Source organism: Narcine bancroftii, chromosome 13, assembly GCF_036971445.1.
Source record: "Narcine bancroftii isolate sNarBan1 chromosome 13, sNarBan1.hap1, whole genome shotgun sequence".
Lineage (NCBI taxonomy): Eukaryota > Metazoa > Chordata > Chondrichthyes > Torpediniformes > Narcinidae > Narcine > Narcine bancroftii.
In genome coordinates, this window is record NC_091481.1 from 49,522,865 (window position 1) to 49,594,953 (window position 72,089).

General features: G+C 45.1%; 1 protein-coding gene across 1 annotated transcript; it reads left to right on the top strand.

Annotated features, from left to right (window-relative positions):
* The first annotated feature begins 24,134 nt into the window (after positions 1 to 24,134).
* LOC138748026 (microtubule-actin cross-linking factor 1-like) lies at positions 24,135 to 31,080 on the top strand. Its single transcript, XM_069907727.1, has 7 exons — positions 24,135 to 24,272; positions 25,002 to 25,184; positions 25,573 to 25,782; positions 29,074 to 29,302; positions 29,535 to 29,851; positions 30,706 to 30,873; positions 31,030 to 31,080. Exons 1-7 carry the CDS (start codon positions 24,135 to 24,137, stop codon positions 31,078 to 31,080), a joined length of 1,296 nt encoding a protein of 431 aa, XP_069763828.1.
* Positions 31,081 to 72,089: the final 41,009 nt, after the last annotated feature.

Genomic DNA, 72,089 nt, shown 5'->3' on the forward strand with positions numbered 1-72,089 from the left:
GGTCCATGCTTTGTTACTGGATAATTTTGGACACAGTTTGAGATCACCTAGAAGGACGAGATTCGAATGTTTAATTATTGAAGGAGGGAAAAAGGGATTGATTACAGAAATGTATGCTTTATTACAAAATAAGATGTCTAAGTCGGATATTTATAAAGCGAGAAGTAAGAGGAAGGAGGATTTGTCGGTTTCAATTTCTCAGGATGATTGGATGACATTATGTGAGGACAGTGTGACTAAGTCAGTAAACGTAAAATATAGATTCGTTCATTATAATTTTATTCATCAACTTTACTTAACTCCTGAGAAGTTGAAGAGGTATGTATTTATCTCTTTGGATATGTGTTTTCAATGTGGGGAAGAGATAGGGTCTTTTTGCATTCAGTATGGTTATGTGATAAGGTGAAACCCTTTCGGAATGGAATTATGGAACTTTTGCAGGGGTTGTTTAAATTTAAGCTTTCATTAGAGCCGTTAGTATTTTTATTGGGACATATTAAGTAAAATGGAGTTTGGAAATGAAATTGGATAAATTTCAAATTGCATTTATTCGGTTGGCATTGGCAGTAGCGAGAAAATGTAAAGCTATAACCTGGAAAGATGAAATTGAATTAAGTATTCAGAGATGGCACATGAAATTGCAATTATGTACTCAATTGGAAAAGATAACTTACAATTTTCACCATCAGTCTACCTTTTTTGTTAATGTGCGGGGACCCTCTGTGAAAAGTATGGGTCTAAATATGTCATGGTTGGTTGGTGACATCAAACCCGACTATGATGGTTTGTTTTTTTAGTTTGAAGTTGTAGGGGATGGGAGGGAGCTAAGAGGGGGGGTGGGAGGGGGGTATATATGGGGAAATTTTTTCTTTCTTTCTTTTTCAATCTTTTTATTATTATTATAATTTATAAACACATACAGTTCAAAGAGATATAAAAAATACATAGTAAGTAATGAATTAATACAGAGATATTAAACAATAATATTACAGAATAAAAATATATCATAAAAAAAATTTTGATCAGTTTAGGGTGTGAACTATCTCTAAAAAAAAGATATAATTAATAACAATATATGAAAAAAGAGAGAAAAAAAAACCCCAAAAAAGAAGAAAAAACAAATCTGAATTAAAAAAAACTTTAAAAAAAAGTCTACAGATATAGCTAAACCACGCCGATCACTCCGATCTCATCTTACAGCCCAATTATCATACATAAACATAGAAAGAAAACAGAGCCAGATCAACTCACCACAAATGAAAATATTGAATAAATGGTCGCCAGGTTAACTCAAACTTAGAATGGGATTCATAGACAGAGTTTCTAATTTTCTCTAAATTTAAACATAGTATAGTTTGGGTAAACCATTGGAAAACAGTGGGAGGATTTACCTCTTTCCAATTTAATAGTATAGATCTTCTAGCCATTAGTGTAAGAAAAGCAATCATACGATCCGCAGGAAGAGATAAATAAGTCAAATCTATCACAGGTAATCCAAAAATTGCAGTAATGGGATGTGGTTGTAAATCAATATTCAAAACAGTAGATATAATGGAAAAAATTTCCTTCCAATAATTCTGTAAAGAGGGACAGGACCAAAACATATGTGTAAGGGAAGCTATTTCCAATTGACATTTATCACATATAGGATCGATATGAGAATAAAAGCGATGGAGTTTATCTTTAGACATATGAGCTCTATGAACAACTTTAAACTGTATTAGTGAATGTTTTGCACATAGAGAAGAAGAGTTTACCAGTCGCAGAATTTTATTCCAATTTTCATTAGAAATATGAAGGTTGAGTTCTCTTTCCCAATCATTTTTAAACTTTTCAAAAGTCCCAGAATTTATTTTTGTAATTATATTATATAATTTAGATATCACACCTTTTGGAGGGAATTTTGAATATAGTATATCCTCTAAAACAGTCGTAGTCTCCCGATTGGGAAAAGAGGGTAAAGTCGAAACTAAGAAACTCCTAATCTGCAAATGAGATGAGATCGAGGTAAATCATATTTCATGGATAATTGTTCAAATGACATGAAAGAGTTATCCAAGAATAAATCCGAAAAGCATGTTATACCTTTAACTTTCCAGAGTAAATAAGCTTGATCAATTAGAGAGGGATGAAAAAGGAAATTTAGTACAATAGGAGTTTCCAAGATAAAATGACTTAGGCTAAAAAATCTCCAGAATTGAAACCATATACGTAGTGTATGTTTAGCCATTGGATTATCAATTTGTTTATATAATTTAGTAAGAGTAAAAGACAGAGCAGCTCCCAAAATAGAGCTAATTGAAAAATTTTGTATCGGTTTAATTTCTAAATTTACCCAATGGGGATTTAGAGATAATTCTGAATAATTCAACCAATACCTTAAGTAATTAATATTAATTGCCCAGTAATAAATTCTAAAGTTGTGGGAAATTTTTGTATGTTAATATAATGTATTTTATTGTGGATTTTGAATTTGATTTTAAATAAAGTATACAAAAAGAAGGTTACTTTGTAGACCACATGCTAATAGTTCCTTTTATTGTTGTTCAATAATAACTGATCCTTTCCTGCTTTGAAACCGTAGTTCTGTGAAATCTCCACAGCGGCTTCTCTGTGTATTTGTTCACAACCTGATCCCATGCACTAATTCATAAGGTGGTGTCTGCAACATATCTTAAGGAAGGCTGAGACGACCACAGATTACTTGTGATTGTTGTTTACTTTCAAGCAGAATTCCTAAAGTTGGCTCGGCGAAGTGTTCTTCTCACTTCTCTGAATGTGCAGTGTGACGAGAGTTTTAGAGGTGGCTTGGAATGAATTACTAGAGCACCTTGCCCACACACATTTGAAAACCCAGAATTTTAGCGGACTTTTCCATCCTGCTTTTTGCAGAGGATCAAAAAAGTATCCACATACAGCTCGCCTAGGAGAGCATGTGACTTTAGTAGGCAGAGTCTGAACACCTTTGCTCTCAGAGAGGGAGGGAGTGAGAGAGAAGGAGTCACAGAAATCAGTTCCAGAGGGACAAACTTTGAAAGGCTGCCTGGTCAAAGGAGAAGACTGATGGTCTGAAAGATGACCTGAAAGAAAAAGGATCATCCAGAGAATCCTGAAGGGGGCAAGTTTTGTCAGAAAGACTGATTGAGAAGGAATCAGTTGCTTATGCTCTGGAAATGGAATCTCTCTCTCTGAAAACCAGCAAGAACCCTCCTGAGTGGTAACCATTTGTCTGTTAAACTCTAAAGCCTGGTGAACTTTGCTAATGTTAATTTATGTGCACAGTGCAAGAATTGCCTGCAACCAGTGAGATTGGACTGTGATCCAAAGAACTTTTCTAATCTTCAATATACATTACACCCACCTGCGCTTAGTATTTGAGGGTGGATTAAGTGGGTTAGGTAGGATAAGTTCAATTCTGTTTTCTTGTTCAAATATAATTCTGAACTACTTTTGTTTAAATAACCCAGTGTTGTCGTGCATATCTATTGCTGCTGGGTTTTGGGGTCGTCTGGACTCTGTAACCTTTTATGGGGGCTCATCCTTTAGGATTTGGACATTGCAGTTTTATGATTTATTAGTTGATTGGGTTGTTTTTGCAGGCTATTTTTGCAAGCTAACTTAAAGCTTTTGTCTGGAAAAACTGCAGCAATGGATGTTGATACATTTTTGTTACATCCATCACCTGCATAACTGCAGAAGGTGAGAAAATAGCAACTAATGGCTATTTCTGAGGCATTGAAAATTGTTGAAGTTAAACATTGGATGAGAAAAGTACAAACGCAGAGGATTGTAATAGTGAAATATTATATGTGAAGGAAAATTTGTTGAGGAAGACTTCGAAAATTTTCCAGAGAATAGATCTTTTGAATTGCAATTGGGATTGGAGAAATCAAGGGTGCAAGATGACCTGGAGAAACCTAATTTTGAGTTGCAGAGACAACAATATGAAGCAGTCCAAGCAGGAAAGCAAAGAGAAGAGGCTTAAAAGCAAAGAGAAGAGGCTGAAAAACAGAGGAAATATGAGTGAGAGGAAATTGAAAAGGACAGTTTCAATTAGAGAAGTTCAAAATGGAGATGGAGCGAAGTAAGAGGATTGAGGCTGTAACTCCTGGGGAGAGGTATTTGGCGAATGAATAGGTAAATCTAGGGTCTCCTTTTGATGAGGGAGATAGAGATACATATTTTCAGCTTTTTGAAAAGGTTGGTGAGAGCTCAAGAGGCTGAAAGAAAAGTGGCCTCTCATGCTTCAAGGTGTATTGAAGGGATAAGCACAAATTGCATCTTGTAGCTTGACTGCAGAGCAAGTGGCAGATTGTACAGAGATACCTTCCCCCTAACATTCTTCTGCCTCCTGGATTGGTTTAGCATTAGGTAATTCTGCCCACCTGGATTCTAACTTCTTATCAGTTTATGTGCCTTCCTGCAAACTTGTTAGCCAGGAAATATCATGTCTTTGTTCTTTACTCATTAATCAATCCCCAAGACTTGCTAAAGCTATCTACTTGCTATCCTGTTTTGAAGATCCTTATTTTATTATACTTTTATAACCCTTCCTCCCATTCCAGCATCCCTTCACCCTGATTTAACCCATAATACTTCATTTCTAATGAGCACTTGCTTGACTCCTCACATTCCAGTATCCCTTCACCTTAAGTTAACCCATAATACTTCATTTTTAATTAGCACTTGCTTGACTCCTCACATTCCAGTATCCCTTTTTCTTTAGCTAGGCTTAGTAAATCCCCATTCGGTAGTGTTCTGTTAAGCTTGGTCCCTTTCCCAGCGAGTGAGTAAACGAACTGCGGCCTCAGCGTCATCAGACGGAGTTTGGGAAGCATACATCATTTGGGTTGTAGTGACCTGCCGAAGGGCCCGTTGAATTAAACATTGCACACAAGTCTTTAGGAAGGGAAGCACTATAATGGTCAGAATAGCGAGTCCAGCTGCTATAAGGGCTGTGGGTATCAGACTCCAGTTACCAATAAAAGTCTAGTTCATCCCACACCGGACCAAGGTTGCCCCGTCTGAACCTGGGGATGGGAAGATTTTCAAACTCCTGAAGAAGTGTCTTTAACCGCCCGACCGTTGTGAGCATTGTCCTTAACCAGTCTTTCACAAACGCTGCCTTCAGCAGCCAACGAGTAATGAAGAGCCAGGCGGTTTTGTTGAACTGTGGCTCATATCTGTCGTTTTTCTTCAGCCCCTAAATTCAGGCCATTGCTATCTGTTCGGTAATGATCTCCAAGGCTGCCTGGAGTCTGATTAAATGATTTAAATGCCAAGCAGCCTTAGTATTCTGGAGCAGCTAACTTCATTTACAGCTGGAACTCCCCTTACAGTGGTGGGTTTTTTTTTGACATTCCGAATGTCTGTGTGACCCAAAGGATGCTTTACAGGAGACCAAGTTGGGGAGGGGTGTTTCTTGTCACTTAACCTGTGAATTGCAGCTTGTCTGCGAACATTAGCATAAGTATCACTGAGCCTGTGAGTTGCAGCCTGTCTGTGAACATTAGCATATGTATTAACTCTATCTCTGCCACATGTACAATCCTGACTACCATTCTGTCTGTCTTTGTGCTATCCCTTTAAAACTCCTCTCTTTAATACCTGCAGAGGCCAAAATACAAATCAAATCTACTCCGCTAGAGCCGTTCTCTTCCCCTGGTCCATGTTGGGATTCTATATTAACCCATACTATGACTATACTTTATATCTATGCCCTGTCTACATTCTAAAGGTAAATAATTGTCACCTCTGCTGCCCCTATTCCAGGAGGACTTAATATATCGTGAGTAATTTAGGGATGTTCCAAAAATGGGGAACCAACAAGTAAACAATACAGTAAATGGTAAAAACAACATTACAGCACTTTTACCTGGCGTAGTGTAACTTTCAGATCAGAAGGATGAAGGACAGCACGCCCGGTGGAGGGTAGATTATCAATGTCTTTAGTCCGTGGATCAGCAGCTTGTTTAATTAGTTGTATTTGAGTTCACCCCTTTTCTTTCATTCGCACTGCAGTGTCTGTAATCAAAAGTACACAATAGGGGCTATCCCAGACAGGTTTTAGTTGGTGATCTTGCCATGCTTTTACATATACCCAATCACCAGGTTTAATAGAATGAATAGGATACTCCAGGGGTGGGCAGTAACAGCTGCATGTCTATTTTCTCCGTGAGCGCAGCCTGTTTGGAAGCTGCATCTGCCTGACTGTCACCACTTTGATGGCTCCGTACATGAACTACAGCTATTTCCTCAGGTAATGTAAGAGCATCTAGAGATTGGACAATTACGTTTTCATGGATCAACTTTTGTCCTTTTCCAGTTATCATTCCCTGCTCTTTCCAGATCTCCCCAAAGGTGTGCACTACACTAAAAGCATACTCTGAGTCTGTGTAGATCGTGCCCACCTTGTTCTCTAGACCCTGGAGAGCTCTAACGAGGGCATACAGTTCACAAGATTGTGCTGACCAATGACCGGGAAGGTGATTGGCTTCAATCACCACTCCTTCTTTCCCATCAACTACACCACACATGTCAAATATAATTATATTTGGCCCGCAAGATCATATCAAAAAATGTATTAGAGGTGGCCCGCTGGCCGCCGCGCCAGTATAGTGCATGCACAGAAACCGCTGTGTCCCAGGGTGAGAGAGAGAGAGAAAAATCCTGGTCCTTGGAAAAGTAGTGGTGGGTGGTTTTATAAACACACTGTCATGTCCCCCCGCCCACCCCCCCCCCACCGCAGCGCGGCCTGGCCGGTGTCAGGGGAAGCTAAGGCCACTTCCCAGCGCCCGGAACCCCAGTGGCACAGCATTTCTTGGAGCTGCAGATGGAGTCGGGACGCCGGAGGGAAGATTGGGGCTCCCAGCCGGGCGATGGGGGCGCCGGCCGCCCTGCGCCTTCCCACCGGACCAGCGGCGGGTGCCCGGAGTACACATGGAGAGCAAGGCTGGTCGGGCAGGTAGGGTGGAACCCCCCGCCAATCTCAGGAGTGGCGTGGGCTGGATCAGGATTAACCACGCTCACCTGCTCCTCCACTGCTGACCGGGATCCCAGCGTGGTCCTGAGCGCAGAGACTGCCCTGGAAATGTCCTGGGTCACCGGCACGGAAAGAAAAGGGGGTCCGGGAGAAACTCAGCAGGTCAAGGGAGGTCCGGGTGAAACTCAGCAGGTCAAGGGGGGTCCGGGAGAAACTCAGCAGTCAAAGGGGGATCCGGGAGAAACTCAGCAGGTCAAAGGGGGATCCAGGAGAAACTCAGCAAGTCAAGGGGGAGGGGTCCGGGAGAAACTCAGAAGGTCAAGGGGAGGGGGTCCGGGAAAAACTCAGCAGGTCAAGGGGGGTCTGGGAGAAATTCAGCAGGTCAAAGGGGGTCCGGGAGAAACTCAGCAGGTTAAAGGGGGATCCTGGAGAAACTCAGCAGGTCAAGGGAGGTCCGGGAGAAACTCAGAAGGTTAAGGGGGGTCCGGCAGAAACTCAGGGGGGGCCTGACCTCGCCAGGACTGTTGCCCACTCCCATTCCCTGCCGCAGGCCGACCCGCGACTCACAGTGACGGGGACACTGATCCGCCGAGATGCCGCCCTGCAACGAGAGCCGATTCCCCCGCACTGTCGTTGTCCAACCCGATCGCCCGCAAACCCCGCCCTCCCACACACAGGCCTGAGTAAGTATTATGAACTTTAATCTCAGGATAAAACGAACTTCCAATAGTTTCATGTCACAGTGATAAATATATTCCTGGTTAAAAATGGTCCTGCACCTGGATACAAGCTCATTAGGCATAAAACTTGAAAAGTGTGTAAATCAAAGGATATCTGTACCAATGGAAAAAATAACCCTGCTAGAGTTCATGCCCACAATCAGTCACCAATTTGATTGTTTCAGGAATCATGTTATTCTCCCACATTCTCAATAGCCCTCAGATTTTACTATTCAACAGCACACTAGCAACATTTGACAAATCCTCTATAGAGAAATATTATTCATTGAATATTTTATTTCTCATTTGTAAATGCTTCTGGAAAGAGTTTATCCAAAACTATTATTAAACATTTATTTTAATAAGAAAAAGTTTAACATTACATATGTTGAAAGAAAAGAAAACATGCAGATGTTGTTGAAAATTTTCAATAAATATTTAGTTCGACTTAGTCCAAGTTTTAAATTTCCTCAGGTAATGTAAGAGCATCTAGAGATTGGACAATTACGTTTTCATGGATCAACTTTTGTCCTTTTCCAGTTATCATTCCCCGCTCTTTCCAGATCTCCCCAAAGGTGTGCACTACACTAAAAGCATACTCTGAGTCTGTGTAGATCGTGCCCACCTTGTTCTCTAGACCCTGGAGAGCTCTAACGAGGGCATACAGTTCACAAGATTGTGCTGACCAATGACCGGGAAGGTGATTGGCTTCAATTTTAAATTTTGGCCCTCCGTGAATTTGAGTTTGACACCCCTGCACTACACTATACCTGCTATAGCGAGTGCCATCAATGCAACGAGAAGATCCATCAATAAACCACCTTTCACCCTCCTGTAAAGGCTCATCACTTAAATCCTCTCTAATTTTGGTCTGTAAATCTATTACCTCTAAACATACATGCTCTAACTCATTAATGGTATTGTCAGAATTTGGAGAAACCAAGAAAGCTGCTGGATTGTGTTCTTTATTCATAATCAGGGTCAAATCATCCCTATCCATTAGGATCGCTTCATATTTTAAAATTCTAGAGTCTGTGAGTCACCTTCCAGCACGTTGTAACAGAATATTGCGGACTGTGTGAGGTGTGTGAACTCTAAAATAGCAGTGGCTGCGATGGCTTGCACACACTCTGGCCAACCACGACAAACAGGGTCTAAAACTTTTGACAGAAAATCAACTGGCTGTCTACAGCCTGCCCTCTCTTGTGTTAGTACTCCGGTGGCTACACCTCCTTTCCCATTGGTATATAGGTCAAATGGCTTATTTAGGTTGGGTAAAGCCAACACTGGGGCACTAATAAGGCACTGTTTCACCAAGTTAAAATCTTTAATCTCTTCCTCTGTCCAGACAACAGCTTCGCCCCCTAGAATTGTGAGTTTATAATAGAGAAATCTGACCAGGCTAGAATAATTTTCAATCCAGATTCTACAGTATCTCACTAAACCAAGGAATTTCCTAAGTTCTTGGGCATTCTTGGGAGGGGGGATCTGTAGAATACCACGTATCCTCTCTGGACTTATTTTCCTAGTTCCCTGCCTTACCAGATGACCTAAGTATTTAACTTCTGATTGAACAAATTGTAATTTGGATTCGCCCACCCTGAGACCCTTATTCTCCAGAAAATTCAAAAGTTCAACAGTATACTGTTTAGCTAATTCATACATTTTTCCTGCAATTAACAAATCATCAACATATTGTATCAACTGACAATTCTTTCTCCGAGGAGCCTCATCTAATATTTGTTCTAAGACCTGACCGAATAAATTTGGTGATTCTGTAAAGCCCTGTTGAAGGACTGTCCACCGATTTTGATTCTTGCGTCCAGTAAAAGGATTTTCCCATTCAAAGGCAAACATGTCTCTGCTCTCTGTTGCTAATGGACAGGTCCAGAAAGCATCTTTGAGGTCAATCACAGTAAACCATTTACTATGTGGATCGATTTTACCCATTATTGTATAGGGATTAGGTACAACCGGGTGACGGGTGAGAATAATTTTGTTCAGCTCCCTCAAGTCCTGCACTAATCGATAGGTACCGTCTGGTTTTTGGACAGGTAAAATTGGGGTATTAAAAGGTGACATACAAGGTTCGAGTATACCATCAATTACTGGCTGCAGCCCCTTTCGGCCAGCCATAGGAATTGGATACTGTTTTCGTCTAATTACTTGTTCAGAATCATTTAAAGTAACTTGCAGGGGAGGAATATCTAACACTTCTCTATTGCCTCTTTCTGCACATACTCCAGAATTTATTAGTTCTCAACCTTCCTCGCTTAATACATACAATTGAAGCCTGATACTTGATTCCTGTGGGCTGGTGCCGATAGCCAATTGGTCCTGTAAATCTCGTCCTACCAAACTCCAGCTTGGGGAATTAATAAAATATCCTCTGTTATTATCTTTTCTTCCATTTGTATTCTTTCATCTCTTAATACAGGGACTGTAAAGTCTCTTCCTCCTACTCCTGAAATCATCACTGTCCCCTCTATCTTAACACCCTCGAGTGGTTGTAAAATACTAGAGCGGGCTGCCCCAGAATCTACTAAAAAAGGTCACCTTGTCACTGTGGGGTCCTATGCTTAAATTTACCAATGGTTCTCCGTGCAGCCCCACGGTGTGTATTGACTGAGAACTGTGACCCCCCTATTCATAATCTGCTTCCATCTGTCTGACTCTGGCTTTACCCTACCCTTAATTTAGTCTATGTGTCATCTGAGTCCAACGTGTTCGTTTAATGAAGTGATAGGAGAATCAGTTTATTACACAGCATAAGAATAAAGCTTAACAGAGCTCTGGTTCAGTCATTAGTTCATAGGTCACCTGCACTGTGAGCTATTCCCCGAGACTGACCTCTACTGTACAGTCTCTACAGTTTATATAGCTCAACCTTATCATACAGAACAAAAGTTGACTTCCTTTGCTAGATTTCTTGTATAAGATTTATTACAAGTAATTTCCTGCTCTGCAGTTATCTGGGGTGAAGAACTCCCATCTTTTTTAATCCTGAAATTCAGAATATCCTGTTGTTTTGATCAGAAATCAATTCATACCCCAGATATTTCTAATTATTTCTTTGTTCTCATCTGGCCATATTCTTCTGTTCTACTCAACACCTCCTTCTGTCTTAGCTTCTTACTGATTCCATTCTCTTTGTTTCTGACAGTCTCTGTCAGATTCTATTTGTTTGTGCTAATCAACACCTCCTTTTGCCTTAACATTCCTACTAAATTGTTTCATACATATCCTCTCTTTTGTATTTTGGGAACAGACATTCTAAACCTACTGTAATCAGCCAACTTTGCTACATACTGTGGCTGCCCCTTACTTACATTACTCTTTCCCTTCACCATGAGGTAAACATTAAACTGCCACATAGTACTGGATCCCTGCACACAAACTGAACAGTACATAAGCACACACTCCACACACTCCCCACGATTAATTAACCCCTATATTCTAGCACATCAGTGCGTAAGATCGCGTCTCCCTGGCTTGCATTGGGCATTTTCTCTTAAAATGTCCCTCCTTTTTACAATGGTAGCAAACTAATGCTCCTGTTTCCCAATTCCTACCGGGATTACCACGAGGTCCCGGGAATGGTCATCATCCCCGGAATTCCCCTCGACCCTTGCCCCTGCTCTGGTCTCTACTGTCCCACTCCTGGAGCTCCTCCCAATGTCCAGGAGCTGGCACACAACTCCTACCCTTTCCTTGCTATCCCTCAACGACTTCCTTGACTGCCTGCTTCAAAATCTTAGCCTTTCCTTTCTGTTTATTGGGCATTCTCTCTTAAAATTACGCACCTCCGTACTAGTCAGGGGCACATTTACGAAACTGAGACCCCCTCCCATGGGAACTTCCCGTAAAGGTCTCATCCAGTTAATTTCTGGCTTATCCTCTCCTTTATAATGTCTAGATTCCTGCTCTCTGGGAAATGAATCAAAGGGTTCTGCCCTTTCTTCCCAGAGGGTCTCACACTGCTCTGAATTAAAGTCGTCTCTCTCTCTTGTCAATAGAGGTGGTAATCGAGTACTTTGTGAAGGGTCATCATACGACCCTACTTTCTTCTTCTTTCTTTAGTTGTGGGGGAGGAGGGGAAGGTGCAGAAGGGTAGAGCATAGGAGGAGCATAAGGTGGAGGAAGGGAATGTAACACATCCCATCCTTGTGTTTCAGGGACAAAAGTTTCCTCATCCTCCTTGTCCTTACATTTCTTTTCATTCAAAACCAGTTGATCAACTGATCCACTGAGCCAGCAGGTTGTATATTCTCTGCTCTCAATATTATCTCTTTGATTTTGATAGAGCCAGATGTTCAATGCCTGACACATCCAGTGATCATCAGATCTGAACTTTGGCCAATATACCGAATTCCTTTTTGTCGGGTTTTTTAACCCATTCCAGACAGCAATACCTGACCATGGTCTGTTTGTCTTTCCCACGGGTTTTCTCTGCACCCCAATCAGATAGCATTAATCCTAACGGACTTTGCTTAGTTATCTGATTGTCCCGTCCTTCCTTAGGACTATTTCCCTTGCTACTCACACCTCCCATACTAACAGGTAAGTAAAATTCCTCTTACCGGGATCAAGTAGCTATTCCTAGCGTGCTTCCTTAACATTCTCCCGTCGTTTGTTCTCAATGCTTCTTCTCGGATATCACTCGCTTCGTCCCCTGACAAGTTATCCGCCGTCCGTGAGTCCAGCTGAATCAGCCGGGGTGCACCTACCCTCGTCATCGGGCACTCTGTCAGTGGAGGGAGTGGGATCCCGGACGAATCCCCATTTGTGAGAAACAGAAGTACCTTCACAGAATTTGCTTGAGACAAAAATTGAGAACAAAGAACTTTTATTTTACTATTACAACAATGCAAAGTTGGGTGCTTCCCCTTACCTTGGGAATACACACACATACTGGGGCTCACCCAACTTTTATACAGTTCATTTCAGTGTCGAGATACCATCCCCCCCTAACATTCTTCTGCCTCCTGGATTGGTTTGACATTTGGTAATTCTGTCTGCCTAAAAACCTGCAGTTTCTTGTAAACTTGAAAGACCATGGGGTATCCTGTCTGGGTTCCATCATGTCATTGTCCTTATTCATGAATCTGCCTTTGTCCTTATTCACACATCTCAACCCCCAGGACTTACTAATTCTATATGCAGAACTTGTTAATTCTTTCTAGCCTAGACCCTTATTCTATTATACTTGTGTAACCCTTCCTCACACTCTTATCAGAATTCATCCCTACTCAGCACTTACTTAACTTCCTCTAGTCTAGTCTAGTATTCCTTATTTCATTCATACTAACTTTACTTCCTATATTCTATTATCTCTCACAATACTGTTAATCAAGCAGTAGTGAAAGCTTGTTGGTTCCAGAAGCTCACAGACAAAAATTTAGGAGTTGGGTGAAAACATGGAATCAATTTTCTGTGGTCTTTGCTCTGAAAACAATCTGTGTGTTTGGACCGTTGGTGCACATCAAAAGGAATAAACAATGATTTTGTCAGATTGAGAGAATTAATATTAATAGAGGAAATTACAAGGTGTATCCCAGAGGTGATTAAATTACGCCTGGGTGGCTAGAGTAGCCAAAAATACATTCCAGAATAATAGACATTTTTAGAGAGCTAATGTGGACCAGATTAATAAACCTGTTCGTAAGGTTAGGGTGGAGCAGGATAGCAGGCCTGAAATAAAGTCTGGAGAATATGTTCTGAAAAAAGATGAAGGAAAGGTAGGAAAGGACAGAACTTCTGCATTTATATGCCATTTGTGTAAGAAAGCTGGTCATGTGACTGCAAATTGTCTAGAAAAAGAAAAGAGAAAAACAGGTTTAACCAGAAGCATGTATATACAAACAGTGGAATTTAAGGAGAGCAGAGCTGCATAATCTGGTAAGGAGGTCATGGATGTTTTCAAACCTTTTGTCTCAATAAAGGAGGGAGAACCACAGGTTCCAGTTAACATTTTTAGAGGCGACTCCAATCCCGGCACCACGGCGGGACCGCTACAGTCCTTAACTTATCCCTTCCTTTTATTCTCTCCCTCATTTTTTTTGTTTTTTTTTTCCAGGGCAGTTCTCCAAGAAGGGGTGAATGTGATAGTACAGATCTATCACCAATGTATATAGTGTATATAGTTACAGTATCTAGACTGTGCTTACAGCAATTGACTGAGAGCTAAGCCACGCCTACTGTCTGGGCCTTAAAGGGTTGTGTCCCTAGCCAGGTCGGAGGCTGCTCAGTCATTGTTGTTAGAAACCGTTTTAACTGTGGATCAAAGGACAGACACAGTAGAGACAACTTTGATTAAAGGTGTTAGAGATGAGGTAGGGTCAATATTGCTTCACAAGGTTGTGCTAAATTCAGAATTAGTCAAAGGACCTGTTGTAGTAGGACTTACCCATGCAAGGTGTCTCAATTTTGTTGGGGAATGATTTGGCAGAGAATAAAGTTGGGTCAGTTTTAAGATTGACAAATTGGCCTAGTAAGGATGTGGTTAGAGAGGATGGTGAGATATATCCTGCATGTGCGGTAACTAGGTCTGTGACTAAGAAAATGATGACAGCTGAAGATGATCCAGTTACTAGAGATTTGCCCAGTACTTCTGAAGTATTTTTGAAAGAGCAGGGTCATTGTGAGAGTAAGGATTTTTCTTTTTCAAGGAAAGAGTTAATTCTGCAACTGAAAATAGATGCAGATCTTGTTAGCTTAAGGGAGAAAGCAGTAACTGAACAGGAGATTAAAGAAATGGCTTGTGGATATTACTTAAATGGTGAAGTGTTGATGAGAAAATGAAGACCTCTTGATATTCCTGCTAATGAGGAGTGGGGAGTGATCTAGCCCACAGTACACCTTTGGGTGGTCATCTTGGTGTAAAAATAAACATGAATAACATTTTGGAACAATTTTTCTGGCCTGGTTTGAGGAAGGATGTTGTAAAATGTCATGTTTGTCAGGTAGTGGGGAAACCTAACCAGGGTCCTGCAGTGGCTCCATTACAATCTATTCCTGTTGTTGGGGGACCTTTCACTAGGGTTATTGTAGATTGTGTAGGTCCCCTGCCAAAAATGAAGTCTGATAATCAGTACATTAACAATTATATGTGTAGCGTCAAGATTTCCACAACTTAGGTTTGTCACATAAATATGTTGAAACCTTATTACGAGAATAAGGGTAGTGGAGAGCAATCTGTCTCAGCGGTCTTGGCTGTTTACAGAGTGGAGGAAGTGGAAGATCATAAGATTATGGAAACAGAATCTTGTGAGGGTTACCTTAAAGAAACCATGGTTCCTGTGCACCTGTCAAACTCAGCAATTTTGGAAAATTTGGAAGAAAAGTTAGACCATCTTAAGTTACAAGAGCAGATACAGTTGAAAGAGTTACTTTTAAATTACACAAATTTGTTCTCTGATATTCCAAAAAAGACATCAGTGATTTAACATGATGTAGATGTAGGAGAAGCAAATCCCATAAAACAGCCACCATATAGAATAAACATTCAGAAGAGTAAAATCATGGATCAGGAGGTGGAATATAGGATGATGAATGACATTATTAGACCTTCGAACTCAGATTGGAGTTGTCCTTGTATTCTGGTACGAAATCCAGATGGAACTGTTAGGTTCTGTTCAGATTGTAGGAAGGTCAATTCAGTAACTAAAACAGATACTAATCCTATTCCGAGAATAAATGACTGTATTGATAAAATTGGCAAAGCTAAATTTCTTACTAAGTTGTATTCGTTGAAGGGTTACTGGTGTGTGTCTTTAACTGAGAGAGGAAAGAATATTTCAGCTTTTGTAACTCCAACGATTTATACGAGTATAATGTGTTACGATTTGGCGTGAAAAAGGTCCCCTGCCACATTCCAGAGGATGATTAATTCTGTAATCCAAGGGTTAACTCACACAGATGCTTATATTGATGACTTGGTCACAAAAAGTGACACATGGAAAGATCATCTAAGAGAATTGGACAAATTGTTTGCAAGATTATCTAAAGCAAACTTAACTGTTAATTTAGCAAAGAGTCTATTTGCAAATGCAACGGTAACATATTTGGTTTATATAGTTGGTCGTGGCAAAGTTGCACCTATTCAAGCTAAAGTGAATGCAATTTCTGAGTTTCCTACTCCCAATGGCAAAAAAGCATTGAGAAGGATTTGAGTAATGGCAGAATGTTACTGGAAATTTGGCTCAGGTTGCTCTTTCTTTAACCAATCTTTTGAAGAAAGGGGATAAATTGGTGTGGACTAAAGATTGTCAGACTGCTTTAGAAAATTCAAAGGAGATGCTATGCTATTGCCCTGTGTTAAAATCTCCTGATTTTCACAGACCATTTTCTGTAGCAGTGGTTGCCAGTGAGGGAGCAGCAGGAGCAGTTTTATTGCAAAAACAGAATGAAAGATGACCTGAAAGAAAGAGGATCATCTGAAGAACCCTGAAAGGGGAAAGTTTCATCAGCAAGACTGATTGAGAAGGAATCAGTTGCGGATGTCCCTGAAAAGGAATCTCTCTCTGAAAACCAGCAAGAACCCTCTTGAGTGGTAACCATTTGTCTGTTCCGCAACAAAGACTTGTGAACTTTGTTAATGCTAACTTCTGGGCACAGTCCAATAATTGCCTGAAACATGAGAGATTGGATTTTGATCCAAATAATTTTTCTAATCTTAAATACACGTTACACACACCTGCACTTTGTATTAGAGGGGGGATTAAGTGGGTTACGTAGGTTAAGTAAGTAGATTAACTAATAAGTTAAAGTTTAATTCTGTTTTCTTGTTCAAATATAATTAAAAACTACTTTTGTTTAAATAACCCTGTCCAGAACAGCAGTGAAAGCTTTTTTTCTCTACAAGTCACATTTTGTGGATTTCTAATTGGCAGCAGGATGCATCAATTTTCTTTCCATCTAGCATGAATTAGGAAGTTGGTTGGGGATATGAGGGAGGCCTATGCTAAATATAAGAAACAAAAGGTTGATGAAATGCATGATCCTTACTTAGATTGAAGAAAGAACCTTAAGAGGGAAATTAGAAAGGGAAAAAGAAGGTATGAGGTGTCCATGGCTAATAAGGTGAAAGTGAATGGTGAGGGTTTTTAAAGGTACGTGAGTAGTAAAAGGAGGGTTAAGGATAGAGTAGGTCCACTGAAAAATGGGAACAGTGGACTATGTGAGGAACTGTATGAGATGGGGGAGATATTGAATGATTTTTTTTTTCCCAGTCTGTATTCAGGAGGGAAAGGGACATTGGACTATGTGAAATAAGTGAGGCAAATGGCTTTGTGAGAGATGGGAAAATTGACCTAAAATTATGAACATGGAAGAAACTAAAGTTCATCAGTAAAATGGCTGAAACCAGTTCAAACAGGATAAGTTTGGGGCTTAGGATGCAGGAAAGCAGAGTCAGCACGATTAACATAAGAATCTTCTATCCTTTGTGACAAGACCATAGGACTAAGATAAGGAATGGTAAGGTACAATAGAATGTAGGAAGTTGAGGTAGTCTGGATCAGATAAGGGTCTCCTAGCCCTGGACAGAAGTACCAAGTCATACATTTCTAATTAGCTAACCATACACAGATTTATACATATGAAATTAGCCAACCCTAGATAGAATGAGTCAACTCTGCATATTAAGAGACTGTAGCCCAGAGAATCAGGAAGGTGTGAATAAGGACAATGACATGATGGGGCACCCACAGGATACCCCCTGGTCCTCCAAGTGTACTGAAACTGCACGTAGGCAGGAAGAATTACCTATGCCAAACCCATCCAGGGGGCAGAAGAATGTAAGGGGGAGGGCATTCTGATACTGAAATTGACTGTATAAAAGTTGGGTGAGCCCCAGTATGTGTGTGTATTCCCAGGGTAAGGGGAAGCACCCAACTTTGCATTGTTGTAGTAATAAATGTTCTTTGTTCTCAATTTTTGTCTCGAGCAATTTCTTTAAAGGCACTTTAATTCCTAACAAATGGGGGCTCGTCCGGGATCACACTCCCTCCACTGACAGAGTACCCCGACGACGAGAGTAGGTGCACCCCGGCTGATTCAGCTGGACTCACGGGCGACGGGTGGCTGGTCAGTGGAAGAAGCGAGTGATATCCGAGAAGAGGCATTGAGAACAAACGGCGGAAGGACGCGCGCTAGAGCAGTACTGCCAGAACTCGGTAAGAGTATTTTACTTGTTCCTAAGTATGGGAATAGCGGGCAGTAGAGATGAGAGTCCTGACACAGGACGTGACCACCAGATAGCTACGTACAGCCCGCTTGGGATGATGTTATCTGAGTGGGGCACAGGAAAGACCCGCGGTAAAGACAAACTGACGACGGTCAGGTATTGTTGTAATGAATGGGTGGGATACCCGGTTAAAGGGAGCTCCGTGTACTGGCCAAAATTCGGATCCGAGGATGAATGGATGTGTGAAGCTTTGAACTTATGGCTCTATCAAAACCAGCCAGACAATGTTGAGAGCAGGGAATATGCAGCCTGCTGGCTCAAGGGATCCATTGAACAGCTGGTTTTGAATGAGAAAGAATCCAGGGATAAGAGAGAGGAGGAACCTCTTGTCCCTGAATCACAGGGTTGGGATGTGTTACATTCCCTCCCTCCACCCTATGTTCCTCCTATGCCGGCTCCTATCTTTCCTTCCCCTCCTATGACCTACCCTTCTGCACCTTCCCCACCTCCCCCACCACTAGAGAAGAGAGAAGAGAGCAGGAGTGGTATGATAACTTGCTCACAAAGCACTCGATTACCACCTCTGTTGGCAGGAGAGAGAGGTAACTTTAATTCAGAACAGCATGAGACTCTTCAGGAAGAAAGGGCAGAACCCTTTGATTCATTTCCCAGGGAGCAGGAACCCAGACCTAATAAGCCAGAAACCAATTGGATGAGACCACTGCGGGAATTTCCCATGGGAGAGGGTCTCGGTTTCGTAAATGTGCCCCTGACCAGTACTGAAGTGTGTAACTTTAAGAAAGAACTGACCTCCCTGATAGAAGATCCCCAGGGATGTGCTGAACAGTTAGACCAATTTTTGGGACCATATATATATACAATATGGGGGTCTCGACATAGAATCCCCAGCAGGGGAACAATTGGTACTAACAGGTTTTGTTACCAACTCAGCCCCAGACATTAAGAGAAAATTACAAAAGACAGAAAATTGGCATGAGCAGGGAATAACCCAGCTTCTACAGATCACACAAAAAGCATTTGTCCAGACATCTGAGGATAAGCAGAAAGCAAAGGCTAACATTTTGATGCAAGCAGTTAAAGGAATAGTAGATGAGTAACATGAAAAAAAAAAGGCAGGGACTGTGTGCCAGTTCCTGAATGTTGGGAGAAGTGCAGGGAGTGGGAGAGTAGAGACCAGAGATAATTTCATAAATCACGACTTCCCACTTCAGTCACTGACCAATATTGATTAAAATTCATGCTAAAAATTAAATGTCATAAATGATCGTTTTTCAATACTGTAGAATTAGCGAATTTAACTACCAGTTAATTCCAATTTATGAAATAAATTGTATTTAAATGTGATTTTGCACAGGGAGTACCTGAGAGTTGAGTGATGTTATAACATTTGCAGGGAGAAATGTTTGCGCAAATAGGGTGAGTTCTATACATCTTAACTTTAAGTGTATGTGAGATAAAGAAAGGATCTGATGTGTAAAGTGGCTGGATCAGCCAGTTGAAGGGGGAGTGTGCATGTCCCTTTAAGTGCACTGTGGCACTTGAAATTGAGGCTTCAGGCTCTTGTCTTGCAGTTAGAGGTATGGAGCCCTATCAACACATTTAATACATTTCTTCTACACATTCAGCAGTCAAGGTCCGTGAGTTTAAAGATCACCCACCTCTGGAGAATAAAGATACCTCTGGGGATTCCTATGGGGATTCCTATAAGTTTAATCATTCATTTCTCTGGTGCATTTTCCTCTGGAGTGAAATTAATGCCTCAGCACAATTTCTCTGTATTGCCGCTGTTATTTAATTCATGATAACTTTCCCCATTCATCAGGTTTATATTTAAATCCGGTAGTGCAGAAGTTACATTGTAAATAATCACGGAGGTAAACCCTGCGCGACTGGATTCAGCTTAATGGAGAAATAAACCTGCGAACTGGTCTATGGTGCTGTGTGAGTATTGCAATAGGTGGAATATGATTTAAATTGGTGGCATAGTTCAGAACAATTGGGTGCATAAGAATAATAATATCATTAAGAACTCACAGATCTTGTACCAGATGCTATTCAGTACATCTTGACTTAAGGACTGGAGAAATTGGCATGTTAGAATGAGATTGGCATGGTACCAATATTTCTTGATTCAATAATGACTCCACAAGCTCCAGGATTCATGCAGCAGAACTTTTAAGTGGAATATAATAGAAACTAGCCTGTACTTAAATTATTGTGTGTGCAATCTTCATAAGAACATCTTTTAACTTTTTTTTGGTGCCTGTTTTACAGACTGTTTTAAATAAGGCCAGCTCCTGTGAGCTGTGGCACAAGGCATTTTACTTAAGGCAGAACTAAAGGTTGAATATGTTTCAAGTTCTCTTGCAGGGGCTCTTGTGCTGCAATGTCTGTTATGTACTCACTCTAACAAATTGGAGGGTTGTGCCCCATACAGACAAGCAGCTCCAACTGCATTTTAATAAGGTCTAACATATTCAAAACCCATGCAAATATGGTTTGTGTTTCATTTTACAATTTTTACACTAACACAAAGGAAAGTCAGATTGTTACAAAGTGCCGTAATTTAACATTTTTTTTTCGTTTCTTTAATGGTTTATTCAGTTATTGTTGTATTTTACTTGTCTTTTGATTATTCAGTTATTGTTGTATTTTATTGCAGTTTTCAATGAGCTTTACATTTATTGTGTTTTATTCAGTTCTTATTGTATTTTATTGCAGTTTTCAATGAGCTTTACATTTATTGTGTTTTATTCAGTTCTTATTGTATTTTATTGCAGTTTTCAATGAGCTTTACATTTATTGTGCTTTATTCAGTTCTTATTGTATTTTAATGCTGTTTTTAATGAGCTTTACATGTATTGTTCATTGTTGTTTACTAATTTCTTTGGAATATTGTTCGTTAATGTTTTAAGCCCCCCTGGAATAGGGGCAGCAGAGGTTACAATTCAGCTCCTTTAGAATGTAGACAGGGCATAGATTTAATGTATAATCATAATGGGATATAAGGGATCCCAATACGGACCAGGGGAATTAAACAGCTTTAGTGGAGTACATCTAATTTGTATCATAGCCTACACAGGTATTAAAGACAGGAGTTTTGAAGCGATAGCACAAAGGACATGGTGGGACAAAGACAGACAGAATGGTAGTCAGCATTGTACATGTAACAGAGAGAGAGAGAGTTAATACATATGCTAATGTACACAGACAGGCTGCAACTCACAAGTTCAATGATATATATGCTAATGTTAGCAGACAAGCTGCAACACACAGTTAAATCACAAGAAACAATCCCCCCCCTGCTTGGTCACTTTTCATCACCCCATGAAAGGGAGCACCAGTTTCCAACAACGTGAGCTGCTTGACACTTTAATATCAGGCTCCAAACAGCCTTCGGAGATCGGTGGCCCTAGGGTTCGGGGCTGAAGAGGACATCAGATACGAGCCACAATCAAACGGAACCGCCTGACTACTGCTACTTGTTCGCTGCTGAAGGCAGCGCTTCTCATAGACTGCTACTCGTTCGCTGCTGAAGGCAGCGCTTCTCATAGACTGCTACTCGTTCGCTGCTGAAGGCAGCGCCTCTCACAGACTTCGTCGGGACAACACTTACAAAGGTCGTGTGCTTCAAAGACACTGCTTCAATATTTCAACGTATGGGATGGACTAGACTCTTTACTGAGAACTGGAGCCTGATACTCCAAACCCTAATAAGCAGCTGGACTCACTCCCCTGACCTTCATGGTGCTCCCCTACCTAAAGACTTTACACAGACATTACAATTCGGTTATTGACCAGCTGGGTAAAACTACACCTTACACTTGAAAGATCAGTGTTACTGATCTAAAAGAAAAGTGAGGAGAGGGGGGGGGGGGATCAGTCACACTGACACTAGTAACCAAAGATCAGTAACACTGATCATGGTGAAAGATCAGTATTACTGATCTAAAAGAAAAGTGAGGATTGTGAGAGATGGGAAAATTGACCTAAAATTATGAACATGGAAGAAACTAAAGTTCATCAGTAAAATGGCTGAAACCAGTTCAAACAGGATAAGTTTGGGGCTTAGGATGCAGGAAAGCAGAGTCAGCACGATTAACATAAGAATCTTCTATCCTTTGTGACAAGACCATAGGACTAAGATAAGGAATGGTAAGGTACAATAGAATGTAGGAAGTTGAGGTAGTCTGGATCAGATAAGGGTCTCCTAGCCCTGGACAGAAGTACCAAGTCATACATTTCTAATTAGCTAACCATACACAGATTTATACATATGAAATTAGCCAACCCTAGATAGAATGAGTCAACTCTGCATATTAAGAGACTGTAGCCCAGAGAATCAGGAAGGTGTGAATAAGGACAATGACATGATGGGGCACCCACAGGATACCCCCTGGTCCTCCAAGTGTACTGAAACTGCACGTAGGCAGGAAGAATTACCTATGCCAAACCCATCCAGGGGGCAGAAGAATGTAAGGGGGAGGGCATTCTGATACTGAAATTGACTGTATAAAAGTTGGGTGAGCCCCAGTATGTGTGTGTATTCCCAGGGTAAGGGGAAGCACCCAACTTTGCATTGTTGTAGTAATAAATGTTCTTTGTTCTCAATTTTTGTCTCGAGCAATTTCTTTAAAGGCACTTTAATTCCTAACAGCTTAGTTATGGAAAAGATAGAGATTAGTTAGAAGAGGGTTTTGGAGCTCCTGGTCCTGATGGGATTTTTCCCAGGATGTTCAGGGAGGTCAGGGAGTAAATAGTGGGGGCTCTGACAGTGATTTTAAATGATCACTGGAGAAGGGTGTGGTGCTTCATGATTGGAGGTTTGCAAATGCAGTTCCATTGATTATACAATGGCACAAGGTGCAGGCCAAGTAACTACCTTCCAGTAAGTTTGACCGGTGATAGGGAAAGTTATGGATAGTATGTACAAATATCTGGATAGGCAGGGATGGATCAGGGACACCCAGCCCAGATTTGTGAAGGGAAAGTCATGTTTGATGAATCTTGTTGAGTTTTTTGAAGAGGTAACAAGAAAAGTGGATGATGGTAGGGCGGTTGACGTGATCTATTTGGATTTTAGTAAGGCTTTTGATAAGGTTAGTAAGGAAGGTTCAGTCACTAGGGATTAAAAAGAGATGGGTTAAGAGGTGGCAGGAAGATAGACACCAGAGAGTCATGATGGACAACTGTCGGTCAGCATGGAAGTGTGAAAGATTAGTAAACTTGACATGAAAATATGAAAGATGGTGAAACTAGTACAGACACATGGAGTGATGGATCAAACCAGTATGAACAGGCTAAGCATGGAAATTAGAATGCAGGAAGCAGAGTCAGCCTATGTAAGATAAGAATCTTCTACTCTTTTCGACAGGATCAGTGAGCCCACCATATGAATAAGATAAGGAGAGGCAAGGAATAATAGAATGTAGGAAGTTGAGGTAGTCTGGATGAGATAAGGGTCTCCTAGCCCTAGACAGAAGTACCAAGTTCTACATATATAATTAGTAAGCCTTACACAGATTTATCAAGTTATGCATATTAAATTAGTAAACCCTAGTCAGGATTAGCAAACTCTGCATATGAATAGACTGTAGCTCTGAGAGTCGGAAAGGTGTGAATGGGGACAAGGGCAAGGTTGTGAATAAGGACAATGAGGGTAATAACATGATGAGACACTGACAGGATACCCCCTGGTCCTCCAAGTTCACAGAAACTGCACGTAGGGAGGAAGGATTGCCTAATGCCAAACCCATCCAGGGGGAGGGTATTCCTACACTGAAATTCACTGTATAATAGTTGGGTAAGCCCCAGTGTATGTGTGTATTCTCAGGGTAAGGGGAAGCACGCAACTTTGCATTGTTGTAAAATAAATGTTCTTTGTTCTCAATTTTTGTCTCAAGCAATTTCTGTTAAGGTACTTCTATTTCTAACAGAAGCCTGTGCCAAGCGGTGTGCCTCAGGGATCAGTGCTAGGTCCCCTGTTGTTTTTCATTTATATTAATGATTTGGATGAGGGGATGGTTAACTGGGTAAGCATATATGCAGACAATATGAAAATAGGTGGATGGTGGATAGTGAGGAAGGTTTTCTTGGATTACAGAAGGATTTGGTTTGTTTGGAAAACTGGGCTGAAATGTGGCAGATGGAATTTAATGTAGACAAGTGTGAGGTGCTGCATTTTGGAAAAAAATAACCAAAATGTCTATTCCATTCATAATTGTAAATGCTTCTACCAAATCCCCTTTCAACCGTCTACATTCTAATGAATAAAGTCCCAGTCTCCTTAATCATTCTCTGTACCCTCGATGTTAAGGAAAGAGCATTGAGGAATGCAGAGAAACAGAGGGATCTTGGAGTTATGGTACAGAGTTCCTTGAAGGTGGATTCCCATGTAGAAAGGGTAGTTAAGAAGGCATATGGTATGCTGGCCTTCATAAAACATAGCATAGTGTATAGTATCTGCGAAGTGATGTGACTGTTTAAGGCATTGGTGAGGCCAGATTTGGAGTATTGTGTTCAGTCCTGGTCTCCAAATTATAGAAAGGAAATAGATAAGGTGGAGAAGGTGCAGAGAAGATTTACAAAAATGTTGCCTGGCTTACAACATCTAGAGTGTAGAGAATGATTAAGGAGACAGGGATTTTAATCATTGGAACGTAGACAGTTGAGAGGGGATTTGATAGAGGTATTTAAAATTATGAAGGGAATAGATAGACTAGACATAAGTAGACTCTTTCCCCTAAGGGCAGGGGAGGTTGGAACAAGAGGGCACAAGTTGAGGGTAAGGGGGCAAAACTTTAGGAGAAATGTTAGAAATCTCAGAGAGTGGTGGCAGAATGGAATAATCTTCCAGAGGAGATGCAGCAGGGTCCTTTCTGTCATTTAAGAAAAGGTTTGATGTGTACATGGATATGAGGGGGTTGGAAGGTTATGGGCAGAGAATAGGAAGGGGGAAACTAGTGGAGGTGTTGAAGAGAACCGCCACAGACACAAAGGGCCATTATGGCCTGTTTCCATGCTGCCAGTTGTCATATGGATATATGTGACTGAAGATTTTCCCAACATTTTCTGGGAGACACTCTCATTATAGGGTAGGCCACAGACTTTGGGAACAAGACAGCTTGAGGAGTGGAGTCATTGTAAGAGTGATTGGCAATGTGGGAGCAAACCTGAAGAGGGTGGTGAGAGTGGCTTTGCACTAGAAGAATTTTGGGCAAGTGGGAAGACAGCTTTTTATGATGGTAAGGAAGGAGCTAAGCGGAGGGAGAGTGAAGTGAAAGGGGAGGGAATAGACGAAGGGGCCTGAGAAAGGGAGGCTGTGTTAGGGAGACATCAGCAGGGAAATGACGAAGCAGAATTCCGTCGATGCCCATGTGTGTTCGGTTAAAGAGAGTCGGTGGGCCTGTCAGTGTATATGAGGCTGGTCTTTAGTATTTTCCATCCTTTTCTTATTGATCCAAGACTGGGCAAGATGTGTTGCCCATATGAATATTTATATGAAATGGTGTGGAATGGCCACTGTTTATAAACAGGAATCTTAAATTCAAGTGGTTTCGCATCCTCCTCAATCCCAAGGGTTTGCAAATAGATGAGGGAATACGGAATTGCTGCCAGGAAAAGTTCAACATGTCTTCAAACTTACAGGATTTTGCAATTTGTAGGCAACAACAGAAGAGAACCTACAAAAACATCAGAAGAAAGTAGGTGATCTTTTGAAATGGTTGGCAGTCGAGGGTCACTATGGAGTTCATATCACCGAAGATGAAATCTATGCTTTAGGTGATGGTTTCAAGCTGGAAGAAGAGGACGATGTGATGTGGTCATTTGCTGAGATGGGCGAAAGACTGAATGACCACCAGCAAGGCCTGAAGGTATGAACACTTCCAGTTGTTTTGGATAAGTGCATGTTCGAACAATTGTAAAAATATTTTGGATTGGACTTTTCATCAGAACCTCTGATCAGTGCAGATTTGATGAAAGGCTACTGACTTAATTTAACTTAAATAATGACTAACATAATTTACAAATAATGTTGAATTGAATTTTGACAGTCTTCTCCAAATCCTATTCAAAGATCGATCAGATCCTCTTTCTAACTCAGCCCTACTTTCTGTTCTTTGCTCTGGCCCAGTCACGCACGTGATGAGAGATGATGGGAATATGATTAACTCACTAGTGAAGGGGCAGTGATTGACGATGGTCACAGAGGCCCTGCACTAACAATCTCACCATGGCAGCTTCTTAACAAAAACTCTTCACCTCAGTAATGCTGTTTTCTTATATAATGAGGATATTGATGTTGTAAAGGGAAGAACCTCCTCTCCTATTTTGATAACTCCAGGCACCCACTCATGTGATTAACTCTTTATAACCCATTGAATTGGCCATGCAAGCTATTCAGAACCAAAAAGGGATGAGAAAGCATACACCACTGGAATGAATTGTGGCATAGCAACGTCACTGTTCGTCCACTCAACCAAGCCAGATCTTTGTGTAGATCAGGTGATTGGTTTGGAAAAGAGAGTGAGTAAGGTTACACCCCCTCACTACCACAATTTACCTGTTGTTGAGGCATCTGTTGGTGACAGCAGGAGCAGAAAGATCCATCCCATGTTACTCCAGGGGCTCCCTCAATTGTGGTGTGTGGTAGCACCATTGTGCCAAATGGGATAGATTCAGAATAAATTGACAGCTGGAATCACAGTGGCGAAAAGGTACGATGGGCCTTTAACATTTGCAGCAGGAAAGTGTTACTTACCCATTTGATTTTATCAAATGCTCCCATTACTCCCGTTAGTGCTCCCATTACAACCAAGCCAAATCATCACCATGGTTTAATAGGGAATGCAGATGCACATACAGGGACACATGAGGTGGCAGACTGATAATCTTGCAACACTGGACAGTGGGCACGCAATGCAGAGAAAAAAATAACATTCCAAAGACAGAATTAACCGCAGATGAAATTTGAGTTCTGTCGTCCTTCTGGCTGGGTCATGAACAGTAAACAGGAAAAGAGGGACCAAGGGTCTCCTCATTCTCAGTGGAGGTAGGCCTCAGCTTCTGAATAACAACATTGGGGTTAAGACACTTTCTAGCATGTTCCATCAGTTTCTTCCGACACCATCACAGAAATCACTTTCACCGCATTTGATCTACTGAGGAATACCAAGTGCAGCAGACAAATAGGACCAGACTCCATCACATTCGAAGTACTGGAGAAGTTCAGTCTAGATTTTTTTGCACCTCTTGTCACAGTTGATCCACTGACATCCTTCTGACAAAGTGGCAAATTCTTCAGATATTTGGTCCATCTACCAAAAGCAGGACAAAGCCATACTTTATTGAATCAGCTGCCCAATGGAAAGTGTGGCCCACACACTGTGTCATAAAGTGGCATTGTTCACCAATAACCTGCATAATGGTATTTCAATTGGGTTTTGTCACATGACTCCAGGTCTCCTTCTCACTCTGGTCCTAACATGGACCAGCCACTTTGAGTACTGTGATAACCAAAGCAGATCAGAGGCTACCTGTCAAGCAATAGGTGGCAAACCATTGCTCTGCACTTGACTGGATGAGCACAATTCCCAAAGGGCCCAGGGACCTCAACAGCAGAGCAAAGCAGTTGGCTTGATTGGCCCTCCATTCATTCTCTCCACTGAGGTGGTCCTGTATCCTATCAACGGAGTGAACGACATCTACTCGACTCCAACAATATGTCCAAAGAGGTGCCATCTGACATGGAGAAGGATGTGCGGTAAGTCCGTAGGAACACTACTACCTGCTGATTCCCCTCCACACTCCTCTCCCTTCTAACTAGGAAAGATATTGCCATTCGTTCTCCATCTCAGGGGCTAAATTCAGAACTCCCAAACTTGAAACTTTGTAGAAGGAGCTTGACAAGTAGCATGACAGCTATTCAAGAAGGTGGTCCATGATGACATTGCCGGCAGTGAGGCAGAACTAATCAGTTTGGGCCCTGGCAGGGATACCTGCATCTTGAAGCACTAATGTGAAAGTGATAACTACCCAGAATGTTTTCACTAAAATGGGGATGGATTTTCATGTTTGTCATTCCATAATATGCAGTGTTCAAGTCAGATTTTCATAGTTAAAAAAGAGCAAAGATCTTTAAACATTTGCCAATTGGTGTTATCTTCTTTTAGTAAACATTGCTTAAAATGTATGCACATTATTGCCCTGTGCGTGCTTGACAGCCTGTTTTGTTTTGGAATAAGGCTACTTGAATAAAGTCTTGTAAATACCAAAGGATGTTGAACAAAATGGTAAAGATAAATACAATAAAGTCACTGTTATGCCTCTGTGTGGGAGGCTCCTTAAATAACTTAGAGATGTAAGATTCAAATAGCAGAAGAGATTTTACTTGTTGATGCCTTCCACCATTCCAGGAAATGTTCATACTCACATAGACATGCGCCCCACAGTGGTGCATGACATTTACAACAGTATAAAGGGTGTGTTATCTCGTCAGGATCATGTGAACTCTTTTGTAACTTCCTAGGAATACACCCTTCTCATAGTCGTAACTGTCGTGCACTACTGTGGGGCGTATGTATATGAATGTGAGTGTGAACAGTTTCCTGAGATGGAGGAAGGCATCAGTAAGTAAACTACCTTCTGTTATTTGAATCTTGCATCTCCAAGTTATTTAAGAAGCCTCCCAGGTAACACGGAGACAGAACATGTTGGCAGCGGTCGGTAGAAGAGAACAAGAATAAAACTATAAAATTGATTGGAAGTCACTGAAATCTGAAGGGGAAGAAGAGAAAAAGTATACCTAAAAATGAATGGCTGGTGCAATAGCAGTTCACTTCAGTGATGGATGGGAGGCTGAAGACATTGTTGAATCGTTTAAAACGTTTCAGCAGAATTGACGGGGAAGGGATTCATCCTTTGACACAAGCAAAGAATTTTTGATCAAGGTAGTTGATTAAACCTCCGAAAGGATAAAACCATTTAGGTTTCTGGACTTGAAATACGTTTCCTGTGTGTATTGAAAGTGTTTTGGTACACTGATTTTTAATAAATTGGGAAACCTGAATATTTTATTTCAATTGCAAATGCAATAAATAGAAGCCTTACCTCCCCCAAGACAACTTGGAGCAATAAAAATGAACCTAGGCTTGTTTATTTTCTAGGAACATTGCCAAAAGTTGTCCTGGAAAGAGCAAGAGTTGGTTTTGGTCAAAGAGGCAGCTCAGACCTTCCTGGATCAAAATGTCCAGGACCCTTTGCGAGAAGAGGAAGATGTACTGCAGGAGAAATTGAATGTCTTGATAGAGGAGTATGAATCCGCTTTATCAAGTGCAGATTCTCAGTTAAACGTGATTGTGGATCTGCATATAGAATTGCAGAAGTTCCGAAAAGGTGAGAGAAAATATTCATTTATTTTCCAGATTACTATAAAATACTATTTACTGAGAGTTGAAAAGAATTCTAAGTAAGACAACAGAAAGCTACATGTGGTTTGGAATAACCCCAACTTGTAATTATTACAGGATCCTGTCAATGTGTCAAAGTCTATATAATCTGGTATTTTTTGATCATTTTGAATGCTTTAAAACATTTAAATATTTGACCATTATATTCCTTGAAACAGATCACGATGAATTCGAAACATTCATGATTCATTTAGAGAAGGAACTAGCAAAGATAAAAGCTGGGGAATTTGACTCCAAGTCATTGACATTCAAACTTAAGAAGCAGCAATTCCTCTTCAAAGATCTTCAATTTCACAAAGGGGATCTAAGACACCTCAGACGATCTTGGAAAAGTGTCTTCGATGCTGCCTTTCACTTTGAAATCAGGAACGCAATTGAAAGCTACAAGATCCAAATTGATCCTGATGCCATAAGCCAACGTGTAAAGGAGACGGTTGAAAGCGACGATGCTCGTTTCAACACACTTCGATCAGAAGTATGACATATTTCCATTTTTTTTAGACTAAACATTTAAACTCCAATTTTATTTAAGATCAGTAACTTGAGAGCATTTTGATAGACTGAGCAACTTGTGTAAGTTTTAGTCTTATAAGAGTGGCTCTGGAAAAAGTTTGCAGCTATGATCAATAATACCCATAAAGAACAGGAACAATAATCAAATCTTTCCAGTATTGTGGAGCTCTCTTGGTGGCCGAACTCACTCAAGTTGGACAGAGACCATTGCAGAAAATAAATCGTGATCTCATTTCCTTTTAATAAAATCAAATGTCAAACAGATCATAACTGGTGAAGATTTTCCAAACAGGACTTCCATGTGCATTTGTCACTGAACAAGGTGTAATGTGTCCATTCCACAAAGGTCACATCACTGGTTCAGTATCTCCTAAACCCAAGGGTGATGCTTGAATGTCATAACAGAAATGCAGTGTTCAGCTGAAACATGTCCAGCCCAAAAAAGATTTCTGTCAAATCTTCACTGACACACTAAATTTGTGAAGGTTTTCAATGCTTCTGATATATTCCTGATCATCATATTTTTTTAAAGCAAACTCAAAATAGTAATTAAAATAATTATTGACATAAAAAGAACATGGAACAGTACGGCAGGGTAAAAGGCATTTCACCTTTGGTGAGGTGTGAACATTGCCTTTTTGTCTGTGACCCTCAAAAAACGATGCTGGGAACAAAAAAATGATAGTTGGCATAAGTAATGGACCAGTAATGTATCACTTGACCCATTTGGATCGATTAGACACTCGATATTTGATAGTATCACAAAATCGTACATTTTAAAAATCCACATACTCATTCATTTCTTTCACTCTATAGTGCATTGAACTTGGATCCCGTCTTGGCACAAAGTTATTTCAACAATGGCAAGAGAAGGCAGATGAGCTGTATTTGAGCCAAGAGAGCGTAGAAAGAGAAAGAAAAATGGTTCAGCTGGAGGACATCTCTAATCCAGAAATCTTGCAGCAAGAACTTGAAAATATCATGGTAAATTAAAGTTGTTATTTCATAAATCACTGTGTAATGTTGCTTATTCTAATTTAGGAGTAGAAAGATGAATGCTTTGAAATAATGTTAAAGTCCACATCCTATAACAGTGGCTAAAGCCACATGGGAGGTTTGTAAGTTTGGCACCTGAAATAGGAAGCTGAGCTCCATCCATTCCACCTTGATGAGGTTTTAATGGGAGCCTGATGAAGAGCCAACAGCCAATTTGCTTCCAGATGGTGGGGGCGAGATTGGAAACTGTTACAAAGAAGCCAAACAGTTCTGCTCTCATTGTGTGTCTATTTTCAGTATGGGTTTCCTCAGACCTTATGTTGCCTGTATCCATGTTTAATGGGGGCCTGGTGACTAAGGATATGGTGGCAGAATTTTGGACGACCTCCAAGATTATAACAGCAGAGCAAAACAAGTCAGAAAATCATTAATGGGATCATCAGGTGCAGAGATATTCTGTGCTTCTTTTCTTTGGCTTGGCTTCGCGGACGAAGATTTATGGAGGGGGTAAAAAGTCCACGTCAGCTGCAGGCTCGTTCGTGGCTGACAAGTCCGATGCGGGACAGGCAGACACGGTTGCAGCGGTTGCAGGGGAAAATTGGTTGGTTGGGGTTGGGTGTTGGGTTTTTCCCCCTTTGCCTTTTGTCAGTGAGGTGGGCTCTGCGGTCTTCTTCAAAGGAGGTTGCTGCCCGCCAAACTGTGAGGCGCCAAGATGCACGGTTTGAGGCGTTATCAGCCCACTGGCGGTGGTCAATGTGGCAGGCACCAAGAGATTTCTTTAGGCAGTCCTTGTACCTTTTCTTTGGTGCACCTCTGTCACGGTGGCCAGTGGAGAGCTCGCCATATAACACGATCTTGGGAAGGCGATGGTCCTCCATTCTGGAGACGTGACCCATCCAGCGCAGCTGGATTTTCAGCAGCGTGGACTCGATGCTGTCGACCTCTGCCATCTCGAGTACTTCGACGTTAGGGATGAAAGCGCTCCAATGTATGTTGAGGATGGAGCGGAGACAACGCTGGATAGTGAACCTGGTGTAACAGTAACTGACACAGTTCATCACTGTTAAACACTCTTCGCATCGTGAACCTTGTGTAATAGTATCTGAAGTAGTTCATTACTGTTAAACCTTCTCCCCACGGTGAAACTGGGGTCCCATTATCTGAAAAGTTCATCACTGTTAAACATTCTCCGCACAGAGATCCTAGTGTAATACTATCCGACGCAGCCCATCACTGTTAATCCTTCTCCCCACTGTGAACTTGCTGTAACAGTATCTGACACAGTTCATCACTGTTAAACTGTCTCCCAACTGTGAACCTGGCGTAAAAGATCTGACACAGTTCATCCCTGTTAAACATTCTCCGCACTTTATCCAGAGGTCACAGAACCTTACGCAGTTCATCACTATTAAACTTTCTCCCCACAATGAATCTCGTGTAACAGTATCTGACACAGTTAATCACTGTTTATCCTTCTCCGCACAGAGAACCTGGTGTAATAGTATCTGACACAGCTCATCACTGTTAATCATTCTCCCCACTGTGAACATAGTGTAACAGTACCTGACACAGTTCAGTTCATCACTGTTAAACCTTCTCCGCACAATGAACCTTGTGTAACACTATCTGAAATAGTTGATTACTGTTAAACCTTCTCCCCACTGTGAACCTGGTGCAACATTAAGTGACACAGTTCATCACTGTTAAACTTTCACCCCACTTTATCCTGGGGTCGCAATAATTTACATAGTTCATCAATGTTAAACCTTCTTGCCACAGTGAATCTCGTGTAACAGTTCATCACTGTTAAACCTACGCCTATTCTGAGCCTGGTGTAACAATATCTGACACAGTTAATCACTGTTAAACATTCTTCGCACTGTGAACCTGGTGTAACAGTATCTGAAAAGGTTCATCACTGTTAAACCTTCACGCCACTATTAACCTGGTGAAAGAGTATGTGATACAGCTAATCACTGCGGAACCTTCTCCCCACTGTAAACCTGGTGGAACGTGTTGTGAGAAAGTTCATCACTGGTAAAAATTCTCCCGACAGTGAACCAGGTGTAACAGTATATTAAACAGTTAATCACTGTTAAACCTTCTCCAAACTGTGAGACTGGTGTAACAGTATCTGACACCGTTCATCACTATTATACATTCAACCCAGTGTAAACCTAGTGTAACAGTATCTGACTAAGTTCAGCACTGTTAAACCTTCTCCGCACTGTGAAACTGAGGTCACTGTGTCTGACACAGTTTACCACTGTTAAACATTCTCCCGAATGTGTACCTAGAGTCACAGTATCTGACACAGTTCATCACTGTTAAACTTTCTCTGCACTGTGAAACTGGTGTCAAAGTATCTGACACAGTTCAGCACTGTTAAACTTTCTCCCCACTTTATCCTGTTGTCACAGTACCTTACACAGTTCATGAATGTTAAACCTTCTAGCCACAGTGAATCTCAGGTAACAGTATCTGAATCAGTTCATCACTGTTAAACCTACGCCTTCTGTGAGACTGGTGTAACGATATCTGACACAATTAATCACTGTCAAACATTCTCCGCACAGTGAACCTGGTGTAACAGTATCTGAAACGGTTCATCACTGTTAAACCTTCTCCCCACTATGAACCTGGTGAAGTAGTATGTGATACAGTTCATCCCTGGTGAACCTTCTCCCCACTGTGAACCAGGTGTAACTGGATGTGACAAACTTCATCACTGTTAAACCTTCTCCGCACAGTGAACCTGGTGTAACAGTATATTAAACAGATCATCACTGTTAAACCTTCTTCAAACTTTGAGCCTGGTGTGACAGTACCTGACACCGTTCATCACTATTATACATTCACCCCACTGTAACCATGGATACCCACTCTTTCCCCCATTTCCAAATCTGTTTCCCACTTTTCCCCACTGTTCCCCCATTCTCCACAGTTCGCCATCTGTTCCACTCTGTACGCGATTGCACCAAACACTTTTCCACAGTTCTTCAATGTTCCCCAATTTTAACCAGGTGATCCCACACTGTTCCCGACTGTTCCCCACAGTTTCTCTCTGTTCCCCACCTTTTACACAATTTTGACCACCGTTCGCCGCATTCCCCACTGTTCCACTTTGTGCCCCACTGCTCCAAACTTTTCTCCACTGTTCCCCCGCTCTCCACACTTCGCAATCTATTCCCCACTGCTCCCCACTATTCCACTTTGTTCACCACATATCTGCAGTTTTCCTAGATGCCCATCTGTTCCCTCTGTTCCTCAATGTTGCCATTTGTTGCCCACTATTCTCCACTTTTCCCCAATTGTCCCCAAGGGTTTCCCACTATTCCCCACTATTGTCCACTCTTTTGACCACTGTTCCCCACGTTCTCCACGGTTCACCATCTGATCCCCACTGCTCTTGCCTGATACCCGCTGATCCCCAGTGTTCACCATTGATCCCCTCTCTTCCCCATTATTTCGCAATCTGTTTTCAACTGTTCCCCACGGTTCCTCTCAGATCTCCACAGATACCCACATTTCTAAAATGTTCCCCACTGTTCTCCAGCTGTTCCCGAATTGTTTCCCTTTGTTACCCCATTCTCAATTGTTCGCCATCTGTTTCCAACTGTTCCCCACTGCTTCCCACTATTCTGCTCTGTTCCCCACAGCACCCCTCTGTTCTTCACTGTTATGCAGTGTTCCTATCTGTTCCCCCTTATTCCACTCTGCTCCCCTCTGCACCCCATTATTCCCCTCAGTTCCCCGCTGTTCTCCACTGTTCTGCAGTTTTCCCTGCTGTTCCCATCTTTTCTCTCCATTCTTTAATGTTCAGTGCGCCCTATCTACCAGCTGTTCCCGAGATGTTCCACAAATGTTTTCCAATGTTCCTCACTGTTCCCCACCTGCCACACACTTTAACCACTCTTCCCCACGATTCGCCATCTGTTCCCCACTGCTCTCCCCTTTTACGCTCTGTTCCCCACTGTTCAGAATTATTCACTGTTCCCCACTGTTTACCAATGCTCCCTTCAGTTCCCCACTGTTCCCCAATTCCCCACTTTTCCCCATATTGCCCACTGTTCCCCACATTTCTTCACTCTATCCCACTGTTCTTGACCTGTTCTGCAACTCTTCCCCACCAAACTCTACTGTTTCCCATCCGTGTTGCACCAGTTCCCCACAGTTCCTCCCCGCATTCAATCAGTTCCTCAGCTGTTCTCCCTGCTCCCCACTCTTAACATAACAATTACAGCACGGAAACAGGCCATTAAGCCCTTCTAGTCCGCACCGAACCAAACACCCCTTTTTAGTCCCACCTCCCTGCACAATGCCCATAGCCCTCCATCTTCTTCTCATCCATATACCTGTCCAACCTTTTCTTAAATAATACAATTGACTCCGTCGCCACTATTTCTCCCGGAAGATCATTCCACACGGCTACCACTCTCTGAGTAAAGAAGTTCCCCCTCATGTTACCTCTAAACCTTTGCCCCTTAATTCTTAACTCATGTCCTCTTGTTTTAATCTTTCCTCCTATTAACCCTCTTTTCTCCAACATTCTGCAGTGTTCCCTACTCTTCCCATTTTCTAATTGTTACCGCCTGCTCCCCACTATTCCCCTCCAATCCCCATTGTTCTGCAGTGTTGCCCACGCTTCCAAACTGTTCTCCATTTCTTCCACACTGATCCCCATCCATTCAAAATAGGTTAACCAGAGGTCCAAGCTGTTACCCAACAGTTGTCCTCCATTCCACCACTGTTCTCCACTGTTCCCCACATTTCCCCATGTTCTCCACTCTTCACTGGTCCCCACAGTTCCGCAGCAGTTCACCACCATTTCACCACTGTTCCACACTGTTGCCACAGTTTTCCAGCGGTTGCACATCTCACCTCCACTGTTTCCCACTGCTCCTCACCACTTTGCCACTGTTCCCCACATGTTCCCTACAGTTCAACAGCTGTTTCCCACATTCTCCACTGTTCCCCACATAGACTCTAAAATGCCCACTATTCATTAAAGTTCACCATCGGTTTTTCTCCCGTTCCCCATTACGCCCAAGCATTTTCCACCAGTTCCCCACTGTTCACCTGTCCCCCACAATTCCCCTCATTTCCCAATCTGTTCCCCACTTTCCCCACCGTTACCCACATTTCCTTAGGTTCTCCACTGTTCACCATCTATCTCCACTCTTCTGCAGTCTTTCCCCACCATTGCTCCACTGTTTGTTACTGCTCCCCATCTGTTCACCACTGTTCGCCTTCTGTTCCCTACTGTTCCACAGCTTTCTTCAACATTCCACAATGTTCCCAATGGATACCCACAGTTTCCCTCATTTCATGATCTGTTTCCCACTTTTCCCAACTGTTCGCCATCTATTCTACTCTCTACCACACTGTTTTCCACAGTTCTTCATTATTCCACAAATTTAACCAGCTGATCGCACACTCTTCCCCACTGTTTCTCTCTGTTCCCCACCTTTTACACAATTTTTACCACTGTTTCCCATATTCCCCACTGTTCCACTCTGTTCCCAACTTCTGCCCACTTTTCTCCACTGTAACCCCGCTCCATCGTTCGCTCTCAAATCTCCACGCTTCCCCACTATTCACCACATTTCACCATCGCTTTCGCACAAGTTCCCCACTGCACCCAAGCATTTTCCACAAGTTCCCCACTCTTCACAATTTCCCCCACCATTCACCTCATTTCCCAACCTGTTCCCCACTTTCCCCACAGTTAACCACATTTTCCCATGTTCTCCACTGTTCGTCTTCTGTCCCCAATCTTCTGCAGCAGTTTCCCTCCATTGCTCCACAGTTTCCCACTGCTCCTCACCTGTTCCCCAATGTTCCAATCTGTTCCCTACTGTTCCACAGCTGTTTCCCAAAAGTGTCACACTGTTTCCCATGGATCACCACTGTTCCCCATTTCCAAATCTGTTTCCCACTTTTCCGCACTGTCCACCCATTCTCCACAGTTCGCCATCTGTTCCACTCTCTACGCCATTCCACCAAACTGTTTTCCACAGTTCTTCAATGTTCCCCAATTTTAACAGCTGATCTCACACTGTTCCCGACTATTCCCCACTGTTTCTCTCTGTTCCCCACCTGTTACTCAATTTTGACCACCATACGCCGCATTGCCCACTGTTCCACTCTGTTCCCCACTGCTCCCAACTTTTCTCCACTATTTCCCCGCTTTCCACACTTTGTAATCTATTCCCCACTGCTCCCCACTATTCCCCTCCATTCAACACATTTCTGCAGTTTTCCCAATTCCCCATCTGTTCCCTCTGTTCCTCAATGTTGCCATTTGTTCTCCACTATTCTCCACTTTTCCCCAGCTGTCCCCAACGGTTTCCCACTGTTCCCCACTATTGTCCACCTGTCACACTCTTTCGACCACTGTTCCCCACGTTCTCCACGGTTCACCATCTGATCCCCACTGCTCTCGCCTGATACCCGCTGATCCCCAGTGTTCACCGTAGATCCCCTCTCTTCCCCATTATTTCGCAATCAGTTTTGAACTGTTCCCCACTCTTCCACTCCGTTCACCACTTTTCTGCAGTTTTCCCCAGTTCCCCATCTGTTCCCTCTATTCCTCAATGTTGTGATCTGTTGCCCACTATTCTCCACATTTCCCATCTCTTCACCAAACGTTACACACTGCTCTTTTCCCCACTGTTCACCAATTCTAAACAGTACACTGTTATTCACTTCTGACCCCCACTGTTTCGCAGTTTTTTACAGTTTTCCCCATCTGTTCCCTCAGTTCCTCATTGTTCGCCCCCTACTCCCCACTATTCCCAACAATTCCCCGATGTTTTGCAGTGTTCCCCACGCTTCCAATCTGTTCCCCATTTCTTCTTCACTGTTCCCCACCTGTTCAAAATAGGTTTTCCAGAAGTGCCCGCTGTTCCCCAGCAGTTCCCCACCATTTCACCGCTGTTCCCTACTGTTCCCCACTCTTCCCCACTGTGCCCCATCTGTTTTTCACCGTTCCACACCTCTTCCTCTTTCCTCATTGTTCCCCCTGCTCCACATTATTTCTCCACGCTTCCCCACTATTCACCACATTTCACCATCGCTTTCCCACAAGTTCCCCACTGCACCCAAGCATTTTCCACAAGTTCCCCACTCTTCACAATTTCCCCCACCATTCACCTCATTTCCCAATCTGTTCCCCACTTTCCCCACAGTTAACCACATTTTCCCATGTTCTCCACTGTTCGTCTTCTGTCCCCAATCTTCTGCAGCAGTTTCCCTCCATTGCTCCACAGTTTCCCACTGCTCCTCACCTGTTCCCCAATGTTCCAATCTGTTCCCTACTGTTCCACAGCTGTTTCCCAAAAGTGTCACACTGTTTCCCATGGATCACCACTGTTCCCCATTTCCAAATCTGTTTCCCACTTTTCCGCACTGTCCACCCATTCTCCACAGTTCGCCATCTGTTCCACTCTCTACGCCATTCCACCAAACTGTTTTCCACAGTTCTTCAATGTTCCCCAATTTTAACAGCTGATCTCACACTGTTCCCGACTATTCCCCACTGTTTCTCTCTGTTCCCCACCTGTTACTCAATTTTGACCACCATACGCCGCATTGCCCACTGTTCCACTCTGTTCCCCACTGCTCCCAACTTTTCTCCACTATTTCCCCGCTTTCCACACTTTGTAATCTATTCCCCACTGCTCCCCACTATTCCCCTCCATTCAACACATTTCTGCAGTTTTCCCAATTCCCCATCTGTTCCCTCTGTTCCTCAATGTTGCCATTTGTTCTCCACTATTCTCCACTTTTCCCCAGCTGTCCCCAACGGTTTCCCACTGTTCCCCACTATTGTCCACCTGTCACACTCTTTCGACCACTGTTCCCCACGTTCTCCACGGTTCACCATCTGATCCCCACTGCTCTCGCCTGATACCCGCTGATCCCCAGTGTTCACCGTAGATCCCCTCTCTTCCCCATTATTTCGCAATCAGTTTTGAACTGTTCCCCACTCTTCCTCTCAGTTCCCCACTGAACCCCACATTTCTACAATGTCCCCCACTGTTCTCCAGCTGTTCCCGAAAGTTTTCCCTCTGTTTCCCCATTCTCGATTGTTCGCCATCAGTTTCCTACTGTTCCCCAGTGCTTCCCACGGGTTTGTTCTGTTCCCCACTGCTCCCCTCTGTTCTTCACTGTTGTGCAGTGTTCCTATCTGTTCCCCACTATTCTACTCTGTTCCTCTCTGATTGCCATTTTCCCCTCAGTTCCCCACTGTTCTCCACTGTTCAGCAGTTTTCCCTGCTGTTCCCATCTTTTCTCACCATTCCATAATGTTCAACGCGCCCTATCCACCAGCTGTTCCCGAGATGTTCCCCAAATGTTTTCCAATGTTCCTCACTGTTTCCCACCTGCCACACTCTTTTAACCACTCTTCCCCATGATTCGCCATCTGTTCCCCACTGCTCTCCCCTTTTATGCTCTGTTCCCCAACGTTACGAATTATTCACTGTTCCCACTGTTTACCAATGCTCCATTCAGTGCCGCACTGAACCCCAATTCCCCACTTTTCCCCATACTCCCCAGTGTTCCCACATTTCTTCGATGTATCCCACTGTTCTTCACCTGTTCTGCAACTGTTCCCCACCAAACTCTACTGTTTCCCAACCGTGTTGCACCTGTTCCCCACAGTTCCTCCCTGCATCCAATCAGTTCCACATCTGTTCTCCCTGCTCCCAACTCTTTCCATCTTTTCTCCACTATTCTGCAGTGTTCCCTACTCTTCCCATTTCCTAATTGTTACCGCATGCTCCCCACTATTCCCCTCCATTCCCCATTGTTCTGCACTGTTGCCCACGCTTCCAAACTGTTCACCATTTATTGCACACTGTTCACCATCCGTTCAAAATTGGTTAACCAGAGGTCCACACTGTTCCCCAGCAGTTTTCCCTCATTCCACCACTGTTCTCCACTGTTACCTACATTTCCCCACTGTTCTGCACTGTTCCCCTAATTTCCCAATCTGTTCCCCACTTTCTGCCACATTTCCCCAAGTTCACCACTGTTCACCGATCCCCACAGTTCCGAAGCAGTTCAGCACTATTTCACCACTGTTCCATAGGTGGGGAGCAGTAGGAAACAGTGGAGCAATGGTGGGGAAATGCAGCAGAAGCACGGGGACAGATGACGAACAGTGGAGAACCTGGGGAAATGTTGGTAACGGTGGGGAAAGTGGGGAACAGATAGGGAAATTGGGGGGAAATGTGAACAGTGGGAACTTGTGGAAAATGCTTGGGCGTAGTGGAGAACTGGTGAAAAACCGATGGTGAACTGTGGTGATAATTGGGCATAATAGAGTCTATGTGGAGAACAGTGAGGAACGTGGGAAACAGCTGTGGAACAGTCAGGAACATGTGGGGAAAAGTGGGAAAGAGGTGAACAGCAGTGGGAAACAGTGGAGAAGAGATGCGCAACCATTTGAGAACTGTGGCGAACAGTGCTGAACAGTGTTGAAATGGTGGTGAACTGCTGCGTAACTGTGGGGACAGGTGAACAGTGGCTTCCCCACTATTCACCACAGTTCATCATTGGTTTCCCACCAGTTCCCCACTGCACCCAAGCATTTTCCACAAATTCCACACTGTTCACAATTTTCCCCACAATTCCCCTCATTTCCCAATCTGTTCCCCACTTTCACCACATTTCACCACATTTCCCCAGGTTCTCCACTGTTCGTCATCTGTCCCCACACTTCTGCAGCAGTACCCCACCATTGCTCCACTCTTTCCCACAGCTCCTCACCTGTTCCCCACTGTTCGTCATCTGTTCCCTACTGTTCCACTGCCGTTTCCCACAAGTTCCACACAGTTCCCCTTGGATCCCCACTGTTCCCCGCATTTCCCTATCTGTTTCCCCATGTTCTCCTCTGTTCACCATCTGTAAAGAGCTGCTCTCCCCTGATTCTCTCTGAGCCCCACTGTTCCACATTATTCCCCTCTGTTCCCCACTGTTCTCCATCAGTTCTACATCTCTTCCTGCCTCCTCCCCACTATACCACTCCATTCACCATTGTACTGCAGTGTTCCCCAAGGTTCCACTCTCTTCACCATTTGTTTCTCACTGATTCCCACCTATTCAAAACAGGTTCACTAGAAGTCCCCACTGTTCCCCAGCAGTCCCACCCCCGCCATTTTACCAATGTTCCCCACTGGTACCTATCAGTTCTCCATCTGTTTTCCACTTTCCCACTGCTCCTCACCTGTTCCCCACTGTTCGCCATCTGTTCCCTACTGTTCCACTGCCGTTTCCCACAAGTTCCACACAGTTCCCCTTGGATCCCCACTGTTCCCCGCATTTCCCTATCTGTTTCCCCATGTTCTCCTCTGTTCACCATCTGTAAAGAGCTGCTCTCCCCTGATTCTCTCTGAGCCCCACTGTTCCACATTATTCCCCTCTGTTCCCCACTGTTCTCCATCAGTTCTACATCTCTTCCTGCCTCCTCCCCACTATACCACTCCATTCACCATTGTACTGCAGTGTTCCCCAAGGTTCCACTCTGTTCACCATTTGTTTCTCACTGATTCCCACCTATTCAAAACAGGTTCACTAGAAGTCCCCACTGTTCCCCAGCAGTCCCCCCCCCCCCCACCATTTCACCAATGTTCCCCACTGGTACCTATCAGTTACCCATCTGTTTTCCAGTTTCCCACTGCTCCTCTCCTGTTCCCCACTGTTCACCATCTGTTCCCTACTGTTTCACAGCTGTTTCCCACAAGTTCCACACGGCTCCCCATGGATCCCCACTGCTTCCTTCATTTCTCAATCTGTTTCCCACTTTACCCCACTCTTCACCCATTCTCCACATTTTGCCATCTGTTCCACTCTGTAGCCCATTGCTCTACACTGTTTCCACATTTCTTCAATGTTCCACAATTTTAACCAGCTGATCCTACACTGTTCCCCACTGTTCCCCACTGTTTCTCTCTCTTCCCCACCTTTCAAACAATTTGGACCACTGTTCCCTGCATTCCCCACTGTTCTCCCTCTATTCCTCACTGCTCCTCACTATTCCCCTGTTCACCATTTTTCTGCAGTTTTCCCCGGTTCCCCATCTGTTCCCTCTGTTCCTCAATGTTGCCATCTGTTGCCTTCTGTTGCCCACTATTCTCCACTTCTCCCCAGCTGTCACACATTTTTGACCACTCTTCCCAACGTTCTTAACAATTCACCATTTGTTCCACACTGCTGTCGCCTGATACCCTCAGATCCCCAGTGTTCACCATTGTTTCTCATTATTTCGTGATCTGTTTCCAACTCTTCCCCAAAGTTCATCTCATTTTCCCACTGATCCCTTCATTTCGTCAATGTTCCCCACTGTTCTCCAACTGTTACCGAATTTTTTCCCTCTGTTACCCCATTCTCGACAGTTCGCCATCTGTTTTCGTCATTGCTCCCCACTGTTCTGCTCTGTTCCCCACTTCTCCCCTCTGTTCTACACTGTTGTGCAGTGTTCCCATCTGTTTCCCCCTATTCCACTCTGTCCCCTCTGCTCCCCATTATTCCCCATTGTTCCCCGTTGTTCTCCAGTGTTCTGCAGTTGTCCCTGCTGTTCCCATCATTTCTATCCATTCTTTAATGTTCAGTCTCTGTTGCGCTCTATCCACGAGCTGTTCCCGAGATGTTCCCCAAATGTTTTCCAATGTTCCTCACTGTTCCCCACCTTCCACAAAATTTTGACCACTATTTCCACGATTCGCCATCTGTTCACCACTGCTCTCCCCTTTTACGCTCTGTTCCCCACTGTTACGAATTATTCCCCTCTGTTCCCCATTGATCCCTACATTTCTTCACTGTTTCCCACTCTTTAACAATGATGCCTACATTTCACCACTTATTTCTTCAATATTCTCCACTGTCCTCCAGCTGTTCCCGATCTTTTTCTCTCTGTTACCCCTTTCTCGATTGTTCTCCATCTGATCCCCTCCGTTCCCCTGTGCTCCCCGAGGGAAACAGTGGGGAAAAAGTGGCGATCTATGGAGAATGGGTGGAACATTGGATAAGAGTGGATAAATGTGGGGAAACGATAAGAAACATTGGGCAATATTGTGCAGCAATGGAGAAAAGAGGTCCCTAGCAGTTCCCCATCATTTAATCAATGTACCCAACTGGTATCTATCAGTTCCCCATCTGTTCGACTGTTTCCCACTGCTCCTCACCTGTACCCCAACTGTTCCGCAACTATTCCCCACCAGTTCCCAACGGTTCCGCAGCTTTTTCTCCCAAGTTCCCGAGTGACTCGATGTTCCCCCACTGTCCCCATGGATCCCAAATGTTCCCCTCATTTCCCAATCTGTTCCCCACTTTTCCCACAGTTACCCACATCCCCGGGTCCTCCACTGTTCGTCATCTGTCCTCACTCTTCTGCAGCAATTCCCTACCATTGTTTCCACTGTTTCCCACTGCTCCCCACCTGTTCCCCACTGTTTTCCATCTGTTCCCTACTGTTCCATAGATGTTTTCTGCAAGTTCCACAATGTTCACCATGGCTATCCACTGTTTCCCTCATTTACTAATTATTTTCCCACTTTTCCCCACTGTTCCCCCGTTCTCCACAGTTCGCCATCTGTTCCATTCTCTACGCCATTGCACCACACTGTTTTCCACAGCTCTTCAATGTACCCCAATTTTAACCAGCTGATCCCACACTGTTCTCCACTGCTTCACTTTGTTCCCCACATTTTAGACAATTTTCACCACTCTTCCCCACATTCGCCACTATCCCACACAGTTCCGCACTTCTCCCCACTTTTCTGCACTGTACCCCCGCTACACAGTGCGCTATCCAGTCCCCACTGCTCCCCACTATTCCCCTGTTCACCACTTTTCTGCAGTTTTCCCCAGTTCCCCATCTGTTCCCTCTGTTCCTCAATGTTGCCATCTGTTGCCCACTATTCTCCACTTTTCCCCAGCTGTCCCCAAAGGTTTCCCACTGTTCCCCATTATTGTCCACCTGTCACACTCTTTTGACCACTGTTCCCCACGTTCTCCACAGTTCACCATCTGATCCCCACTGCTCTCCCCTGATACCCTCTGATCCCCAGTGTTCACCATTGTTCCCCACTCTTCCACATTATTCCACAATCTGTTTACAACTGTACCCCACTGTTCCTCTCAGTTCTCCACTGATCCCCACATTTCATCAATGTTCTCCACTGTTCTCCAGCTGTTCCTGAAATGTTTCCCTCTGTTACCGCATTCTCCATTAATCGCCCTTCTTCCCACTCTTCCCCAGTGCTCCCCACTCTTCTGTTCTGTTCCCCTCTGCTCCCCTCTGTTCTTCACTGTTGTGCAGTGCTCCCATCTGTTTCCCCCCTATTCCACTCTGTTCCCCGCTGTTCTCCACTGTTCTACAGTTTCAACTGCTGTTCTAATCTTTTCTCTCCATTCCTTAATGTTCAGTGCACCCTATCCACCAGCTGTTCACGAGATGTTCCCTAAATGATTTCCAATGTACCTCACTGTTCCCCACCTGCCACAAACTTTTGACCACTCTTCCCTACGATTCGTCATGTCTTCCCCACTGCTCTCCTCTTTTAATTTCTGTTCCCACTGTTATGAATTATTCCCCTCTGTTCTAAATTTTTCCCTAGTTCTTTGCTATTCCCCACTGTTTACCTATTCTCCCTACAGTTCCCCACTGTTCCCCAGTTCCCCAACATTCCACATACTTCCCACTGTTCCCCACATTTCTTCGCTGTATTCCACTGTTCTTCACCTATACTCCAACTGTTCCCCATCAATTTCTACTGTTTCCCAGAAGTTTCCCATCTGTTCCCCACAGTTCCTCCCTGCATTCAATCAATTCCACATCTGTTCCCCCTGCTCCCTTCTGTTTCCCTCTTTTCTCTTCCATTCTGCAGTGTTCCCTACAGTTCCCATTTCCTAATTGTTACCGCCTGCTCCCCACTATTCACCTCCATTCCCCATTGTTCTGCAGTGTGCCCCATGTTTCCAAACTGTTCACCATTTCTTCCACACTGTTACCCATCCGTTCAAAATTGGTTAAGCAGAGGTCCACGCTGTTTCCCAGCAGTTGTCCCTCATTCCACCACTGTTCTCCACTGTTACCCACATTTCCCCACTGTTCGCCCCTGTTCCCCTCATTTCCCATCTGTTCCCCACTTTCCCCACAGTTAACCACATTTCCCCAGGTTCTCCACTGTTCGTCATCTGTCCCCACTCTTCTGCAGCAGCTCCCCACCATTGCTCCACTCTTTCCCACTGTTCCTCACCTGTTCCCCACTGTTCTACATCTGTTCCCTACTGATCCACTGTTGTTTCCCACAAGTTCCGCATGGTTCCATGTGGATCCCCAATGTTTCCCTCATTTCCCAATCTGTTTCCCCATGTTCTCCACTGTTCACCATCTGTAAACCACTGCTCTCCCCTGATACTCTCTGACCCCGACTGTTCCACATTATTCCCCTCTGTTCCCCACTTTTCTCCATCAGTTCCACATCTGTTCCTGCATCCTCCCCACTATAACACTCCATTCACCATTGTTCTGCAGTGTTCCCCAAAGTTCCACTCTGTTCACCATTTGTTTTTCACTGATTCCCACCTGTTCAAAAGCGGTTCACCAGAAGTCCCCACTGTTCCCCAGCGGTTCCTCACCCCCCATTTCACCAATGTTCCCCACTGGTACCTATCAGTACCCCATCTGTTTTTCAGTTTCCCACTGCTCCTCACCTGTTCCCCACTGTTCGCTATCGGTTCCCTACTGTTCCACAGCTGTTTCCCACAAGTTCCACACGGTTCCCCATGGATCCCCACTGTTTCCCTCATTTCCAAATCAGTTTTCCACTTTTCCCCACTCTTCCCCCGTTCTCCACATTTTGCCATCTGTTCCACTCAGTACCCCATTGCTCCACACTGTTTCCACATTTCTTCAATGTTCCTCAATTTTAAACAGCTGATCCCAAACTGTTCCCCATTGTTCCCCACTGTTTCAATCTGTTCCTCACCTTTCACACAAGTTTGACCATTGTTCCCTGCATTCCCCACTGTTCGCTATCTATTTCCCACTGCTCCCCACTGTTCCCCTTTTCAACACTTTTCTGCACTTTCCCCGGTTCCCCATCTGTTCCCTTTGTTCCTCAATGTTGCCTTCTGTTGCCCACTATTCTCCACTTCTGCCCAGCTTTTGACCACTGTTCCCCAAGTTCTTAACGGTTCACCATCTGTTCCCCACTGCTCTTGCCTGATACCCTCAGACCCCAGTGTTCACCATTGATTCTCATTATTTCACTATCTGTTTCCAACTCTTCCCCACTGTTCTTCTCATTTCCCCACTGATCCCTTCATTTCGTCAATGTTCCCCACTGTTCTCCAACTGTTTCCGAATTGTTTCCCTCTGTTACCCCATTCTCGACGGTTCGCCATCTGTTTACTACTGTTCTCCATTGCATCACACTGTTCTGCTCTGTTCCCCACTTTTCCCCTCTGTTCTACACTGTTGTGCAGCGTTCCCATCTGTTCCCCCCATTCGAACTCTGTGCTCTTCTGATCCCCAATATTCCCCTTTGTTCCCCGCTGTTCTCCACTGATCTGCACTTTTCCCTGCTGTTCCCATCTTTTCTCTCCATTCCTTAATGTTCAATCTCTGTTGCGCTCTATCCACGAGATGTTCCCGAGATGTTCATCAAATGTTTTCCAATGTTCCTCACTGTTCTCCACCTTCCATACACTTTTGACCACTCTTTCCCACGATTCTCCATCTGTTCAACTCTGCTCTCCCCTTTTACGCTCTGTTCCCCACTGTTATGAATTATTAACCTCTGTTCCCCATTCATCCCTACAGTTCTTCACTGTTTCCCACTGTTTACCAATGCTGCCTACATTTCACCACTGATCCCTTCATTTCTTCAATGTTCTCCACCGATCTCCAGCTGTTCCCGATCTGTTTATCTTTGTTACACCTTTCTCGAATGTTCGCCATCTGTTTCGCACCATTCCCCAGTGCTCCCCGAGGGAAACAGTGGGGAACAGGTGGCGAACTATGGAGAACGGGTGGAACATTGGATAAGATTGGATACATGTGGTGAAACGATAAGAAACATTGGGTATTATTATGGAGCAGTTGAGAAAAGAGGTCCCCAGCAGTTCCCCACCATTTAATCAATGTACCCAACTGGTATCTATCAGTTCCCCATCTGTTCTACAGTTTCCCACTGCTCCTCACCTGTACTCCAACTGTTCCCCAACTGTTCCCCACCAGTTCCCAATGATTCCGCAGATTTCTCTCCCATGTTCCCCACTGACTGGATGTTCCCCCACTGTTCCCCATGGATCCCAAATGTTCCCCTCATTTCCCAATCTGTTCCCCACAGTTACCCACACTTCCCCAGGTTCTCCACTGTTCATCATCTGTCCTCACTCTTCTGCAGCATTTCCCCACCATTGCTCCACTGTTTCACACTGCTCCCCACTGTTTACCATCTGTTCCCTACTGTTCCACAGCTTTTTCCTACAAGTTCCACAATGTTCACCTTGGATTTCCACTGATTCCCTCATTTACCAAATATTTTCCCATCTTTCCCCACTGTTCACCCGTTCTCCACAGTTCGAAATTTGTTCCACTCTCTACGCCATTGCACCACACTGTTTTCCACAGTTCTTCAATGTTCCCCAATTCTAACCAACTGATCCCACACTGTTTCCCACTGGTTCACTTTTTACCCAACCTTTTAGACAATTTTCACCACTCTTCCCAACATTGTCCACTGTCCCACAATGTTCCGCACTGCTCCCCACTTTTGTCCACTGTACCCCCGCTACACAGTACGCTATCCATTCCCCACTGCACCCCACTATTTCCCTGTTCACCACTTTTCTGCAGTTTTCCCCAGTTCCCCATCTGTCCCTCTGTTCCTCAATGTTGCCATCTGTTGCCCACTATTCTCCACTTTTCCCCAGCTATCCTCAAAGCTATCCCATTGTTCCCCATTATTGTCCACCTGTCACACTCTTTTGAGCACTGTTCTCAAATTTCTCCACGATTCACCACCTGATCCCCACTGCTCTCCCCTAATACCCCCTGATCCCAAGTGTTCACCATTGTTCCCCACTCTTCCCCATTATTCCGCAATCTGTTTCCAACTATTCCCCACTCTTCCTCTCAGTTCCCCACTGATCCCCACATTTCTTCAATGTTCTCCACTCTTCTCCAGCTGTTCCCAAAATGTTTCACTCTGTTACCTATTCTCCATTGATCACTATCTGTTTCCCACTGTTCCCCAGTGCTCCCCACTGTTCTGTTCTGTTCCCACTGCTCCCCTCTGTTCTTCACTGTAGTGCAGTGTTCCCATCTGTTTCCCCCCCTATTCCACATTGTTCCCTGCTGTTCTCCACTGTTCTGCAGTTTCAACTGCTGTTCCAATCTTTTCGCTCCATTCCTTAATGTTCAGTTTCAACTGCTGTTCCCGAGATGTTCCCCAAATGATTTCCAATGTTCCTCACTGTTCCCCACCTGCCACAAACATTTGACCACTCTTCCCTACGATTCGCCATCTGTTCCCCACTGCTCTCCCCTTTTACGTTCTGATAGCACTGTTACGAATTGTTCCCCTCTGTTCTCAATTTATACCTAGTTCTTTGCTATTCCCCACTGTTTACCTATTCTCCCTACAGTTCCCCACTGTTCCCCAGTTCCCCAACATTCCCCATATTCCCCACTATTCCCACTATTCTTCACCTGTTCTGCAACTGTTCCACAACAATTTCTACTGTTTCCCAGCAGTTTCCCATGTGTTCCCCACAATTCCTCCCTGCATCCAATCAGTTCAACATCTGTTCCCCCTGCTCCCTACTGTTTCCTACTTTTTTCCACCTTTCTGCAGTGTTCCCTTTTGTTCCCATTTCCTAATTGGAAATTAGGAACTGTGGGGAACAGTGGAGAACTTGGCGAAATGTGGCAGAATGTGGGGAACAGTTTTCCACTGCTGCTCACCTGTACCCCAACTGTTCTCTAACTGTTCCCCACCAGTTCCCAACGGTTCCGCAGCTTTTTGTCCCAAGTTCCCCACTCACAAGATGTTCCCCCACTGTTCCCCATGGATCCCAAATGTTCCCCTCATTTCCCAATCTGTTCCCCACTTTCATCTCCATTCCCCATTGTTCCCCATTGTTCTGCAGTGTTCCCCACACTTCCAAACTGTGCACAATTTCTTCCACACTGTATCCCATCCGTTCGAAATAGGTTAACCAGAGGTCCCTGCTGTTCCCCAGCAGTTCCCACGAATTTCACCATTGTTCTCCACTGTTCCCCACATTTCCCCACTGTTCTCCCCTTTTCCCCTCATTTACCAATCTGTTCCCCACTTTCTGCCACATTTCCCCAAGTTCTCCACTGTTCCCCGGTTCCCCACAGTTCCGCAGCAGTTCACCACCATTTCCCACTGTTCCGCACTGTTCGCCACAGTTTTCCATAAGTTGCGCATCTCTTCTCCACTGTTTCCCACTGCTGCTCACCTCTTTCCCACTGTTCCCCATATATTCCCTACTCTTCCACAGCTGTTTCCCACATTAACCACTGTTCCCCCACATAGACTCAATAATGCCCAATATTCACCACAGTTCACCATCGGTTTTTCACCTGTTCCCCACTACTCCAATCATTTTCTACCAGATTCCCACTGTTCACACTGTACCCCACAATTCCCCTCATTTTCCAATCTGTTCCCCACTTTCCCCACAGTTACCCACACTTCCCCTGGTTCTCCACTTTTCGTCATCTGTCCCCACTCTTCTGCAGCAGTTCCCCACCATTGCTCCACTCTTTCCCACTGCTCCTCACATGTGTCGCACTGTTCGACATCTGTTCCCTACTGTTCCAGTGTTGTTTCCCACAAGTTCCACACGGTTCCCCATGGATCCCCACTGTTTCCCTCATTCCCAGTCTGTTTCCCCATGTTCTCCACTGTTCACCATCTGTAAACCACTGCTGTCCCCTTCTACTCTCTGAGCTCCACTCTTCCACATTATGCCCCTCTGTTCCCCACTGTTCTCCATCAGTTCCATATCTGTTCCTGCCTCCTCCCCACTATACCCCTCCATTCAACATTGTTCTGCAGTGTTCCCCAAGGTTTCACTCTGTTCACCATTTGTTTCACACTGATTCCCAACTGTTCAAAACACGTTGACCAGAAGTCCCCACTATTCCCCTACAGTTCCCACCCATTTCACCAATATTCCACACTGGTACCTATCAGTTCCCCATCTGTTTTCCAGTTCCCACTGCTCCACACCTTCGCAATCTATTCCCCGCTGCTCCCCACTATTCCCCTGTTCACCATTTTTCTGCAGTTTTCCCCGGTTCCCCATCTGTTCCCTCGGTTCCTCAATGTTGCCATCTGTTGCCTTCTGTTGCCCACTATTCTCCACTTCTCCCCAGCTGTCACACACTTTTGACCACTGTTCTTAACGGTTCACCATCTGTTCCCCACTGCTCTCGCCTGATACCCTCAGATCCCCAGTGTTCACCATTATTTCCCATTATTTTGCCATCTGTTTCCAACTCTTCCCCACTGTTCCTCTCATTTCCCCACTGATCCCCTCATTTCATCAATGTTCCCCACTGTTCTCCAGCTGTTTCCGAATTGTTTCCCTCTGTCACCCCATTGTCAACTGTTCGCCATCTGTTTCCTACATTGCTCCAGACTGTTCTACTCTGTTCCCCACTTCTCCCATCTATTCTACACTGTTGTGCAGTTTTCCCATCTGTTCCCCCCTATTCCAACCTGTTCCCCTCTGCTCCCCATTATTCCCCTTTGTTCCCCGCTGTTCTGCACTGTTCTGCAGTTTTCCCTGCTGTTCCCATCTTTTCTCTCCATTCTTTAATGTTCAATCTCTGTTCTGCTCTATCCACGAGCTGTTCCCAAGATGTTCACAAAATGTTTTCCAATGTTCCTCACTGTTCCCCACCTACCACACAATTTTGACCACTCTTTCCCACGATTCGCCATCTGTTCACCACTGCTCTCACCTTTTACGCTCTGTTCCCCACTGTTACGAATTATTCCCCTCTGTTCCCCATTGATCCCTACATTTCTTCACTGTTTCCCACTCTTTAACAATGATGCCTACATTTCACCACTTATTTCTTCAATATTCTCCACCATTCTCCAGCTATTCCCGATCTGTTTCTCCATGTTACACCTTAAATGATTGTTCGCCATCTGTTTCCCACCGTTCCCCAGTGCTCCCCGAGGGAAACAGTGGAGAACAGTGGGCGAACTATGGAGAACGCGTGGAACATTGGATAACAGTGGATAAATGTGGAGAAACGAGAAAAAACATTGGGGAATATTGTCAAGCAGTGGAGAAAAGAGGTCCCCAGCAGTTCCCCACCATTTAATCAATGTACCCAACTGGTATCTATCAGTTCCCCATCTGTTCTACAGTTTTCCACTGCTGCTCACCTGTACCCCAACTGTTCTCTAACTGTTCCCCACCAGTTCCCAACGGTTCCGCAGCTTTTTGTCCCAAGTTTCCCACTGACAAGATGTTCCCCCACTGTTCCCCATGGATCCCAAATGTTCCTCTCATTTCCCAATCTGTTCCCCACTTTCCCCACATTTACCCACACTTCCCCAGGTTCTCCACTGTTCGTCATCTGTTCTCACTCTTCTGCAGCAATTCCCTACCATTGCTCCTCTGTTTCCCACTGCTCCCCACTGTTTACCATCTGTTCCCTACTGTTCCACAGCTGTTTCCTACAAGTTCCACAATGTTCCCCATGTATACCCACTGTTTCCCTCATTTACCAATTCTTTTCCCACTTTTCTCCATTGTTCCCCCGTTCTCCACAGTTCGCCATCTGTTCCACTCTCTACGCCATTGCACCACACTCTTTTCCACAGTTCTTCAATGTTACCCACTTTTAACCAGCTGATCCCACAATGATCCCCACTGTTCCCCACAGTTTATTTCTTTTCCCCACCTTTTACACAATTTTTACCACTGTTCCCCACATTGCCCACTGTTCAAATCTTTTCCCCACTTTTCTCCATTCTACCCCCGCTCCACAGTTCGCTATCCATTCCACTCTGCTCCTCACCTTTCCCCTCTCTTCACCACTTTTCTGCAGTTTTCCCCAGTTCCCCATCTGTTGCCTCTGTTCCTCAATGTTGCCATCCGTTGCCCACTATTCTCCACTTTTCCAATCTCTTCACCAAACGTTACACACTGCTCCTCAGTATTCCCACCTGTCACACTCTAAAGAAGGTTTAACACTGATGAACTTTGACAGATACTGTGAACCCGGTTTCACAGTTAGAAGAAGGTTTAATATTGATGAACTGTGTCACATACTGTAACACGAAGTTCAGAGTGGGAAGAAGGTTTAACAGTGATGAACTGTAGCACATACTGTTACACTAGGTTCACAGTGGGGAAAATGTTAAACAGTGATTAACTGTTTCTGACAGTGTTACACCAGGTTCACAGTGGGGAGAATGTTTAACAGTGATGAACTCTGTAAGGTACAGTGACCTCTGTTTCACAGTGCGGAGAATGTTTAACCGTATTGAACTTGGTCAGATAATTTTACACTAGGTTTAGAGTGGGGAGAATGCATAATAGTGATGAACGGTGTCAGATACTGTTACACCAGGCTCACAGTTTGGAGAGGGTTTAACAGTGATGAATTCTTTAAGATGCTGTTACACCAGATTCACTGTGGGAAGAATGTTTTATAGTGATGAACTTTGTCAGATTCTGTGACCCCAGTTTCACAGTGGGAAGAAGGTTTAATATTGATGAACTGTGTCATATCCTGTTACACCAAGTTCACAGTGGGAAGATGTTTAACAGTGATTAACTGTTTCTGACTGTGTTACACCAGGTTCACAGTGCGGAGAAGGTTTAACGGTGATGAACTGTGTCACATACTGTTACAGCAGGTTCACAGTGGGCAGAAGGTTCAACAGCGATGAACTGTGTGACATACTCTTACACCAGGTTCATAGTGGGGAGAAGATTTAACAGTAATGAAATTTTCAAATCCTGTTATACCAGGTTCGCGGTCTGGAGATGGTTTATCTGTGATGAACCGTTTCAGATACTGATACAACAAGTTCAGAGTGCGGAGAATGTATAACAGTGTTTTACTGTGTCAGATATTGTTACACCAGGCTCACAGTGGGGTGTATGTTTAACAGTGATGAACTGAATCAGATACTGTTACACCAGGATCTCTGTGCGGAGAAGGTTTAAGAGTGATGAAATGTGTCAAACACAGTTACTCAAGGCTCACACTGGTGAAAAGGTTCAACAGTAGTGAACTTCGTCAGATACTGTGACCCCATTTTCACAGTGGGGAGAAGTTTTAATGTTAAACCAGGTTCACAGTGAGGAGATGGTTTAACAGTGATGAACCATTTCAGATACTGTTACAACAGGTTGACAGTGCGGAGAATGTATAACAGTTATTAACTCTGTGAGAAAACTGTTGCGAACAGTGAGGAACCGTGGTGAAATGTTGGTGAACTGCTGCAGAACTGTGGGGACCGATGGTGAACAGTGGAGAACTTGGGGAAATGTGGCAGAAAGTGGGGAACAGATTGGGAAATAAAGGGAACAGTGGAGAACAGTGGGGAACTGTGTGGATCTGTGGAGAACAGTGGTAAAATGGGGTGGCGTAACTGCTGGGGAACAGCGGGGACTTGTGGTTAACCTATTTTGAATGGATGGGGAACAGTGTGGAAGAAATGGTGAACAGTTTAGAAGCGTGGAGAACACTGCAGAACAATGGGGAATGGAGGGGAATAGTGGGGAGCTGGCAGTAACCATTCGGAAAGGGGACAGTTGGGAACACAGTAGAATGGTGGAGAAAAGTGGGAAACAGTAGGGAGCACGGCAGAACAGATGTGGAACTGATTGGATGCGGGGAGGAACTGTGGGAAACAGGTGGGAAACTGCTGGGAAACAGTAGAGTTTGGTGGGGAACAGTTGCAGAACAGGTGAAGAACAGTGGGATATAGTGAAGAAATGTGGAGAACAGTGGGGAATATGGAGAAAAGTGGGGAACTGGGGAACAGTGGGGAACTCTAGGGAGCATAGCTAAACAGTGGGGAATAGTGAAGAGCTGTTGGGATCAATGGCGAACAGAGGGGAATATTTCGCAACAGTGGGGAACAGAGCGTAAAAGGGGAGAGCATTGGGGAACAGATGGTGATTCGTTGGGAGGAGTGGTTAAAAGTGTATGGCAGGTGGGGAACATTGAGGAACATTGAAAAACATATGGGGAACATCTCGGGAACAGCTGGTGGATAGGGCGCACTGAACATTAAGGAATGGATAGAAAAGATGGGAACAGTAGGGAAAACTGCAGAACAGTGGAGAAGAGCGTGGAACAGAGGGGGATATTGGGGAGCAGAGGGGAACATAGTGGAATGGGGGAAACAGATGGGACTGCACAGCAGTGAAGAACAGAAGGGAGCAGTGGGGAACAGAACAGAACAGTGGGGAGCACTGGGGAACAGTGGGAAACAGATGGTGAACAATCGAGAATGGGGTAACAGAGAGAAACAGTTTGGGAACAGCTGGAGAACGGGGGAGAACATTGAAGAAATGTGGGGAACAGTGGGGAACAGTTTGAAAGAGATTACGAAATAATGGGAAGAGTGTGGAACAATGGTGAACACTGGGGATCAGAGTGTATCAGACGAGAGCAGTGGGGATCAGATGGTGAACCATGGAGAACGTGGCGAACAGTGGTCAAAAGAGTGTGACAGGTGGACAATAGTGGGGAACAGAGGGAAACATCAGTGGAAGAGCTGGGAAAAAGTGGAGTATAGTGGGCAACAGATAGCAACATTGAGGAACAGAGGGAACAGATGGGGAACTGGGGAAAACTGCAGAAAAGTGGTGAACAGAGGGGAATATTGAGGAGCAGTGGGGAATAGGTAGCGTACTGTGGAGAGCGGGGGAACAGTGGAGAAAAGTGGGGAGCAGTGGGGAACCGAGTGGAATAGTGGGGATTGCGGGGAACAGTGGTCAAAATTATGTAAAAGATGGGGAACAGAGAGATACAGTGGGGAACTGTGGGGAACAGTGTGGGATCAGCTGGTTAAAATTGAGGAACATTGAAGAAAAGTGGAAACAGTGTGGAACAATGGGGTACAGAGTGGAACAGATGGCTAAATGTGGAGAACGGGAAGAGTTTGGGAAAAGTGGGAAACAGATTGGGAAATGAGGGGAACAGTAGGGATCCATGAGGAACAGTGTGGAACTTGAGGGAAACAGCTTTGGAACAGTAGGGAACAGATGGGGAACTTTAGGGAACAGGTGAGCAGCAGTGGGAAACAGGTGTGAAATGGTGGCGAACTGATGCAGAAGAGTGTGGACAGATGACGAACAGTGAAGTACTTGTGGAAATATGTGTAACAGTGGGGAAAGTGGGGAACAGATTCCAAAATGAGGGAAATTGTGGGGAAACAGTGGGGAACTGGTGAAAAATGCTTGGGTGCAGTGGGGAACTGGTGAGAAACCGATGGTGAACTCTGGTGAATATTGGGGAACAGGGGAGAAATGGTGGGGAGCAGAGGAAACAATGAGGAAAGAGGAACAGGTGTGTAACAGTAGAGAACAGATGGGGCACTAATGGTGAACAGTGGGGAAGTGTGGGAAACAGTGGGGGACTGCTGGATAACCTCTTTTGAACAGGTGGGGAACAGTGAAGAACAAATGGGGAAGAGTTTGGAAGCGTGGGGAACACTGCAGAACATTGGGGTATGGAGGGGAATAGTGGGGAGTAGGGCAGAACAACGAGGAACTGAGGGAACAGATGGGGAAAATTGTGAAAAACTATAAAACAGTGGAGGACAGAAGGGAATAATAGTGGAGACAGATAGCTACTGTTTAGAATGAGGGAACAGTGGGGAAAAGTGGGAAACAGATTGGGAAATGAGGGGAACATAGTCTCAGTGGGGAACTTGGGATAAAAAGATGCGGAACAGTTGGGAACTGGTGGGGAACATTTGAGGAACAGGTGTGGAGCATTGGAAAACTGGAGAACAGATGGGGAACTGAGAGGTACCAGTGGAAAACATTGGTGAGTTGGTGGGGAACTGCTAGGGGACAGTCGGGATTTATGGTAAACCTATTTTGAACAGGTCCAGAACAGTGAAAAACAAATGGTGAAAAGAACAATGGGGAATGGAGGGGAATAATGGGGAGCAGGCAGGAACAGACGTGGAACTGATGGAGAACTGTGGGAAGCAGATCTGACACAGTTTACTACTGTTAAACATTCTCCCGAATGTGTACCTACAGTCACAGTATCAGACCAAGTTCATCACTGTTAAACTTTCTCTGCACTGTGAAACTGGTGTCAAAGTATCTGACACAGTTCAGCACTGTTATACTTTCTCCCCACTTTATCCTGGGGTCACAGTACCTTACACAGTTCATGAATGTTAAACCTTCTAGCCACAGTGAATCTCGGGTAACATTATCTGAATCAGTTCATCACTGTTAATCCTACGCTTTCTGTTAGCCTGGTGTAACGATATGTGACAACACAATTAATCACTGTCAAACATTCTCCGCACAGTGTTGCCATTTGTTCTCCACCATTCTCCACTTTTCCCCAGCTGTCCCCAAGGGTTTCCCACTGTTCCACATTATTGTCCACCTGTCACACTCTTTTGACCACTGTTCCCCATGTTCTCCATGGTTCACCATCTGATCCCCACTGCTCTCGCCTGATACCCGCTGATCCCCAGTGTTCACCGTAGATCCCCTCTCTTCCCCATTATTTCGCAATCAGTTTTGAACTGTTCCCCACTGTTCCTCTCAGTTCCCCACTGATCCCCACATTTCTACAATGTCCCCCACTGTTCTCCAGCTGTTCCCGAAAGGTTTCCCTCTGTTTCCCCATTCTCGATTGTTCGCCATCAGTTTCCTACTGTTCCCCAGTGCTTCCCACGGTTTTGCTCTGTTCCCCACTGCTCCCCTCTGTTCTTCACTGTTGTGCAGTGTTCCTATCTGTTCCCCACTATTCTACTCTGTTCCTCTCTGATCGCCATTTTCCCCTCAGTTCCCCGCTGTTCTCCACTGTTCAGCAGTTTTCCCTGCTGTTCCCATCTTTTCTCTCCATTCCATAATATTCAATGAGCTGTTCCCGAGATGTTCCCCAAATGTTTTCCAATGTTCCTCACAGTTTCCCACCTGCCACACTCTTTTAACCACTCTTCCCCACGATTCGCCATCTGTTCCCCACAGCTCTCCCCTTTTCCGCTCTGTTCCCCAACGTTACGAATTATTCACTGTTCCCACTGTTTACCAATGCTCCATTCAGTGCCGCACTGAATTCCCCAATTCCCCACTTTTCCCCATATTCCCCAGTGTTCCCCACATTTCTTCGCTGTATCCCACTGTTCTTTACCTGTTCTGCAACTGTTCCCAACCAAACTCTACTGTTTCCCATCCGTGTTGCACCTGTTCCCCACAGTTCCTCCCTGCATCCAATCAGTTCCACATCTGTTCTCCCTGCACCCAACTCTTTCCATCTTTTCTCCCCTATTCTGCAGTGTTCCCTACTCTTCGCATATCCTAATTGTTACCGCCTGCTCCCCACTATTCCCCTCCATTCCCCATTGTTCTGCACTGTTGCCCACGCTTCCAAACTGTTCACCATTTCTTGCACATTGTTCCCCATCCGTTCAAAATTGGTTAACAAGAAGTCCACGCTGTTCCCCAGCAGTTTTCCCTCATTCCACCACTGTTCTCCACTGTTACCCACATTTCCCCACTGTTCTGCACTGTTCCCCTAATTTCCCAATCTGTTCCCCACTTTCTGCCACATTTCCCCAAGTTCTCCACTGTTCACCGATCCCCACAGTTCCGAAGCAGTTCAGCACTATTTCACCACTGTTCCATAGAGTTCGCCACAGTTTTCCAGCGATTGTGCATCTCTTCTCCACTGTTTCCCACTGCTCCTCACCTCTTCCCCACTATTCCCTACATGTTCCCTACTGTTCCACAGACGTTTCCCACATTCACCACTGTTCCCCACATAGACTCTATAATGCCCACTATTCACCACAGTTCATCAGCGGTTTCCCACCAGTTCCCCACTGCAACCAAGCATTTTCCACAAGTTCCCACTGTTCACATTTCCACCAATTCTCCTCATTTCCCAATCTGTTCCCCACTTTCCCCACCGTTACCCACATTTCCCCAGGTTCTCCACTGTTCGTCATCTGTCCCCGCGCTTCTGCAGCATTTCTCCACCGTTTCCTACTGCTCCCCACCTGTTTCCCACTGTTCACCATCTGTTCCCGACTGTTCCACAGCAGTTTGCCACAAATTCTAAAATGTTCCCCATGGATACCCATTCTTTTCCCCATTTCCAAATCTGTTCCCCACTTTTCCCCACTGTTCCCCCATTCTCCACAGTTCGCCAGCTGTTCCACTCTCTACGCCATTGCACCAAACTGTTTTGCACAGTTCTTGAATGTTCCCCAATTTTAACCATCTGATCCCTTACTGTTCCCCACTGTTCCCCACTCTTTCTCTCTTTTCACCACCTTTTACACAATTTTGACCACCGTTCGCCGCATTCCCCACTGATCCACTATGTTCCCAACTTTTCTCCACTGTTCCCCCGCTCTCCACACTTCGCAATCTCCCAAGTTCCCCACTGACTCGATGTTCCCCCACTGTTCCCCATGGATCCCACTCTGTTTCCCACTTTTCCCCACTGTTCCCTCAGATCCTCATTGTTCTCCCCTACTCCCCAGTATTCCCCTCCATTCACCAATGTTCTGCAGTGTTCCCCACGCTTCCACACTGTTCCCCATGTGTTCTTCACTGTTCTCCACCTGTTCAAAACAGTTTATCCAGAGGTCCCCGCTGTTACCCAGCAGTTTCACACCATTTCACAACTGTTCCCCACTGTTCACCGTTAGCTCCCCATCAGTTCCAAACTTGTTCCTCTTTCCTCATTGTTACCCCTGTTCCCCACTATTCACCACAATTCACCGTCGGTTGCTCATCAGTTTCCCACTGCACCCAAGCAGTTTTCCACCAGTTCCCCACTGTTCACACTGTCCCCCACAATTCCCCTTATTTCCCAATAAATGTGTTCCGCACATTTCTTCGCAGTATCCGACTGTTCTTCACCTGTCCTGCAACTGTTCCCCACCAAACTCTACTGTTTCCCATCCGTGTTGCACCTGTTCCCCACAGTTCCTCCCTGCATCCAATCAGTTCCACATCTGTTCTCCCTGCTCCCAACTCTTTCCATCTTTTCTCCACTATTCTGCATTGTTCCCTACTCTTCCCATTTCCTAATTGTTACCGCCTGCTCCCCACTATTCCCCTCCATTCCCCATTGTTCTGCACTGTTGCCCACGCTTCCAAACTGTTCACCATTTCTTCCACACTGTTCCCCATCCGTTCAAAAATGGTTAACCAGAGGTCCACGCTGTTCCCCAGCAGTTGTCCCTCATTCCACCACTGTTCTCCACTGTTACCCACATTTACCCACTGTTCTCCACTGTTCCCCTAATTTCCCAATCTGTTCCCCACTTTCTGCCACATTTTCCCAAATTCTCCATTGTTCACCGATCCCCACAGTTCCGAAGCAGTTCAGCATTATTTCACCACTGTTCCATAGTGTTCGCCACAGTTCTCCAGCGGTTGTGCATCTCTTCTCCACTGTTTCCCACTGCTCCTCACCTCTTCCCCACTGTTCCCTACATGTTCCCTACTGTTGCACAGATGTTTCCCACATTCACCACTGTTCCCCACATAGATTCTATAATGCCCACTATTCACCACAGTTCATCAGCGGTTTCCCACCAGTTCCCCACTGCACCCAAGCATTTTCCACAAGTTCCCACGGTTCACATTTCCCCCAATTCCCCTCATTTCCCAATCTGTTCCCCACTTTCCCCACTGTTACCCACATTTCCCCAGGTTCTCCACTATTCGACATCTGTCCCCGACCGTTCCACAGCAGTTTGCCACAAGTTCTACAATGTTCCCCATGGATACCCATTCTTTTTCCCATTTCTAAATCTGTTTCCCACTTTTTCCCACTGTACCCCCATTCTCCACAGTTCGCCATCTGTTCCACTCTCTACGCCATTGCATCAAACTGTTTTCCACAGTTTTTCAATGTTCCCCAATTTTATTCAGCTGATCCCATACAGTTCCCCACTGTTCCCCACTCTTTCTCTCTTTTCACCACCTTTTACACAATTTTGATCACCGTTCGCCGCATTCCCCACTGATCCACTATGTTCCCCTCTGCTCCCAACTTTTCTCCACTGTTCCCCCGCTCTCCACACTTCGCAATCTCCCATGTTCCCCACTGACTCGATGTTCCCCCACTGTTCCCCATGGATCCCAAATGTTCCCCTCATTTCCCACTCTGTTTCCCACATTTTCGCACTGTTCCCTCAGATCCTCATTGTTCTCCCCTACTCTCCAGTATTCCCCTCCATTCACCAATGTTCTGCAGTGTTCCCCACGCTTCCACACTGTTCCCCATGTGTTCATCACCGTTCTCCACCTGTTCAAAACAGTTTATGCAGAGGTCCCCGCTGTTACCCAGCAGTTTCACACCATTTCACCAGATTGGAAGTGTTGGGAACACTGCAGAACATTGGGGAATGGAGGGAAATAGTGGGGAGTAGGGGCGAACAATGAGGAACTGAGGGAACAGATGGGGAAAAGCGGGAAAGAATGCGAAAGAGTGGGTGACACAAGTGAATAATTGTGGAGAACAGATAGAATGGGTGAATAGTGGGGAAAAGTGGGAAACAGATTGGGAAATGAGGGGAAAATTTGGGATCCATGGGGAACAGTGGGGGAACATTGAGTCTCAGTGGGGAACTTGGGAGAAAAAGCTGCGGAACTGTTGGGAACTGGAGGGGAACAGTTGGGGAACAGGTGAGGAGCAATGGGAAACTGTAGAACAGATGGGGGACTGATAGATACCAGTGGGGTACATTGATTAAATTGTGGGGAACTGCTGAGGAGCAGTGTGGACCACTGGTGAACCTGTTTTGAACAGATGGGGAGCAGTGAGGAACAAATGGAGAGCAGAGTGGAACTGTGGGGAACACTGCTGAACAATGGGGAATGGAGGAGAATAGTGGGGAGCAGGGAGGAACAAATGTGGAACTGATGGAGAACAGTGATGAGCAGGTGAGGAGCTGTGAGAAAGCATGTAGCAATGGTGGGGAACTGCTGCAGAAGAGTGGGGACAGATGACGATCAGTGGAGAACCTGGGGAAATGTGGGTATCTGTGGGATAAGTGGGGAACAGATTGGAAAATGAGGGGAATTGTGGGGGACAGTGTGAACAGTGTGGAACTGGTAAAAAATGCTTGGGCGTTGTGGGGAACTGGTGAAAAACCGATGATGAACTGAGATGAATAGTGGGCATTATAGAGTCTATGTGGTGAACAGTGGGGAACGTGGGAAACAACTGAGGAACAGTAGGGAACATGTGGGGAACAGTGGGGAATAGGTGAGGAGCAATGAGCAACAGTGGAGAAGAGATGGGCAACCGACGGAAAACTGTGGCGAACAGTGCGGAACAGTGGTGAAATGATGGTGAACTGCTGCAGAACTGTGGTGACCGATGGTGAACAATGGAGAACTTGGGGAAATGTGGCAGAAAGTGGGGAACAGATTGGGAAATAAGGGGAACAGTGGAGAACTGTGGGGAACTGTGTGGAACAGTGGAGAACAGTGGTGAAATGGGGAGAACTGCTGGGCAACAGTGGGGACCTCTGGTGAACCTGTTTTGAACAGGTGGGCAACAGTGAGTAACAAATGGTGAACAGAGCGGAACCGTGGGGAACACTGCAAAACAATGAGGAATGGAGGAGAATAGTGGGGAGCAGGCAGGAACAGATGTGGAACTGAAGGAGAACAGTGGGGAACAGAGGGGAATAATGTGGAACAGTGGGGTTCAGAGAGTATCAGGGGAGAGCAGTAGTTAACTGATGGTTAACCGTGGAGAACATGGAGAACAGTGATCAAAAGAGTTTGACAGGTGGGCAATAATGAGGAACAGTGGGAAACGCTTGGGGAAGAGCTGGGGTAAAGTGGAGAATAGTGGGCAACAGAGCAGAACATTGAGGAACAGTGGGAACAGATGGAGAACTGTTGGGAAACTGCAGAAAAGTGGTGAATAGAGTTCAATGGTGAGGAGCAGTGTGCAACAGAGCAGAACAGTGGGGAGCACTGGGGAACAGCGGGAAACAGATGGCGAACAATGGAGAATGGGGTAACTGAGGGAAATTGTTCGGAAACAGCTGGACAACAGTGGAGAACTTTGGCGAATTGTGGGGATGAGTGGTGAACTGAGAGGAACAGTTGGGAACAGTTGGAAACAGATTGCGAAATAATGGGGAAGTGTGAGGAACAATGGTGAACACTGGGGATCAGAGGGTATCTGGCGAGAGCAGAGGGGATCAGATGGTGAACCGTGAAGGACGTGGGGAACAGTGGTCAAAAGGGTGTGACCAGTGGACAATAGTGGGGAACAGTGGGAAACCCTTGGGGACAGCTGGGAAAATTTGGAGAATAGTGGGCAACAGATGGAAACATTGAGGAACTGAGGGAACTGATGGGGAGCAGGGGAAAACTGCAGAAAAGTGGTGAAGAGAGGGGAATAGTGAGGAGCAGTGGGGAATAGATAGCGAACTGTGGAGCGCGGGTACAGTGGTTAAAATTGGGGAGCAGTGGGGAACAAAGTGGAATAGTGGGGAATGTGGGGAACAGTGGTAAAAATTGTGTAAAAGGTGGGGAACAGAGAGAAACAGTGGGGAACAGTGGGGAACAGCGTGGGATTAGTTGGTTAAAATTGGGGAACATTGAATAACTGGAGAACTGGCGTAGAGAGTGGAACAGATGGTGAACTGTGGAGAATGTGGGAACAGTGGGGAAAAGTGGGAAACAGATTGGGAAATGAGGGAAACAGTTGGTATCCATGGGGAACATTGTGGAACTTGTGAGAAACAGCTGTAGAACAGTAGGGAACAGATGGCGAATAGTGGGGTACAGGTGAGGAGCAGTGGGAATCAGTGGAGCAATGGTCGGGAAATGCTGCAGAAGAGTGGGGACAGATAACGAACTGTGGAGAACGTGGGGAAATATGGCTAATAGTGGGGAAAGTGGGGAACAGATTGGGAAATGAGGGGAATTATGCGGGACAGTGTGCACAGTGGGGAACTGGTGCAAAATGCTTGGGCGTAGTGGGGAACTGGTGAAAAACCGATGGTGAACTGTGGTGATAATTGGGCATTATAGAGTCTATGTGGAGAACAGTGAGGAACGTGGGAAACAGCTGTGGAACAGTCACGAACATGTGGGGAAAAGTGGGAAAGAGGTGAGGAGCAGTGGGAAACAGTGGAGAAGGGATGCGCAACCGATTGAGAACTGTGGCGAACAGTGCTGAGCAGTGGTGAAATGGTGGTGAACTGCTGCGGAACGGTGGGGACAGGTGAACAGTGGCTTCCCCACTATTCACCACAGTTCACCATCGGTATCCCACCAGTTCCCCACTGCACCCAAGCATTTTCCACAAATTCCACATTGTTCACAATTTTCCCCACAATTCCCCTCATTTCCTAATCTGTTCCCCACTTTCCCCACAGTTAACCACATTTCCCCAGGTTCTCCACTGTTCGTCATCTGTCCCCACCCTTCTGCAGCAGTACCCCACCATTGCTACACTCTTTCCCACAGCTCCTCACCTGTTCCCCACTGATCGTCATCTGTTCCCTACTGTTTCCACTGTTGTTTCCCACAAGATCCACACAGTTCCCCTTGGATCCCCACTGTTCCCCGCATTTCCCAATCTGTTTCCCCATGTTCTCCTCTGTTCACCATTAGTAAACAGCTGCTCTCCCCTGATTCTCTCTGAGCCCCACTGTTCCACATTATTCCCCTCTGTTCCCCACTGTTCTCCATCAGCTCCACATCTCTTCCTGCCTCCTCCCCACTATACCACTCCATTCACCATTGTTCTGCAGTGTTCCCCAAGGTTCCACTCTGTTCACCATTTGTTTCTCACTGATTCCCACCTATTCAAAACAGGTTCACTAGAAGTCCCCACTGTTCCCCAGCAGTCCCACCCCCGCCATTTTACCAATGTTCCCCACTGGTACCTATCAGTTCTCCATCTGTTTTCCACTTTCCCACTGCTCCTCACCTGTTCCCCACTGTTCGCCATCTGTTCCCTACTGTTCCACAGCTGTTTCCCACAAGTTCCACACGGTTCCCCATGGATCCCCACTGCTTCCCTCATTTCCCAATCTGTTTCCCACTTTACCCCACTCTTCACCAGTTCTCCACATTTTGCCATCTGTTCCACTCTGTAGCCCATTGCTCTACACTGTTTCCACATTTCTTCAATGTTCCACAATTTTAACCAGCTGATCCTACACTGTTCCCCACTGTTCCCCACTCTTTCTCTCTGTTCCCCACCTTTCACACAATTTGGACCACTGTTCCCTGCATTCCCCACTGTTCGCTCTCTATTCCTCACTGCTCCCCACTATTCCCCTGTTCACCATTTTTCTGCAGTTTTCCCCGGTTCCCCATCTGTTCCCTCTGTTCCTCAATGTTGACATCTGTTGCCTTCTGTTGCCCACTATTCTCCACTTCTCCCCAGCTGTCACACACATTTGACCACTGTTCCCAACGTTCTTAACAATTCACCATCTGTTCCACACTGCTGTCGCCTGACACCCTCAGATCCCGTGTTCACTATTGTTTCTCATTATTACGCTATCTGTTTCCAACACTTCCCCACTGTTCCTCTCATTTTCCCACTGATCCCTTCATTTCGTCAATGTTCCCCACTGTTCTCCAGCTGTTTCCGAATTGTTTCCCTCTGTTACCCCATTCTCAACGGTTCGCCATCTGTTTCCTACATTGCTCCCCACTGTTCTGCTCTGTTCCCCACTTCTCCCCTCTGTTCTACACTGTTGTGCAGTGTTCCCATCTGTTTTCCCCTATTCCACTCTGTCCCCTCTGCTCCCCATTATTCCCCATTGTTCCCCGCTGTTCTCCAGTGTTCTGCAGTTGTCCCTGCTGTTCCCATCATTTCTCTCCATTCTTTAATGTTCAGTCTCTGTTGCACTCTATCCACGAGCTGTTCCCGAAATGTTCCCCAAATGTTTTCCAATGTTCCTCACTGTTCCCCACCTTCGACAAAATTTTGACCACTCTTTCCCACGATTCGCCATCTGTTCACCTCTGCTCTCCCCTTTTACGCTCTGTTCCCAACTGTTACGAATTATTCCCCTCTGTTCCCCCTTGATCCCTACATTTCTTCACGGTTTCCCACTCTTTAACAATGATGCCTACATTTCACCACTTATTTCTTCAATATTCACCGTTCTCCAGCTGTTCCCGATCTTTTTCTCTCTGTTACCCCTTTCTCGATTGTTCGCCATCTGATTCCCTCCATTCCCCTGTGCTCCCTGAGGGAAATAGAGGGGAACAAGTGGCGATCTATGGAGAACGGGTGGAACATTGGATAAGAGTGGATAAATGTGGGGAAACAATAAGAAACATTGGGCAATATTGTGGAGCAGTGTAGAAAAGAGGTCCCCAGCAGTTCCCCACCATTTAATCAATGTACCCAACTGGTATCTATCAGTTCCCCATCTGTTCTACAGTTTCCCAGTGCTCCTCACCTGTACCCCAACTGTTCCGCAACTATTCCCCACCAGTTCCCAACGGTTCCGCAGCTTTTTCTCCCATGTTGCCCACTGACTCGATATTCCGCCACTGTTCCCCATGGATCCCAAATGTTCCCCTCATTTCCCAATCTGTTCCCCACTTTCCCCACAGTTACCCACATCCCCGGGTCCTCCACTGTTCATCATCTGTCCTCACTCTTCTGCAGCAATTCCCTACCATTGCTCCACTGTTTCCCACTGCTCCCCACCTGTTCCCCACTGTTTCCCATCTGTTCCCTACTGTTCCATAGCTGTTTTCTACAAGTTCCACAATGTTCACCATGGATATCCACTGTTTCCCTCATTTACCAATAATTTTCCCACATTTCCCCACTGTTCTCCCGTTCTCCACAGTTCGCCATCTGTTCCACTCTCTACGCCATTGCACCACACTGTTTTCCAGAGCTCTTCAATGTTCCCCAATTTTAACAGCTGATCTCACACTGTTCCCCACTGCTTCACATTGTTCCCCACCTTTCAGACAATTTTCACCACTCTTCCCCACATTCGCCACTGTCCCACACAGTTCCGCACTTCTCCCCTCTTTTCTGCACTGTACCCCTGCAACACAGTTCTCTATACAGTCCCAACCGCTCTCCACTATTCCCCTCTTCACCACTTTTCTGCAGTTTTCCCCAGTTCCCCATCTGTTCCATCTGTTTCTCAATGTTGCCATCTGTTGCCCACTATTCTCCACTTTTCCCCAGCTGTCCCCAAAGGTTTCCCACTGTTCCACATTATTGTCCACCTGTCACACTCTTTTGACCACTGTTCCCCACGTTCTCCATGGTTCACCATCTGATCCCCACTGCTCTCCCCTGATACCCTCTGATCCCCAGTGTTCACCATTGTTCCCCACTCTTCCACATTATTCCACAATATGTTTCCAACTGTACCCCACTCTTCCTCTCAGTTCCCCACTGATCCCCACATTTCTTCAATGTTCTCCACTGTTCTCCAGCTGTTCCCGAAATGTTTTCCTCTGTTACCCCATTCTCCATTGATCGCCCTGTTTCCCACTCTTCCCCAGTGCTCCCCACTCTTCTGTTCTGTTCCCCACTGCTCCCCTCTGTTCTTCACTGTTGTGCAGTGCTCCCATCTGTTTCCCCCCTATTCCACTCTGTTCCCCGCTGTTCCTCACTGTTCTGCAGTTTCAACTGCTGTTCTAATCTTTTCTTTCCATTCCTTAATGTTCAGTTTCAACTGCTGTTCCCGAGATGTTCCCCAAATGATTTCCAATGTTCCTCACTGTTCCCCACCTGCCACAAACTTACGATTTGCCATCTGTTCCCCACTGCTCTCCCCTTTTACGTTCTGTTCCCACTGTTATGAATTATTCCCCTGTTCTCAATTTTTCCCTAGTTCTTTGCTATTCCCCACTGTTTACCTATTCTCCCTACAGTTCCCCACTGTTCCCCAGTTCCCCAACATTTCACATACTGCCCACTGTTCCCCACATTTCTTCGCTGTATTCCACTGTTCTTCACCTGTACTCCAACTGTTCCCCACCAATTTCTACTGTTTCCCAGCAGTTTCCCATCTGTTCCCCACAGTTCTTCCCTGCATCCAATCAATGCCACATCTGTTCCCCCTGCTCCCTACTGTTTCCGTCTTTTCTCTACCATTCTGCAGTGTTCCCTACAGTTCCCATTTCCTAATTGTTACCGCCTGCTCCCCACTATTCACCTCCATTCCCCATTGTTTTGCAGTGGTCCCCACGTTTCCAAACTGTTCACAATTTCTTGAACACTGTTCCCCATCCGTTCAAAATTGGTTAAGGAGAGGTCCATGCTGTTTCCCAGCAGTTGTCCCTCATTCCACCACTGTTCTCCCCTGTTCCCCTCATTTCCCAATCTATTCCCCACTTTCCCCACAGTTAACCACATTTCCCCATGTTCTCCACTGTTCGTCATCTGTCCCCACTCTTCTGCAGCAGCTCCCCACCATTGCTCCACTCTTTACCACTGCTCCTCACCTGTTCCCCACTGTTCGACATCTGTTCCCTACTGATCCATGTTGTTTCCCACAAGTTCCGCACGGTCCTATATGGATCCCCAATGTTTCCCTCATTTCCCAATCCGTTTCCCCATGTTCTCCACTGTTCACCATCTGTAAACCACTGCTATCCCCTGATACTTTCTGAGCCTCACTGTTCCACATTATTCCCCTCTGTTCCCCACTTTTCTCCATCAGTTCCACATCTGTTCCTGCCCCTCCCCACTAAAACACTCCATTCACCATTGTTCTGCAGTGTTCCCCAAAGTTCTACTCTGTTCACCATTTGTTTTTCACTGATTCCCACCTGTTCAAAAGAGGTTCACGAGAAGTCCCCACTGTTCCCCAGCAGTTCCTCACCCCCCATTTCACCAATGTTCCCCACTGGTACCTATCAGTACCCCATCTGTTTTTCAGTTTCCCACTGCTCCTCACCTTTTCCCCACTGTTCGCTATCCATTCCCAACTGTTCCACAGCTGTTTCCTACAAGTTCCACACGGTTCCCCATGGATCCCCACTGTTTCCCTCATTTCCCAATCAGTTTCCACTTTTCCCCACTCTTCCCCCGTTCTCCACATTTCGCCATCTGTTCCACTCAGTACCCCATTGCTCCACACTGTTTCCACATTTCTTCAATGTTCCTCAATTTTAACCAGCTGATCCCAAACTGTTCACCACTGTTCCCCACTGTTTCTCTATATTCCCCACCTTTCACACAAGTTTGACCACTGTTCCCTGCATTCTCCACTGTTCGCTATCTATTTCCCACTGCTCCCCACTGTTCCCCTGTTCACCACTTTTCTGCAGTTTTCCCCGGTTCCCCATCTGTTCCCTTTGTTCCTCAATGTTGCCATCTGTTGCCTTCTGTTGCTCACTATTCTCCACTTCTGCCCAGCTGTCACACACTTTTGACCACTGTTCCCCAAGTTCTTAACGGTTCACCATCTATTCCCCACTGCTCTCGCCTGATACCCTCAGATCCCCAGTGTTCAGCATTGTTTCCCATTATTTCGCTATCTGTTTCTAACTCTTCCCCACTGTTCCTCTCATTTCCCAACTGATCCCTTCATTTCGTCAATGTTCCCCACTGTTCTCCAACTGTTTCCGAATTGTTTCCCTCTGTTACCCCATTCTCGATGGTTCGCCATCTGTTTCCTACTGTTCCCCATTGCATCATACTGTTCTGCTCTGTTCCCCACTTTTCCCCTCTGTTCCACACTGTTGTGCAGCGTTCCCATCTGTTCCCCCCATTCGAACTCTGTGCTCTTCTGATCCCCAATATTCCCCTTTGTTCCCCGCTGTTCTCCACTGATCTGCACTTTTCCCTGCTGTTCCCATCTTTTCTCTCCATTCCTTAATGTTCAATCCCTGTTGCGCTCTATCCACGAGATGTTCCCGAGATGTTGACCACTCTTTCCCACGATTCGCCATCTGTTCAACACTGCTCTCCCCTTTTACGCTCTGTTCCCCACTGTTACGAATTATTACCCTCTGTTCCCCATTCATCCCTACAGTTCTTCACTGTTTCCCACTGTTTACCAATGCTGCCTACATCTCACCACTGATCCCCACATTTCTTCAATGTTCTCCACCATTCTCCAGCTGTTCCCGATCTGTTTCTCTCTGTTACACCTTTCTCGAATGTTCGCCATCTGTTTCACACCATTCCCCAGTGCTCCCCGTGGGAAACAGTGGGGAACAGGTGGTGAACTATGGAGAAAGGGTGGAACATTGGAAAACAGTGGATACATGTGGGGAAACGATAAGAAACATTGGGCATTATTGTGGAGCAGTTGAGAAAAGAGGTCCCCAGCAGTTCCCCACCATTTAATCAATGTACCCAAGTGGTATCTATCAGTTCCCCATCTGTTCTACAGATTCCCACTGCTCCTCACCTGTACCCCAACTGTTCCCCAACTGTTCCCCACCAGTTCCCAACGGTTCTGCAGCTTTCTCTCCCACTTTCCCCACTGACTGGATGTTTCCCCACTGACTAGATGTTCCCCCACTGTTCCCCACGGATCCCAAATGTACCCCTCATTTCCCAATCTGTTCCCCACAGTTACCCACACTTCCCCATGTTCTCCACTGTTCGTCATCTGTCCTCACTCTTCTGCAGCATTTCCCTACCATTGCTCCACTGTTTCGCACTGCTCCACACCTGTTTCCCACTGTTTACCATCAGTTCCCCACTGTTCCCCAGCTTTTTCCTACAAGTTCCACAATGTTCACCTTGGATTTCCACTGTTTTCCTCATTTACCAAATATTTTCCCACTTTTCCCCACTGTTCCCCCGTTCTCCACAGTTCGAAATTTGTTCCACTCTCTACGCCATTGCACCACACTGTTTTCCACAGTTCTTCAATGTTCCCCAATTCTAAGCAGCTGATCCCACACTGTTTCCCACTGCTTCACTTTGTTCCCCACCTTTTAGACAATTTTCACCACTCTTCCCCACATTCTCCACTGTCCCACACTGTTCCGCACTGCTCCCCACTTTTGTCCACTGTACCCCCACTACACAGTACTCTATCCATTCCCCACTGCTCCCCACTATTCACCTGTTCTCCACTTTTCTGCAGTTTTCCCCAGTTCACCCATCTGTCCCTCTGTTCCTCAATGTTGCCATTTGTTGCCCACTATTCTCCACTTTTCACCAGCTATCCCCAAAGCTTTCCCATTGTTCCACATTATTGTCCACCTCTCACACTCTTTTTCAACTGTTCCCAAATTTCTCCACGATTCACCACCTGATCCACACTGCTCTCCCCTAATACCCCCTGATCCCAAGTGTTCACCATTGTTACCCACTCTTCCCCATTATTCCGCAATCTGTTTCCAACTATTCCCCACTCTTCCTCTCAGTTCCCCACTAATCCCCACATTTCTTCAATGTTCTCCACTGTTCTCCAGCTGTTCCCGAACTGTTTCACTCTGTTACCCTATTCTCCATTGATCACTATCTGTTTCCCACTCTTCCCCAGTGCTCCCCACTCTTCTGTTCTGTTCCACACTGCTCCCCTCTGTTCTCACTGTTGTGTAGTGTTCCCATCTGCTCCCCCTCTATTCCACTCTGTTCCCTGCTGTTCTCCACTGTTCTGCAGTTTCAACTGCTGTTCCAATTTTTTCGCTCCATTCCTTAATGTTCAGTTTGAACATTAAGATGTTCCCCAAATAATTTCCAATGTTCCTCACTGTTCCCCACCTGCCACAATCTTTTGACCACTCTTCCCTACGATTCGCCATCTGTTCCCCACTGCTCTCCCCTTTTACGTTCTGTTACCACTGTTACAAATTGTTCCCCTCTGTTCTCAATTTATACCTAGTTCTTCGCTATTCCCCACTGTTTATCTATGCTCGCTACAGTTCCCCACTGTTCCCCAGTTCCCCAACATTCCCCATAATCCCCACTGTTCCCCACATTTCTTCGCTGTATCCCACTATTCTTCACCTGTTCTGCAACTGTTCCCCAACAATTTCTACTGTTTCCCAGCAGTTTCCCATGTGTTCCCCACAGTTCCTCCCTGCATCCAATCAGTTCAACATCTTTTCCCCCTGCTCCCTACTGTTTCCCTCTTTTTTTCCACCATTCTGCAGTGTTCCCTACTGTTCCCATTTCCTAATTGTTACAGCCTGCTCCACACTATTCATCTCCATTCCCCATTGTTCTGCAGTGTTCCCCACGCTTCCAAACTGTGCACCATTTCTTCCACACTGTACCCCATCCGTTCAAAATAGGTTAACCAGAGGCCCCTGCTGTTCCCCAGCAGTTCCCACGCATTTCACCACTGTTCTCCACTGTTTCCCACATTTCCCCACTGTTCTCCCCTTTTCCCCTCATTTCCCAACCTGTTCCCCACTTTCTGCCACATTTCCCCAAGTTCTCCATTGTTCCCCGGTTCCCCACAGTTCCGCAGCAGTTCACCACCATTTCCCACTGTTCCGCACAGTTCGCCACAGTTTTCCATAAGTTGCGCATCTCTTCTCCACTGTTTCCCACTGCTGCTCACCTCTTTCCCACTGTTCCCCATATGTTCCCTACTGTTCCACAGCTGTTTCCCACGTTAACCACTGTACCCCCACATAGACTCAATAATGCCCAATATTCACCACAGTTCACCATCGGTTTTTCACCTGTTCCCCACTACACCAATCATTTTGTACCAGATTCCCACTGTTCACACTGTCCCCCACAATTCCCCTCATTTTCCAATCTGTTCCCCACTTTCCCCACAGTTACCCACACTTCCCCTGGTTCTCCACTTTTCGTCATCTGTCCCCACTCTTCTGCAGCAGTTCCCCACCATTCCTCCACACTTTCCCACTGCTCCTCACATGTGTCGCACTGTTCGACATCTGTTCCCCACTGTTCCACTGTTGTTTCCCACAAGTTCCACACGGTTCCCCATGTATCCCCACTGTTTCTCCAATTCCCAATCTGTTTCCCCATGTTCTCC

Excerpts from the sequence above, each read along its gene's own strand:
- LOC138748026 (XM_069907727.1), top strand. The coding sequence starts at position 24,135 with ATGCTTCTACCAAATCCCCTTTCAACCGTCTACATTCTAATGAATAAA. Across the intron at positions 24,273-25,001 it reads AGAGGGATCTTGGAGTTATG|GGTAGGCCACAGACTTTGGG; the intron begins GTACAGAGTTCC and ends CTCTCATTATAG. Across the intron at positions 25,185-25,572 it reads CTAAGCGGAGGGAGAGTGAA|GCAACAACAGAAGAGAACCT; the intron begins GTGAAAGGGGAG and ends TGCAATTTGTAG.